General features: G+C 39.5%; 2 protein-coding genes across 6 annotated transcripts; one reads left to right on the top strand and one right to left on the bottom strand.

The window, feature by feature from the left end:
- Positions 1-20,105: 20,105 nt before the first annotated feature.
- slc7a14a (solute carrier family 7 member 14a) lies at positions 20,106-57,277 on the top strand. Of its 5 annotated transcripts, none has more exons than XM_055005911.1 (12): positions 20,106-20,276; positions 20,418-20,516; positions 21,230-21,348; positions 40,215-40,752; positions 41,656-41,892; positions 45,107-45,324; positions 46,885-47,031; positions 49,525-49,733; positions 49,827-49,974; positions 51,381-51,876; positions 51,957-52,193; positions 52,531-57,277. In XM_055005911.1, the coding sequence occupies exons 4-12, from the start codon at positions 40,446-40,448 to the stop codon at positions 52,821-52,823; spliced, it is 2,292 nt and encodes a 763-aa protein (XP_054861886.1). In that variant the 5' UTR covers positions 20,106-20,276; positions 20,418-20,516; positions 21,230-21,348; positions 40,215-40,445; the 3' UTR covers positions 52,824-57,277. The 5 variants fall into 5 exon arrangements, with proteins under 5 accessions (XP_054861886.1, XP_035804933.1, XP_035804928.1 ...); XM_035949040.2 differs by having other exon boundaries at positions 21,230-21,395; XM_035949035.2 differs by lacking the exon at positions 21,230-21,348.
- Positions 57,278-59,519: 2,242 nt separating this feature from the next.
- On the bottom strand, positions 59,520-63,614 carry cldn11a (claudin 11a). The gene is made up of 3 exons (XM_023272167.3): positions 63,146-63,614; positions 62,725-62,889; positions 59,520-60,916 (listed from the first exon to the last, which is right to left on the bottom strand). The coding sequence occupies exons 1-3, from the start codon at positions 63,369-63,371 to the stop codon at positions 60,654-60,656; spliced, it is 654 nt and encodes a 217-aa protein (XP_023127935.1). The 5' UTR covers positions 63,372-63,614; the 3' UTR covers positions 59,520-60,653.
- Positions 63,615-72,089: the final 8,475 nt, after the last annotated feature.

Genomic DNA, 72,089 nt, shown 5'->3' with positions numbered 1-72,089 from the left:
AAATTCCAATCATAAAACAAGCCTTCTTTTCTTTCTAGGTGGAGGAAAATCAACAGATACTGTACTTTTTTATCCAAAAACAGCAACATTTGTGTGCGGGAGACACACTTACATGGACACATGCACACACCACGCTGCAAATCATGTCTCATTCAAAGTAAGCTGATCCTTGTCATCTGGTTTTGCTTTAGATAGAGCCCTTTTTAAGACTGATTTGATCTAAGTTCACCCTGTGGTGTTTCTGTTCTTCTGACTCACTGCTTTTCTAGCTGTACGTTACACACACAGAGACACACACAGACACACAATGCTTGCACCGGTAGTGAGAGAAAAAGAGATATTTCCTGCACACTCTTCTCACTTGACCCTGTGTTCCAATATGTTAATCATTTCCTGCTGTATAATCCAATGAAACGGTTGAATTCATGGACTTATTAGATTAGGGAGACTTGTGTCCATGTTGGGGAAGCGGCTGGATCTGGACTCAGTTCGGTGGAGGAGTGATTCCATTACAGCACAATTTATGTAAATTTTTTCCTCAAACTTGCTAAGGTTCCATTTTTAAAATCTCATCATCCCAGCTGCAATGGGTGCTCACATTTTTTGCCTTTTTCATAACGAATTAAGACATCCAATGAGATGAGATGCTTCTATTACAACATGCTGCACAATATGATGAACAAAAAGGTGAAAAAAGATAATCCCAGCAGGGGGAAAATGGAGCTGATACACAAAACAGTGAGAAAAATTTAGCTCACTATATGTGAGGTCATGATGTAAAAATATATTTTCATTGAAATGTTGTGTAGTGACAGTTTTGTGCAGCAAAAGCACATGAATAAAGAAAAAAATATTGGATGTTTATGATAAAATAAGTGAAAACAAGACGACTTTGAAATACAATACTGAAAACACAATGTAGTGGGGGGAGTAGAGAGACTAGAGAGTCCAACATCAACACTGGTCTTCTTCAGGGGTGAGCAGAGGAATGGAAACCTTGACATCCATGTTCGGTTGTTTCGCATTTAACCTCTGACCCCACCCACTGTGGATTCCCTTCACCTCAGGAGCAGCCCTAAATGTCTTCCTCCTGTCCACTTATATGGGTCTGATCACCCCTAAGGCTAAACGAGCCTAAATGGACAGCTGTCTGGTAAAGAGACATCTGCTGACTTACCCTGCTCAGTATGAAAGCTCACATCTCCCATTTACCCTGCAGTATATTCTTCACTTTCACCTCTCATTTCTTTTATTTTTGAGTTATAGTGTTCCCTTTCAACTCCTCTCCAGCTCCAGTTAAACAACTCCACCGCATCATTTATTCATGACCCGCTTGCAGCTCTGAGATGTGATTGGCCCGTTGGGTTCGATGGTTAAAGCTGCATCACGTTTTGACTGCAAGTCTTGTGTATTTCTGTATTTCTCATAGCATGGAGATGCAATCATGGAGGGTGAAAAGATGGAACCAGAAGAGGAGCATAAAGAAAATGAAGCAAGAGAAAACAATGGATGTTCCTCTACTGACTCTGTTCTTTGTAAAGAGATCCTAACAGCTCTGTTTGCTCTGCTGCACCTGGCTGGGGGGGAGGTGGATGTAGACCTGAGAGGCAGATATTGACTGAGTCCCTCTCTGTATGCCACAGTGTGTCTGAGTATGAACATGTGTGATCGAGTATTTTAAAACTTATGTGATGATATTGTGATGCAGGAGTTGCAACAATGCATCCATGTGTCTGGCCATGCAGATGTTTGCTCAAGTCTTAGACCTCTCATTGGCTCCTTATTGTGTCTCTGAAAGAACAAATACAAGCAACTCAAACAGAAGAAAGGCACACAGGAAATACAGAGGGTCAACATGTTATACTATAGCCCCTTTCAGACATGGGACATGGAACGTTGGTCACTCTGTCAGTCTGTTAAAATGAAGGCATTGTAGTCATTAGACATAGGACAGACTTTATGAGTCTAAAGATCTTATGTTAGATGGTAGAGGAGTACACAGGATGCATGTTTTTGTTTTTAAAAAGCAGACTTTATTTTCTACGGTGATGCAAAACGACAAATTCAAGAGGAAGATCTAAAACATAGCATGCAGGCAAAGATTACCCAAAGTTCTAGGACTGCAAAAAAACTTTAAAAAGAAAAAAAAAGGTTGAAAGTATGATTTTAAAAAAAAGTAAGCAGTGGAAGATTTCAGCTAAGATTCAACTGGCAAATTGACGTTATACAGGCACGATGAATTAGAATAAGTTAAATTCACATATCGGGGTTTTCGTTGACTCATTGGTATATCGGACACATAGATGCAGCAGCTTGAGGTTAAGTTGCTGATCAAACTGGTCACAGAGGTGCACATGTTGCAAGCAAGATAGACTTTCCATCGGGTGATTGTATCTGAAGGTTAAATGATAGATGAATGAGTAAGTGAGCACAAAACAAATGTTGATTGATCCCTAAGGCAAGACAGCAAAGTAGGGAGAAATTCATCAACATCCTAATTTTGTATGTCTTCCATTCAAAGTGTGCTCTGATTGTTATTCTCACTCGATGGGAGAGTCATTATCTTTTTGAGTTGTCTTTAAATCTGTATGTATGTGTGTATATATAGGGACTCTAATATGTTCTGTAAACTTCTTCACTTTACCATGTGAAGTGCTATGAGATGGCATATGTTGTGAATTAGCGCTATATAAAGAAAATTGAATATGTCTGTTGCATTCTTGAGAATGAGGTATCTCGTCAGTCCTTGGAGAAAATTTCTTTAAATTTGGCAGAAAAATTTACTTGGACTGAAGGATGAACTGATTACATTTTGGGAGTCAAAGGTCAAATCTTTAGGTTATTATGACCTCAACTCTATTCCATTCTCATGACAAGATAGACTAAAAATGCTTGAAGTGTAAATGTCCTCTTGGAGTCAAAGACTTAGTGTTGGTCAAAGGCCATGGCAAACTCACAGAATATGTTTCTGACCACAACTGAAAAATTGTGTCTATTAGGATAAAATGATGACAGTTTATATCTACAAGGTCAAAGATTAAATCTGGACTGAAAAGGATGTAAACTGCAACTTGCCTGGCTGATGGAGACACACAACCATGAGGTGGTTATTCTGGTTTTTAGCCATTATTTAAAATTGTAGTGGCTTGATATTGTCCTCCAGAGTGCCTGCTAGCGCTCATCAGCGGGGTGTGGTGTTGTAGAATGGAGGCCGTAAGAGGATGACACACATGTTTTGAGTTTTAAGTCTGTGTTTGTATGTGAAGCAACTGAAAGTCTGCTCACTCAGATCTATTGATGCATCCTCCAAACAAATCATCCCTATTTGTCCTTGGTTGCTTTCAGATCTTGTCCTGTTAGGATGAAGTGCTTAAATTTGTTTTTTACTTGCTCAGTGGGTTTCCTTTTCATTAGCTTTTTATGTACTGGACTGTTAGACCAGCGAAAAGTGGAGTAAGTGCTTAGTTTATTCTTGGGTGTAGCTCAACCAGTGCTTAGTAATGTGGCTCCAAACGGATAGAACTGATGGGAGTATAACTGAACTTGATTAGGAAACATAAGATTTGATATCCCCGGGCTACTATTATTGTAACAAGTAAACAGCTCTACAGAGTGTATATACAGTATTGAGTATTTACGATTTTGGCACATACAACATATCCAAATGCAGTCAGGGAATAGATGGCAAACAGTAGTAAGAAACCATTCTTCAGCCTCTTGAACTCAAAACTGGACTAAAGCTAACATTAAAATGGGACATTCAAAACAAATAAAACAAAGCTGTTCATGGCATGCATTATAAAATGGGTCAGATGCTGTTAACTGTGCTCAAAGTAGCAGAAGGTGTGAAGCATAAAATAGTTTAGGAATTTATGAGGATCTGTATATTTTCTTCTTGCAGTCACTTGGGACTCTGTCGCAGGCACTTATTTATATTTTATTTTGTTGCATTGTGGAATGTGCATGTAATCGTGTCCTTCTGCAATGAATAGAAATATTTAATCTATGATGGCTTTCTCTTGAAAGGAACATCCACAGCAATGCAATGACCAAGAGCCTTTCCGTGCACAATGATAGACGATGAATGGAGCTGTAGAGACGGGAGACAAAGAAAGAAAAATCCAACTTAGATTGATTTTGCCATGTCAGCTAATCATTGAGCTGCTGATGTATCATCATTATGTTGAGCTGACTGAAGTGAAGGGTAAATAGACTGACAGAATAGTCTGCAATGACAATGGCAAGCAGAGAGGCATGGAAATGGAAACAAAGGAAGGAAAAGTTGGGAAGAGAAAGACTGACTTCTGTAACGGTAAGGCATCGAGGCAACAACAGTCTCAGAAGCATTTGTTATTACCTAATTGTAGTTCAGTGGAAACTGCCCATGATGGGCCACCAACTCCTAATATATTATAGGTCCAAAACAGTTCTAGCTCAAGAAGACATTTGAAGGTGTCCTGTGGTACCAAAACTGATCCTCCAGTCCAGTAAATCGTGAGGTGATGGGATTGGACTTCTTTTCCAACTCATGTCTTTCCCCAAGTGTTTGTCAAGTTCCTCACACAATTCTTGAATATTTTTTGTAATGAGGCAGGGAGCATTATTTTGCTAAAAGAGGTCATTGCCATCGGGAAAAGTTGTGTAGGGGGTCTCCAGCAGTGTTCAGGTGTCAAGGTAATATCCACATGAATGCAAGACCCAAGGTTTCCCTGCAGAACATTACACAGTGCATCACATTGCCTCCATCGACTTGCCTTGTTCCCATAATGCTTCCTGTCACCATCACTTCCCAAGATAAACAACAAATGTGTATCCACTGTTTATGTGATGTATAAGAAAATATTATTCTCCAGACCAGACCACCTTCTTCCACTGCTTCGGAGTCCATTCGTCTAGCCATCACATTTTTCCCCTTACACTTCTTGGTCCTTACCCTTGTCCATTTTTCCTGCTTCCAACATGACTGCTGCATGAAACTGACTTGTCCTCTTGCTGCCTAATGTGTCAAATACCTCGACAGATGCTACGTCAATGACATAATCAAAGTTATCCACCTCACCTGTCCGTGTATTTAACATTGTGGCTAATTGGTGTATGTTGCCCCATAAAACTCAGGTAAATAAAATTAAATATTACCTCCAAGGAAATAAAAAAATAAATAATTGCTCACAATCTAGTTAGCAGAACATTAAAATAAATAGATGTTTTCCTGATTAGTACTTGGGCTTTTAATTGATTGTTTGGTTGTTTACTGGTTTGGAAGAGCTGTTGACACATATGAACCAAAGAAATTCAGGGAAAGACGCTAAAAAAAGCACATGAAGACAATCACATATTGTGGCAAATATATTTATGCATTTATGTAAATTACAATGTTGAAATATTTTGAAAGGAGCTATACAGATGCATTTCTTGTATATTATTTATGATATTAGCAGCCTTTTGGGAAAAAAAAAACATTTTTCTTTAGGAAGTGGTGGATGAAACCATTAAAAAAAAAAGAAGCAGTCAACAGAATGTTTAACAGATGGCAAGATAAGGATTTTCCATTTTGCTGAGCATCTGCTGTATATGAAACAAAGTGGATTTTTGCTGACATGAAGTCATAACTTGTAGAAGTGTGTCTATCTCCAAAAAAATTATGCTAATGCTTATAAGGACATATCATTTTAACCCACACCATGACTTTTCTGTCCTTAATATAACCTTATGAAAATAAAATTACAGAGTGCACACACGGTAATTCTGCAGTTGTGTTCCCTACAGGATATGAGGCAAAGACACACAACCTGCATGCACAGAGGCACATTACAGTGCACACAAACTGCAGCACTATCCCCATACAGGATATGAAACCAACTGTTACAGAGTAAATTGCCTAAGCAGATAAGGAGGAACTGCCCTGCTGGCTGAGGATGAAAGCAGACTGTGGTGTCAGAGATAAATATAGCATCATAAATATAACATGGTCACTGTTTTCATACTACACGGTGAAAAGTTACCATGAATAATAAGGCAAGGAATACTCAGTTTACTTCTAAAAACTAAATGCTGAACTTTCCTCGCTAACGAGTTGCCTAGTTTTGGGATTTGATTCGGTGCAGTTAAAAAATTTAGAGCATTTTTTTCCCTCCTGAAAACATCTGTTTCCTGCTGCTGGAAATAGGGTTAATTAGATCCCAAATTCTACATGGTAAAACAATGAACTAAAAGAAGCCAAAAGCTCTGTAGTGCAGCAGCATTGAATGATAATTCTCTGTGCATGTGTCAGTTTGAACGGTATCTTTCCTGTGATTTATTTTCAAGATAAAATGTATTGATCAGCAGAGCTTTACATCAATTTTGATGGCAGCTGCATATGTAGTATGGTGTCTGTTGCATCTATAAATAACCCAGAATTTCCCAAAACACCTTCAATTTCTTACTGAGATCACTTCTTACACATAGAAAAGTATTTCTTGTATGGATCTCAGATTAACTTATTATAGCATTATTGTCTGTCCGAGGTATTTTATCGGAGCAACATGTAAAAATCTGATCTTTTTTTCAGATCTGAAAGGATGTTTTCAGAAGTGTAAAGACTGTCTACTGTGGTGAAAAAAAGAACAGAAGATGCAGCTGATGTTGGGGCAGGACTTCAACTAAATATAGACTTGTATTTAAAATGACCCCAACAAGCCTATTTCCACCCACATCTAATTACTATACAAAGAAGTAGATGTGTGTTGATGTGTGTGTGTGCAGACGATGGATGCAGAGGACATTGTGTCATCACACAGGGTAAACACCGAATGAGTCACGGCTTGCCTTGGGTGGATTTCATTAACAGGCAAACAGCATCTATCTTTATCCCAGCAATCTGAAAGCAGGATGAAGAGACAGACACCCCACAAGAGGGATGGAGACTCAATGATGATGTCAAATGTGGCAACGTGGCAGCTTAAAGTTGTCCAGAGTGTAAAAAAAAAAAGAGAATGGAATGATGAAGAGGGAGATCCAAGAGATAATGAAAACAAGAAGATAGGGAGGCATCACGTTTTCATAAAATAGACCACCCCTTGCCTCCATCTTCCATCCCCATGGTGACGTGTTTGTGGCAGACAGTGAGCATAGAGGGAGCAAACCTGAAGAAAGATATTAAGGGAATGAAATAAAGAGTGCATGAGAGCAGGCTGGTCAATTTCCCCAAGATAGAGGTGGTAAATTATGATTTCCCATCTGATAGAGCTGCAGCTTGTACGCACACAAGTAGATGCACTCCACACATATACTGTCTGCAGAATTATTTAATTACAGTGACTTCTCCAGAAATATTAAAACATTTCACGCCGATATTAAAAATTATGCTTCCCTCGTCTACCATTTATTTTCGCACTCTTTTTTTTTCCCCCAGCACAAAATCTCAGCCTCGTATTAGTTGTGAGCCGGTTGCAAAGTAATTACATCCTTAAGCCTGGCCTCAGTGAAATTAAACACAAGACATGGATGAAAAAATGCCCTGCACACATGCATATCCATATGCTTATATACAGACCGTCACACTCCCAGTCATGCTCCCATGGACACTCATAAGCTGGAATTTAATTGAGTCATTTATTGAAACTTGAAATCTTGTAATTCCTGCAACTGCATAGTGAGCTGCAGCCTGTATGTTGGCTAAGCAAGCCATGACTGAAAGAAACAGTGGGACCAGCCATATTTTGGCATATTTTGTGTGTATTTGAGCAACTTGAAAAGCAAAAAAAGTGAGAATCTTGTTAGTATTTGACAGTTGTTACTGATTGTACAGTTCTACAATTCCATTTAGAAGACACTTTTATCCAAAACGACATACATCTGAGAGTAGATACAACACAAGCAAGGATCTAGTCAGCAGAAAACAACCTGGACAAGTGCCATAAAACAAGTTCAACTGTAATAGTAGGACTGTGGGACCTACAGGTAGTGCTGACGTAATAAGATTTTTTAATTTTTATTTTTTGCAGTCTGTCAATTGCAAAGGTGTTCAGTGAAGAGCAAAGGTTTTAGTGAATTCTGCTGCTCCAGTGTGGAAATTTAGTTTATGCAAACAGTCAAGGTTATGCACTTAAGTGAAAATGAAGAAAACATTTTACCAGTTTGAATCGCTGGCTGTGAAGTTTGCTCACATCAAGTCAAATCAAATGTACTTCAGTAAGAGCAACGAAACCCGCTGTTGTGAGCTTATACAAGCACTAAACATAACCTTAATAGCTCAGGAGGCTGTTCTTTACAAACATGCTATCGGATTATCATTGTAATTATTATATGATGAATGAATATGCTTTTAACAATATAGTAAAGTACTGTGTGTAATGGTTGAGCCAGAGGTATTGAACGAGACCTGAATAGAAATCTGTGGGAGAATTCCATAACATGAAAGAAAACAGCTCATCTTCTTCTCTCTAACAGGGGAAAATATCTGACCAGCTGTGTGCTGCACTGATGCAAGTTTGGTGTTGTAAATCTGTCCGTGTACATAGCAGAGGTATAACCTGTGTGGGGAAAAAAGACAATTTTTAAACCTTATTTTTGGTGCAGTCACAGAATTTTTTAAGTATTTTTTTTTAAAATTAGATTTGATTGATGATTCTCCACATGTAGTTTTTTTTTTTTTTTTGTCCCAGAGACCATTAAAATTGCAGCTATGGCTCGTTTCCCATTTATTTAAATTGGGACCTGGTCTTGTTGGTGTCCAGATTTATCTAAAAAGAGTTTAGTTAAAATTACGGTTGTTTGATGGCACTCATTTATCTTGTGTCACTTGTACTATCCATTGCACATGATGAGAATTCAAGTTAAACACGTTAAGTTTTGTGCTTCATGATGAATTAATCTGTTGCCAATTTTTAATTTCCATCGTTGAAGCCTGTATATAGTAGGTGAAATATTAAATGCTAAAATACTTTCTCTTTAATCAGCTTAATAGTTTCTTTTACATATTTTTTTTTCATTCTGTATCACAGAATGACAGAGAATGAGTATGTGTACAATATTCATGTTCCATCAGAGAGTGGCTATCCAACAACATTACATCAAACGGTCACACTCAGTTACTAGCAATAATTTGAAATACACTGGTTTGAACAGTCTTTAGCTGAGATGTTGATATTTTTTGTATCTTTTTTTTTTGTTTGTTTGTTTTTGTAATTTGGACCAGCTGAGTGCTGAGGAGAACATAAGGTTAAGTATTTATTAGTAATGATTAATAAATGCTTAATTCTCCTCAACAATTCCACATCGAAATCCAATGCAGTCGATAATAAAAATGAATATTTTTGAGGTGTTAGCTGTCTCAACTTTCAAAATGTCATTTTTTTTTTAGAATTTTGTTTTGTTTTAGTAGAAATATCACTTTCTGTTCTCTGAAAATAAATCCACCTAATAACACCGTAAGTATATATACTTGTACCTAATTTGGTGTGCAATCATCTTCCCTGCAATCAAGGACAGTGATTGCAGTTTAAGAACAGCTTGCAGTATCATTTAATGAAAGCAAGTCCTACAGAAATACAAAAACGGTTTAAAACAATTTAATGATATTATGAATCAGCACTAGTTTAAATATTTTGTATAAACATGTTTTTAAGCTTGACTAGGCTAATAGGATGAGCAGTCATTGGACAGTCTGTATTTAAAGTATGTTAAATTGATAAAGAATACAAATGTGTATAATTATAGTATATGTATTTGATTAATATTTCATTTACAAGTGCTTCACCCAGTAGCAAACAGGTAGTTATCAGGCACACTTGAACACCTGTACATGTATTCAGGACTAACACACACACACACAGTTACCATGGCTACCCGCTCTGTGTGCTCCGTGGATGTCACCATATCACCAATCATCTGCATTTCCGAATGCTGAAGGCAATTAAAATGAACCTGACCTCGCACATACACCACACACAAAAGATAACGCACACCACACACATAAGTTGAATCACTTTAATGACTCTGCTGTCCTACAGAACTCAGTCCAAACTAAAACGTCAACAACTCATCAGCATCAGAAAATGAGGTCAGACTACACGGAGATATGAAGTTTTCATCCAACTGCTGTGAGCTCATTTTAGAAATTCGCATGCACAACCTTCCTCTGTGAGAATAGATCAGAGGTATATTCAACTGGGAAATGTACAAAGTACATCGATAGTGTGTGTGCAAGATGTAGAAAGATGAGGAGACAACAAAAGAGGAACTGAGAGGAATGTGAAATAAAGGAAGCTGCACTCGGATGGAATTATCACCCAGTGCAGATACTGCAGTAGTTTTTCTGCTGTCTGTGACTGCACATGTGCTTGCATGGAAACTAGCCATGATTCGTTTTCTGCCTGTCTATCTCTCCATCAGCACAAAACAAAGAGGAGGGTGCATTTCGAGATGCTTCCTTATACTACAGATTGCTTTTTTTCTGACATTTTTACCATTTTTAGGAGTGAACAGGCTGCAGCAGCAACTTGTCAAAGTTATGGCCAGATGGAGAGACATTTGTCTAAAATGCACCATTGAAGTCAGTTTCCGGTTTAAGCAAAGGGTGCTTTTAATCATTTCTGTAACAAACACTACTAACACACACATCCACATTCACACAGCCACCAATCAATACACGTTCATGGTTATAAATCTGAACTGTGCACACATACACTATTTGGCTGGGCTGGGTTCAGACATAAAGAGTTGTTAGTCTCTTCCTGCTGTGCTGCTGAAGCTGTTTATTGGATCGGTTTTGTGTGTCCGTGTGTGTGTGTGTGTGTGTGTTTGTGTGAACGCAGCTGAACTGAAGCACCGGTGGAGGCCATCACTAATGACCCCATGCGTGGCGTGAACACCTGTGGGAATGGCCAACCTCAAAAGCGCTGCAAAGGATCATGGGACAGGAGCTGCCATGCCTCAAACAGACTCCAGAAACCATGGCATTAACTCACAGCATTGCCAATTAGTGCTGTTGGCCTCTATGGGTTTTGCCTTTAGCAGACCAAGGCGGTGTAAAATTGTATTTGCACAGGCTTAACAAGGTTTCTTTTAGCTTGTTAAGGTTGTGAGTTGAGAGGAGGTGGTCATGCAGTACATCACAATGAGAAACACAATCTTTAAGAAAACCATGGAAAAGACATTTGTGACACTTGGTGTGGTCCTTTGTGGCTGAGTTATTGATATTTGAGCTAATCTAAAGCTTAACATCTATCCTTACGATTCCCATAAAAAGCTGACAGTTGCTTGTTAACGGGATAGTTGACATTTGGGGAAATACACTTATGAGTTTGTTATTGGATTTCTCATGTCCTTGTGCTTACTGACAGACACTTAGATGGCATTATCTAGTACAATTTATCGGCGATACCATTGAAAGATGTCTTCATGACATTAAAAAAAAAAAATCCATGTGTTTATTTGTTTTCTAGCAAAGGGTCATGTGGGAATATTGATACCATTCTCATGTATGTATATTAAGTACAGAGCTAGAGCCAAGAGACAACTAGCTTAGCTTCATGTAAAGACCAGAAGTGGAAGGACCCAGCAAGCACAGCTCTGTCCGAAGTCAAAAAAAATCTACTTATTAGCTAATATTGATGAACCCACTGTTAGTTTAATCTGTACACAAACACGTTTTGAAGGTGTTCTTTCATAATTGTTAAATATTGCACCAACCTGTCACAACATTATATATGAGGGTATTTCAAAAAGTTTTCAGCTTTACAAGTAACTCTCATTTTGGGGCATTACTGCATTCTATAAGGCCTTGTACTGCTGTCCACAAAAACTCAAATGTTTGAGGTAATCCAAGAAAAAAGGAGAAGAAAGCTTTAAGGTGGCATGCTGTTGCTCCAGGACAATATATCTGTCCACGTAGATCAGGTGACAGAAGCAGCCAAATGTGGCTTTGAACTGTTGCCGCATACACTGTACTTACCTGAGATGGCAGATTGTATGATGAAGTCATGCATGCTGTTGTGGAGTATGCAGAGGCTCAAGATGGGACCTCCTTCTGTAATGGGATAGTGAAGCTCGAACTTGCTGGACCAAGTACAATCTTTCTCCTGTGACCTATTCTAGTGAGGCCGAGGACTTTTTGACATACCCTCTTGGGTCCATTTCATGCCAGCTGTTCTGCTCCATTGAGGTCTGAACTGCAGAAGACCACTGACGGTGTCCTGTGGTGTTAGTCATCAAGATTTTAGCAGCAGATCCTTTAAATTCTGTAATTTGCAAGACTGGGCTCTGTGGATCGGACATGTTTTTCCAGCACATTCCACAAATGCTTGATCAGATTGCGTGTTAAGGAACTTGAAGACCAAAATCCATCGTCCTGCCGCTTCAGTGTTGGACTGAGGTCAGCATGGGCACTCTGACCAATGGGCATCTACACAACTTAATGCACTGTGTATTCTGACACTTTTCTATCATAGCCAGCATGAAGGTTTTCAAAACATTGGTTCTCCAGTGGCTCTTCTGTGTGATTGGACAACATGGGGTAGCTTTAGCTTCCCCTACACGTATGCATGAGACTTGGCCTCCCATGACCTTATCAGTGGTTCACTGATTATCCTTCCCAGGCCTGCTTTTGATAGGAACTAACCACTGCTTACTGGGAACAAGATGTGCTGTTTTGGACAAGCTGACCCCATCATCCACCAATCGCAGTTTGTCCCTTGTCAAAATTGCTCAGATCCTCAAACTGCCCATTTTTTCTGCCTCCAAGACATGAATTTCACGACCTGACTGTTCACATGCTTTGTAATATATCCCACCCCATGACAGATGCCATTGCAATGAGATAATCGGTGTTATTCACTTCACCTCTCAGTGGTTTTAATGTTGTTGGCTGTTCTGTGTATTTATGCCCAATGAGCTGTGTTGCTTCCTGGCTTTCAGTTTCAAACCTGACACACAGCTGTGAGTGTAGTCTCAACCTTCTTATCTATCTCCCAGCAAGGAATGCTAATGCAACTTTCAATTGCAGCTCAAAATGTGCTTAATTTTAGATTCTAACATGTAATAGTGATTGTCAATAAGCACACAGGCATCCATAAAGTTTACTTGGCATGTTTTACGGTTAATATCTTTAAATGGCTCATTGGTTTGACCTGTTCTTTGCTACAAATCTCAATGTACATTCAGCATCAGATCTTTATTATGTTTAGACTCCAGCCTTTTAAGATGTAGGAGGAAAGATACTTTGTGTCACTGTAGGATGAAAGATTAGATCTAACTTAAGGTAACCTGCTTGGTCCCGAAGACTGAAGAGGCACAGAAGGACTCAAAGAAAGATACGACTGCAGTGTCCTTGAAGCAACTTCACAACCAAGCTGTTCAAATATATATTAAACACTGCAGCTCAATCCATGCTCCTTTATACTCCTTGTTCAATCCTCTTTTATCTCTCTGTTGTTATAGCTGTCCTTCTGTCTTAACTTTTTCTTGGGTCAGCGTCTTGTTTTCTCTTCTCATTTGGCCTTTGCACCCTTTTTTCTCTTTTTATCCCTTCTTAGCTCTTCTTCATCTGAGGAGGAGGAAGACTACTTCAGGAGATTTTGTTGAATAATACATGACTGTTAGAGTAGAGCCGAGGAGGCTGACATGGATGGAGGAGAGACTATCGAGCTGGATGTGGAGTTTTGATAGCGTGTGAATATGGAGCATTTATTACGATGAGCTATAGGCAGGCACGTTGGTTACAGAGTGGAAATATGAGATTCGATAAATCTATTAGATTCACATTTAAAGAAGGGAAAAGTGTAACGGCGAGCATTTATCCTTGGATGTTTATGCAGTCCTAAATTCAGACACATCCATCAGCAGGCAGGGCTTTGTGTTTATGGTTGAACCTCCTTTTAGAATGCATGGGGGAGGTATTGACCCTGTTTTAATCTGACATATGAGGAAGAAAGCCTTGTGCATGTGTGCGTGTCTGTTCCTGCAGGCTCAGATCTGACAGACACGAGGGGTCACCACTGCCCCATAGCCTAGTGACCTCATCAGACAGTGCTGAATTATGGGTAGTGGCACTTGTGTGTCACAGCTGTCTCACCGCTCAGGGCGCAGCGATAGTGAGTCATCTCTAACGCACACATTCACAGAAACTCCCACACTCACACAGCAGCTGGACTGCAGGGTGGCTGACATTTAACAGTGGAGGCAAAAGCAGTGAGTGTGAGCTGAAGACAAAAACAGGAAAAAACAGAACTGCAGCCATGATGGTATCAGAACCTGGGGTGTTGGTTGTCAGCCTGGTCATATTCTCCTTACTGCAACAAACTGAGGTGTTTTTGTCAAATTATGTGATATCATTCACCCCTTCATTAAGCCCTAATGTGTACATGATTTTGAGGTAAAAGACTAAGAATAAGACTGTATTTTTCCAGAAAACTGCAGGAAATATGGAATGAAACAGCACTCATTAGTGCTATTTCAATATTAACATTCTGACTTATATATATTTGAATACCACTACGACACCTAGTCGACACCACAGAAAAAACCTAAAGCATCAGAAAAATAATGTAATAATATATGACAGAACATAGAACTCAAAATATGTCATTTGAATTAAAAATGAAAAATAAAAATATTTTCAGAATGTCGATGCAAGACAATGGAGGATATAAATAGAAACAATAAAATGATGTAAAATGAGGAAATTATTGTACCATAGAGCATTCCTGTGTTTTCATTTATACTCAGAAGTGGAGAAACTCTTTATTAAGATCAGCTCTTCACACGTTCATGTCTTCCACCACTGCTGCTTATTCACAGATAAGTAACTGTGGCCTGTGGACTTAAATCAATGGAAATGTTGGTCTTAACAAAGCTGACCAAAAAAAACATTGGTGCAAATAAAACAAGTAATACTTTTCTAACATCAGTATAGCATACAAAACGAAGTGATAATGGATTACCGTGCAGAGCTAGTATTATTAGTAGTAAGAATGAGCTCCTCAGTATGTGACAGATGCTATTGAATGCAGCTCAAGTTAAAGCTCTCTTAGGTTTTAGTTTTTAAAAGGCTAATAAAGAGGTGCCACCCTTCAAAATCTGTACAGGGTTCTATTTTTTTACAGCCCCATATGCACTTCTTTTGACATGTGGAAAAATCTTAAGCCTGACAGAGCAGTCGTGCTCAGTTAGATTGTCTGAGTAGGCAGACAGTCAGTTAATGCCTCAGTGCGTTTCTACTTCTGTGTTTTATTCATGTGTTGCAGGGGTTTTAGTTTATTCTGTACTGTGTAAGCCGCAACATTAAAACCACCTGCTTATGTAGGTCCCTTTGACACTGACAGCACAGCTCAGACATATCAAGACCTGAACTCTACAGACCCCTGAAGGTGCAGCAAATTCTTTAAACTCCTGTAAATCACAAAGTGGATCTGACGTGTTTCCCATAACATCCCACAGATGCTCAATCTGTCTGAGTTATGGTGAATTTGGAGGTGAAGTCAACACTTGGAACATTCCTCAAACTATTCCTAAGCAAATTTTACCATCACCATGATCTGTAACAGTGTTTAGGTAGACTGTATATAACATCCATATGAATTCCAGGATACAGTGTACTCCAGCAGAACACCACACAGAGCATCGCACCACCTCTGCAAGCTTGTTGTTTTCTCATAGTGCATCTTGCTGCCATCTCTTCACCAAGTAAACAAAGCTCACGCTCCATTGCTCAGTGATCCAATTCTGAACCTCACAAGCCCATTTCAGGCACTTTAAGTGTAGGACAGGGGTCACTACAGGCACTCTGACAAGAGATGCCTACCACTGGCTTTCTTCCAATGTTGCTTTTTTTTTCACATCAATTTGGATGACTTGGAGAATCCTCCCAACCCAAAGAGTTTTGTTTTTTTTTCCCTGCTGGGTTGGGCGTTGCTGTGAAAACTATGTTGATGCTGCTGTGCCTGACTCAGCAGCTCTCAACACTGGAGAGACTGTTTCTAGTTGGACTTCATCGAGTGATATTTGCCTTTTTTTTTGCTAACTATTTTCAATGGTTTTGACTGTTAACACCATTATCTCTGCATGTTATGTATGTTTGGTCTTAAGCTAATGTTATTGTACTCTGTGTCAGAGAAGCTCCTTTCACACTAGTTTGCCACTCGTAAAATAAACTTGACAGATCCCATTCACTTACCTGGGCATATGCCAAGAAAAGTTGGAAATTATTCAACTTTAGACTTACCCTAAATCAATTCTGGCAAGCCAGTATCCATGGATGAACCGTGTCGTTAACGAATATTCACAGTTATGAAAAAGTCTGCAATAGTCTGATGGCACAGTTGGCAAAACAATGTTTGTTAAACAAGTGTTGCACATTTTACAAGACAATTACTGGACATGTAGCGCAACAGCCAAATCGTATAACATGAAATAAGTTCACTTTATGTCATTTTGCTAAAAGCGATCAAATCTGCATTCTTTTTTATAATGAGAGAATTTGGTGACTGTTTGACAGCTGAATGAACATTTACTTTCACAAGATTTCAAAGAGCTTAATGACCTCCCAAATGAGAAAATACTCCCTGGAAAATGACCTACCGCTCATTATGTATCAGCATGCCACAACCTGAGTGACAGTGAATGACTTAAACACACACACAGCACACACATGCATCCACAGACATCTCGCTCTGTACTGCCCAAATATCTGCAGAAAATGTATTCAGACGGTTGGTAGAAACTTTCATTTGGATTGAATTTAAAAGCATTTTGAGAAAAAAATTATGCATTTAAATTGAATTGAGATTGGAGACAAAGTTGGAAGTGGTCATGGATAAAGATAAATACTGTAAATTGAAGTGATATTAGTCAAGCATGCATTCCAATTGTCTGACTTTTTCAAGAGTCAAAAAATAAAGGATGTGCTTGATGCATTTAGCACGCAAAAGAAATTAATTAGGATGGCAGGGGGTTGCATTCTAGTTGGCACACAAAAAGTGACCACAGCCATAGCAGCAGTCATAAAAAATAGGCTAAAATGTAGTCCTCATCATCTGTCTGTCTGTAATCTGAGCATATTGATTAGAGCTATACATCTATTTTGGCATATTGCACAAACCTTTATAACATGATTCTATGCTCAGTGCTGTCATAATGTTTTTCAACTTCAGTTAGCTCTTTTTTTAACCATATACTTGTTTGTGTTACATACACAGCAAACCGTGGAGCACTATGATATGGTCAGACACCTTTCAATCATAGTCAGCAAGGTCTTCTGCTGTTGCTGCCACTCTAGTTCTACCGTGGGCCTCGGATTCAGAGGTCTTGTAGAGTTCAGGCGCACTGATGTGGATCAATGAGAACTTGGTCTCTGTCAGTAGTTCACTGGTTGTCCTTCCTCGGAACCCTTTAGGCACTAACTACTGGATATCGGGCACCCCCTACAGAACCTGCCCTGACCCACTCATCTAACCATTGCTTACCCTCGTCAAAGTCACTCAGCTCCTTACGCTTGCCCGTTTTTCTGCTTCCAACAATCAGCTTCAAGGACTGCCAAATATATTCCGGCCCTTAATGGTTAATTGGCAGGTGCCACTGAGAGAAAATAATCTGTTATTCCCTTAACCTGTCGACTGATCAGTGTCGGCATCTCAGTTTTTGTTCTCTTCATGTCTCAGGAGTAACAGAGATGCCTGCAAGCAGCAAACCGAACAATGCAATCAATGTGTGAAAGCAAGAGGCTGGATTTTATGAAATGCTACCAAAGGATGTGTTTGCAGCTCCGACATGTCTGGCTATAACTCAGTTATGCTAATGCAAAGGCAAAGTCTGTTGAAATGATTGAGTAAGCAAATATTGTAGTGGTTTTCCACAAGTATTAGTTTTGATTTGATGAGAAAACCTCTGATCAAGCAGCGTTACAAGCTGTATGTTTCTCTTGATGTGTTGGATCACAATTTATTCTCTGGCAAGGTTGATGTGGCAAAACGCAATCACATCCACCACCTTTCTCTGTCTCTTCCTCATATCCACACATCGTAGCTGACATAAATAGGCTATCTATGGCAAATAACATGGCCATCTGCTGAATATTTGATCAGAGACCAGCGCAGGCTTAATAATTTAACATCAGGCCTTTGCATGACTTCCACTGCCACTGCTGTTGGAAATGAAAGATGCTTTCCCCTCTTGGCAAATTAAACCTCATGCCCTGCAGCCACTATGTCTGTGGAAAATGTCACATCACCAGACAACATCCAATAGCTGTCTAAATCTGACATCATTATATTGGACACACATGCACTGTGGCCTTTACCACCCACTTTGCATTGAGGAGGATGATTTGTTGCTGCCGACGTATGGGGCAAGTTCATGTTATATTGATTTCTTTCGTGACACAACATGCAAATTACTTGGTCAAGGGGAGAATAGCACTTAAAATCTAACAGTGAAAGCATAAACTGGCCTATTATTTACCTTAACCTCTGTGAGATGAAGTCTTCTTCAGAAATTGCGTTGTCACTTTTGTTAGGGAGCGAGGTAACAAGCTGAGTTGGAAATGATGGGATTAAATTTAGAATTTCGCTTTAGTTAAACATTTCCCAACATAAGTACAAGCTACAATTCTTCTAGTCATGCCATTGATAATGTAGCAGCTAACTGTTTTAATCACAGCCTGACTGAAATTGTAGTTTTTGGAGAGCAAAAAATGATCTTTCTGTACTGTACGTTAGAGTGATACTGAAAAGTAAAAAGATGGGGTGACTGTGAAATAACTTTCCAGCAACTTATTACACAAGTTATTTAGCAGCTTACTGTGAGGACACCGCCTTACTCTGCACCACTGTATCCTTAGCTGTGATGCATTCTCTACTACATGTGCTGCAGACAATACTGTGAATGTATGAGATGACACCATTTACAGCAACTATGTTTTTCGGCATTATGTTCTCTACAAACAGACTTGATATTGGAGTTTATTTTGACAATAGTAGCATACAGATGAGGGATTAACCAATATGAGTTTTTTTGTTTCTTTATTTTTAGGGCCGATACTGATGCCGATTATTGTGGATCAAGAAAGACCCAATGCCCGATATTTGGAACTGATATACATTAAATGCAATATTTTGACAGCATGTGATAGCAGAGAACCTGTCATACATAATGTTGCTACTTTATTATTAAGGGTGGTTATACCTGAATTTGTAAAACATAAGTATTAGTGATTAAATTAGGACATTTTCCTCTGTTTATGTGGGATCCGCTGAGGTTGATCAGTTTGTCCTGTAGCTACGTCTGCTGTTCTTATAGATTTTGTTGGTCCTTCTCTGTTCTGTCACTTTTATTGTCCACTAAAGCATTATTAGTTATTGCTTTCCAGACTCTGTTTCAGGGTAATCTCTGGCTGCCTTCTAATTTAGCCGCTAGCTGTTAGCTTAGCTTGAGAGCACAGAGTGACGACAGACAGGGAGAGGTGGCTGCATCAGACCTGAAGTAGCACATTTACTTTATCAGTAATTGGTCAATAAAAATAAAAATAATCGGAAAATTACCGAATATCGACCTCGGAAATTGGCTAGGCTGATAATCGGTCTATTCCTAATACAGACTTGTAGTTTTGAATTCACTTTTCAAGAAGAATAATACAAATTTTCTATTAGGCTGTTGTGTGTTTGCAGCAAACATTGAATTTAAAGGTGAGGATGTTTCCTTCTGCATTTTTGTTCAGCTTAGGTACATTTTTAATCAAAATAGTTGACATTTACTTGGCGCAACCACAACACTTGTATTCTTTGACTGCATTACAGGAATAAAAAGGCTATTTTTAATGTATGAACCTATGTAAATCAAGCATTGACTGTTTTGCTCAAAGTGGCACATTCATTTATGGCACAAAAATAACTTTTCCTATTTTTTTATGCAATAGCAAGTATATTAGTTGCGCCATAAGGATCATAATAATAAAATGAATGATTTGGCTATTGTGGCCATATTGTGGGTGCTAATCCTCGTGTCACCGTTGGATCAAGGTAAATCACGGGGGGGAGGTGTCTGTGGAACAGCGAGGTCCGGTCATCTCGGTGGCCGGTTCAGGAAACAAACCGGATGAATAATCCACCGTGTCGGCGGTCACATGTCGTGCAGCGGGCTCCTGAATGATTTAAAGCTTTTTACATCATCAGCCTCACCCTCCCTCCCTCCCTCCTGCTCCGTCTCCCCGCTGATGCACCGCGCAGCCCGGAGATGCTGCTGCTGATGCTGGCGACCGACTGCAGCATCCGACATGGGCATCCTTTAATCCGGCCGTGTGCACAGTGAGTCCTTCACCTCCACTTTTTCTCTCTCTCTCGCTTCCTCCTGTCGTTATCTTAAACTTCAACCACCCTTTCTCAATCATGTGCCACCTCCCTCCTCTCCCTACTCCTCCCCGTTTATTGTTGTCTTCCTTTGTGCAGCTCTTTTTTCCACATTAGCGATGGCGCATAACGCAGCGGATACCGTGCGTCCTCGTAAAGGTGATGCTTGGTGATGTCGGGGGAACGCTCTCTCTTTCTGTATGTATAGCCGCACCTCATTTGAACGTGCTTATTAATTGCGTGAGAAAGAGGAGAAAGGGGGAAGATTAGAGTTTTAGGGCGGCTTCTCCCACTGGACTAGAGCTGCAGCAGGCTTGGAGGGTCGAGAGGAAGCAGTAGACAACAGGAAAGAGAGAAGGGACCCAACTGAAAGAGGGTGGGACGTGTAATTAAGGTTTTTAAAAGCAGGTGAGAGCATGCAGTTATTGTTTATGTGGATGGTTAGTTGTGTCAGAGGAAGAAAGATGCCATGATGTAGGAGTCAGTGTCTTTGTGCATGGGACAGAAGAGGGAAAAGAAAGGTTTTATTTACCATGCTGTGACAGAATAGAGTTCATTTATTGTAGTAAGGCTTCATGATGCTTTCAAGGACTACATCATTTTTAAGATATTTTGTCAGGAGCCAAATTTATGTGGAAAAAGATGATTTATTACAGCCTGTCTACCTATTTGTTGTGGCAAAAATATCTATCTATCTATCTTTGAGGCAACATACTGTGCCATTGGATGCACGCATTTGTGTCTATGCGAGGACAAGAGCACTCAGACATTGAAAGCCTCAAGCTCTGGATCTGGGCTAATCCCTAATGACATGGCCAGATCTCACTTTCTCTCTCTCCCTCTGCCTCTCGCTCTCTCTTTTTTTTTTCATTTGCCATAAGGTCTTCTCTCTCTTCTCTTCCCCCCCACAGTCTTAATTCTTTCCCATACTCACTTGCGATGATGTGCTGTCCGTGGTGCTGAAAAACAGTCATTCAGCAGATGGCTTGCTAATACTCTGAGGCTTGATGGCCCTGTCAACGCTCAACAGGTGCTTGTTACTTACCACAAGAGACGGCTGCACGGGAAATAAAGGAGGTTTGATTTTAGTTGTAATTTGGCCCCTTTTTTTTGAATGGATGCTGTGTTTGCATGCTGGAGCTGTGGGGTTTTGTAGTTTGAAAATGGTGTGTTCAGGATACGAAAGCGATTCATTTATGGAGTGGAGTTGCAAAATTGAAAGGAGTGATAGTGTTTAAAGCACACAAGCAAGAAACTGATACCAAAATTACAAAATAAGAGCATGTTTGCATGTGGCATGTGTAGAATAACACTGAATATTCAGAAAAAACTTTGGGAAAGTCATTGCATGATCCAATGGGAAACTATATGAACATTAATGCTTTATTTAGATCCTACAACACACAAAAGAAGATCAAGTTTCATCCTAATATAGTTTCAGTAGTCAGAGATTCCTAGAATTTGATGTTACACCAAACGGGAAACGGAGAAATGCGACAATGTAGATGGTGACGGAGTTGGTAAAAACAACAACAATAAGAAGGAGAACCAGAAGATTATATAACTGACCAATTTAGCAACTGCAGTTTGTCTCCCTGCATATCCCTCATGCACTCTCACACAGCCCTCAAGACATGCAGGTCTCACATTAGAGGACAGAGTCACATGTAGGGCCACACTACTGGAGAAGCCTGAAGTTCAGTCGCTTCGTGCTCGAGGGCACTTCAGCAGCCACCAGTGGTCATGACTGGTGTGTCTGGTCACTATATCTGGAAGGTTTATTGGTTTCTTTCTTTTGCACTGGCTGAATATTGTCACGTTGAGGATATTTATTGCTGTTTTTGTGTGTAATTTCAGTATCTATTTGATTGCAATAGAAGAAGATGACGGTAAGTTAGAGATGGAGGTTCCTAAATGAGTTTGAAATGAAGGAAGGCTTAAATTAAAGGTGCATACCTGAAGAAAACAATATGTACCATTAAGTTTTACTTTAATATTACCCAACACACATACAAGCTAAAAGTTGCTGCTAGTTTCACTGTCATTCTGCTATAGGAGGAAAAAAGTGCTCTGGCTTGTTTGTATTTCTTTAAACCAATCACCGTCACCTTGGGCGGGGCTAAGTGAAGCATGCAGCTGTGGTGTTCCCTCAAAAAGTGACAGGTGGAGTTGTTGTGGTGGAACATTTGCATGTAGGGAGACAAACACTGTCAATTAAATGCATAACCCACCAAAATATCCTAGCAGAGTTGCTTTACTGAAAGATCCAAATTATCGCCACAACTTTCAGTTTCAGATTTACTGTCAGCGTGGAAGGTTGCTGCCTGGAGATTGGTGGTGTTGTTTCCCGAGGCGAACCCTTCAGTGAGTTAGACTAGCATCACCCCAGCTGATAATGCAGCAGCTAACTGTTTCAGTTAGATCCCCTACCAAACCTGGATTTTTGGGATCGGTAATAATTTCAGGGGAAAAAAGTCATGAAATCAGTTTATTGTATGTTTGGTTTTTTTAGAGAGAATATGTATGTGTGTTAGAGTTCAGTTGAAAATGGAAAAGGTTGTTGATAATTAACTTTCCCGCAGTGTATTTAGTTAACTTACAGTGAAGACACCTTTTTACTCTGCATTTTCTGCTAAGCTGTGATGCGTACTCTGCTACATGTGCTGCATGTAGCAGAGTATGGGGTCAGCGCTACTCTGCTGGACAAACTATGAACAACTGGAAGGCACAAGGTTGGAAAAGCTGGAAAACATTTCTATAGTATGCCAAACTATCTTCTTTTGCATTATCTTCTGTAATAGTTTTGACTTCGGTACTTACCGGACAACATATACACTGATGCAGATATATTTGACAGAATAGAATAGAATAGAATAGAATTTTATTGCCATTCACATGTGTACATTACAGTACAGATACGTTAGAATTCCTGTGCCTTTCTTAAAGTAAGCTTTGTAAAAAAAAATGTTTAAAAAAGGTAAAGAATATAGGTAGAAGCAGCAGAAAATCGAAGCTATGTACAAATATACAATATAGGAAGGAAATAAATACACACTCAATAAAAATATGGAAATAAAAAATACCCTGAGTAGGTATTGCACATATTATTCAGTGTACAGAAGTTATATTGCACATGTTGATTTGTAAACATAGGTGAAATGATCGAGTCATATTGCACATGGATTAATACACTGTTGTACAAAAAAAAGTGACTTAGCAAATCATCAGCCAGGCTTTAGTTTCAGTTTTAGCACAACTTTAATGATTTGATACGTACTATTCAAGTACTCGTATGTGCAGTTTAAATCTCTAAATATTACATACATTACTTTGCAATATAACATTTGCTGAAAAGTGGCCAATTTGGCAACAAGTAGGAATCATTTAATATTAATAAATACTGCCATGTAGGTGGTCCAAAAATATCCCAACTAACCTAGTAAAATCTGTTTTGCAGCAATATTTGTCTCAAGTTTTCTAACATGAGCTACAGTGAGCCACTATAAGCTGGCTGATTATATTAAATAAAGCTTCAGCAATTAAACCCCAGAGTTTAGGGGCATTTTAAATAATGTATGTGCTATTTTGAATTTCAGATATCAAATAGTCTCGCTTTTAGTCAAGAGAAAGCGAACTGCAGGGGGTTATGAAATACCACTGGCTTCTCATTCATTTTTATCAGGGATAACGAGCACCGACAGAATGGTTGTGTGTCGGTAATGGATACAAGACAGACACTGGAGAGAACTGATGTTCCTTTGAAAGATCTTTATGGAATACTTACGCACAGGAAGATGTCGAATTAGCGATGTCATTGCGGAAGTCTCAGTGAAATACAGGTGTGATTCATGCAGCAGAAACACAGAAACATAAGCTCCTGTATTTCTGAATGGCTGCTTGTCCCCCACCACCACCCTTCCTCCATCAGATGCAGCTCAGCACTGACGTCAGTGAACTTGCCTGCGCATAAAGGCTAATATAATCACAACCTCACAGACACACAAACACACACAAAGTCCTGTTCTTTTGTCTCCGTTAACAGCATGGACACACATACACACCTCAGCGTCAACAGGCGCGAAAGAGACAGGAAAAAAAGACGGAGAGACAAAAGAAATGAGACCAGAGGGCCTTTGTGTTGGAGGCCATGATCATTATCATCACAATGTAATCTGATCTCTGTTCAAAATGTGTGGCTGCTGTTGCTTTCCTACAGGTACATCTGCAGATTTGCATAAAATTCCCCTTTTCTGTCCTTTTTTTTCTTATTTCAACACTTGTGGTTTGGAGCATTTTCTAAAAAGTCACGCACCAATTTTCACTTTATTATACTGAGAGAGGAGCGAAAAGCTGTTATGTCTAAGTCACGAAAAATCTATTCCTGAAGAGCAGCTGATTATTAGAGATGGTAGGATAATGCCTGTAATTTGTTCATACTCTTGCCCTCTATACATGTAAAAGTCTACACACGTTGATTTATTTGCCACTTTGAATACCAACAATCAGCTGTTCCTTTTGTGGGTTTGCCTTAGTTTACAAAAATCACAGGCTCCGATCATTTTCGAAACCATCGAAAGAGCAAACCGAGGCGTTCTGGTGCATCGACAGTCTATCATTTTGCAGATGTACAAAAGTAGTTCCAATCTGTGCAATTGGTTGTGAGGAAATGATTGCACGTCTCTGAGACTCTGTCCCAGCTATCCCCTATAATAGCTCAATTTCCCCTTGTTTCAATGTTGCCCTCAGTTACAAGAGTAAACTAAACGGGTATTTGCCTCTTTGCATCCTGTAGAAAAATGTAGCAGCACACAGGAGTGAAAAAGAACTTTAATATAGTAATTAGGAAACAATATTAGCACAAAGGTACCAAATATGTGCTTTTCGGCATGAGGTATACATTTAGTGAAGACTGCAGTAAACAGTTTGTATGCAAGTTAAAGCAAGGCCAGTGTTATACTTTCTGTGTACCTGAGTACTCAGAGAATTTGGGAGGATCTGAGTGACATAAATTTCGTCCACAAGAGTCCAGATGCAGACATCCGTGCAGCCAAGTCTTTGTGTTTCTCCAGTGACTATGCTACAGGATGCTGCTTGGTAATGGTTTGCATGCGTGAGATTCGTAGATGCCACCCTACTGCACATGTATGGAATATTTCCTCCATGCATACTCCAAGCAGGCTAGAAAGTAGTCATAGTAGTAGTAGTAACACTAACTATGCATCCATGCTGCTCGTAAACGTCCTTCAACATGACAGAAAAGCCTAAAACCATACTGGTATTCTTTCTTTCTTTCTTTCTTTCTTTTGGTGATGTAGTGGCTTGTCATTATTTAAAATCTCATTTCTACCTGCTGCACTTTCACTGAGACAAAATGGATTTGTCTGGCTTACGTTCCACTTTCCTGCTTTTAAAATCAACAGATCCCTCTTCAAGTCTCGTATTACTTACTCTAAAACTGTCACCATGAGAAAGAAGACAGAGAACACAGTTATAAATATCAGATTGCTGGTATGATGTTCTCCGATTTCACAAAACAGGGCTGATACACTGTAAAATGTCAAAGGATATTAGTCAAACCAACTCATCTTTTTTTAGTTTATCTAATGCAAATACAAGTTTTGCTCATTTCTAATTACCTCAGGTTATAATGTAGAATTTCTCTTTTCAGACTACTTCAGAACTGCTCTTACAACTTGTGGCATTGTGACTTAAAATGATGAGTTGAATGAATGAACAGGTGAGAGTTTGTTCAACTCATCAAAGATAGTTAAAACTCCACAGAGACTGTTGGGTTTTTTGTAGTTTGACAAAAGAGACATGGTGGAAACTTTCTGACTGTCTTTTTTAAATAAAGTCATGCTTGTTTCTATTCATAATAATCAGAACAAATCTAACCATGACAAAGGTTAGTACTGAATACGTTCCCTAAATCTGCCATCTTAAAATTTATCTCGCTATAATTAGCAGTGGCCTGACAGACTGTCTTTTTGTGGACTCTCAAAAATGGCTTAAAAAACTGAGCTTGTACATTTTGAATGTTAAATAGAGGGGAGCCTTCATAAATTAATTATCTGTCTGTAACCATTTTGTTTGTGACTGGTCGATTCAACTTAATATCTTAAGTTTATTGAACTTGTTTTCTCAAGGTTCAGTTAATTTAACTCAGCTAATTGTGTACTTTTACAAGTCACACAATGACTTTGAAGTAATTAATAAAATAAAGTACAGTTAACTCACACGCTTAAGGGCGCAGTGGAACTTATGTTTCTAAGCTGAATAGACTTAAATTGTTTTACAGTGCAGAGACTGCTCATCATACGTTTATTACTGTAAAATGAAGGTATCTGATTAAAAAAAAGGGTGGGGGGGTGCCTCTCTATTTAGTGCCATAAAAACTGATTTTGATGAATAAAAGCGCCAACCATTATGGAGTAACAACCTGCAAAACATGTCTGCACAAAAACTCCATTTATAACACCAACTAGTGTATTGAGACAAGTGGAAATGATGAACCAGATGACCAGTGACTCCTCTACAGTATCTTTCACACCCTAGGAAAGAGAAAAAAACAAGCAAAAACTCTTGATCTGACAGTTTATGCCAACGTGGTTCACCTAATGATGACCTTAAAAGTCAAAGTTGTTTGGTCAACAGCAAGATTTTTGGTCAAACGCTGGAGTTCAGGGAGTTTATCCATTCAGTTGCCATGGTAAAACGGTCCGCAATCAGAGGAGAGGCAGAGAAAAAGAAAAACAGAAACAACAGCAGTCGGAGAGTGAAGAGGAGGGAATACACTTGAGAAAAGGGTGAAGGTGGAATCGATGAAATATAAAGCACCATAAACTAGCGGAGGGTTGTTTGAACACACCGAGCAGTGCACCCAACAGGGACACCACTTAGCTGCTCAAAAGTAGTATAAGATGACAATTCGTTGCAGCATTAGAGAAGGAGTGGAGTGGATGGATAATTTGAAACCGCAGAAATGGGGAGGTTAGAGAGTGTGATGGTAAAGAGCTGCATTGTCGGCGTATAAAAAGCTTTCTCAGATTCAACAGAAGGACAGTATTGCCTGCAGCAGTGATGGGGATTAGCAAATTGGATATATAGTGACAATACTGGTTGGGAAATGTATTCTGGCTGCCACTGGGAATATTTCCTCTTCCATTATCTCTGAGTGTTGCTAATATATCATGGTGTTGGAGTTCCTTGTCGAGGAATTAGTCAACCGGATCCGCCTGAAGTCTGCCACCTCGATTAATGAGCCGGTATAGGGCCAAGTTTCAAGTCTTGTCTCAGACCAAACGTCTCCAACTGAGGTTTGCAAGTCGCCATCGAGTTCAGCCCCGGAGTGTGTGAGAGGAGACCCTGCTGTTCCTTTAGAGCTTAAGGCCACATCGAGAAGGATGTCATAGATATGGCTGGTTAAGCACACAGCCAAAGGGAGTGACATTGTTGTTTTTATTTATCTTGCAGTCTGGAGCCAGATCCAGTTTTGCTTTAAGCTTCAGGCCTCCACTGTGCTGCATTAAAGGGAAGATAGATGAGGAGGCTGCAGCCCAAACTGTGAGTGCAGCAGGCTGGCTGACAGCTCAGTCATGCAGAGCAATTGGTCAGAACGCTGGGACTAGTTGGCAGCAGATTCAACGCTGCAAACTCCTGACAGATAGGCGTGATGCGCTTTAAATGGACTGACGACTGCAATATTTCTTCTTTCTGCTTGCTCAGTTCACACACAACAGTACAAATCAAGACTACACATCAGTATGTTTGAGGTTAATAGTCACAACCTGTAGGGAATATGATAAAATCGAAATATAGCCAATTAGTCAGTAAACTGTTCTGACAGCCAACTAACTGAAGCAAAGGGACTTCCCTGTTTGCATTTATTTTAGTCTATTGGCAGTTCCAGTACACCAAACGGATGAAAGTTGCAGTAAATTGGATAGTATGAAGTCAGTCATTTTTTTTATTCATCAAATTTGAAAGCTGCCCACTTTCAACTTGGACCCAATCCTCAAATGTTTTTCCTAATCCCAATAAACCAGTATCATACTGGCACGCTTGTTATTTACACTGTGTGGCGACTGCATCTCATGTTCCAAGGCCACTAGGGTTGTCGTAAATCAAACTTGTGCAATATTTAATAAAATCCAACGTTCTTGTGAATAAATCAGTGTATTTGCAAGAAAAAAAACAAGCAAGATGGCAAATGAGAATATATTTTTAGTTTATCTTATCTTATTTCAAGATGTACCATGCTAGGTGGTTCTTAGTGACTTAGTGTTATACTTTCATTTACACACAATACAATATGGTTTTAAACTAAATTATCCAAAATTCTACAGCACCTTACAGCACTATTTCCTGTCTTGAATTCAACATAAAGTTTGCCTATGTTTTACTGCTAAAATAAAATATAGCAACAAATATAACATATTCTGTACATTGTTAACTTATCATACACTTCAAAATATAGATGAGCTGTTGTAATAGCTTCTATGTCATAACATATATAGCTATAAAAGCACTCAGAGAGCGCAGTACTCAGCCAAGGCTGCTCAGTTGTATCATTTCTTCCAGCTGAAATCTTTAAAAAATTTGTGGATCCAGACTATAAGCCGCATCATTGCCAAAATCTAAACAATTGGTCCTTGTGTCATTTCTGACCTTCCCTGAAAATTTCATTCAAACCCGTTAATTCATTTTTGAGTAATGTTGCTAACAGACAAGAAGACAGACAAACCAACACCGATCGTCACATAACTTCGCCTCCTTGGTGGAGTAATAAGAGTATGATTCACAAGTTTGATCACAACACTATATTGATCCTATGAGCAATAATATGACATTTGCCACCAGTTTCACAGATAAATTTGTACAATTTACATTCAATTCAATTTAGGGCAATATACACTAAATTACTTTGAAATAAACTCACAAAAAGCAACAAAAACATTATCGGACCATTTTATTTTGGAACTCTTATTTACATGAATGAAAAACAACAATTTTTCATTAATAACAAGAAATAATAGACCTGTTGTTAACTATATATTGGCACATTTAATTGTAAATGTGTTAACACTTAAAAGTTAATGTAAGGATATTTAATATAGATTGAAGTTTTCACTTTATATAAACTATATTTGATTGTTGATCATTGGATCTATTTATCAATCCAAATAGATGCCTCATTACAAATCTAATAGATAAAAAAAATTAATAGCATAAACAATCCTTAAATACAGCCACTGAGGGCACTGAAGGAAAACTGATGAAAGTTATACAAACCATCATTTTCTCATTTATTCCTTTACAATACATTGGTTTACTTTTGGATGGATGGCTGCGTCGTTGTACCGAATAGTTGTTTCCTCTGCAAGGTGAAGTGAAATTTTTGTATGCCTTTATGTATGAAATTAAGAGTGGATGTGGAGTCACAGATTAGCAGAAAATTAAATTAGTGTGTTTCAGTCCAGCAAACATGACTGGATTAGGGCCTAAATTGGCCGGCAGGGATTAACTCTCTAAGGGCCCCAGCACATCTGAATCCTGGTGTGTTTAATTTACCACTTTGCATGATGACATTTACTGATTTTCACAGGTTTTTAAGCTATTTGCAATAGTACTTACAAAGAGAGAGTAAATATTGACCAGGATTCTCTGTAAAATACCCTATCTGTCTGCTTTTTATGGGGCGTCAATAATACTACATCATCCAGAGGAGCATAGAGTGGGTGTTACCGAATCACTGTAATCACTGTTTTCTTCTTTCCTTTTGCACATGAAGTAGGCACACAAAGTCCACGGTGCACAGACTGCTGGTCGATTAAGCCCTGCAGATAGATGGTTTTACATTAGTAAATAAAACAAAGAATCTGTCATATTCTTGAGCCAGTCGGGCAGTCTGCTCAGTGAAACTGATAGGACTATGAAAGTTCTTATGTTAAAAAAAAAAAAACAACAAAAAAAAAACAGTCTCTTGACAATTTTAGACAGACAGGGATAGCTGAAGTGTGACTGATGAATCAGACAATGAAATCAACCTGGCAGGCAGCGATCTCTCTTTTGTGTCAGATTCATTAGGCCTGTCAGATAGGGATGCTGCATCCAGTCAGCCAAAGCTTCGAATCAGCCAGACTGTCACCAAAGTCGGTCGAGCGGAGGAAAATGAATTCAGAACTGCACATTTCCACTTCATAACCAGCCTATTAGTGCTGATATTTGCTGGACCCAATGACTGGATCTTGTGTGATATTTGCCTCTGGAAGACATGTAGTGAAAAATAAAGCTGGTTTCATGCAGGACCAGACTACCTGTTGCAATAATGCCTACCTAAATAAAATTAGCTGTGATTAACTGAGCGTGGATATACTATTAGTCATAGTGATTGATAGTAATGCATTATTATGCTCTAGAGATTCGAGTGTAGACTGTGAGAGCTTCTTAGCTCTGCTGCATAACACTCCATTAATCTTAACACTGAGGCATACACACATGCATTATGCAAAATAATATTCTTTCTTTCACACAAGCTCTACATGTCCGTCATTTTTCCCTTAAAAACAGCAGTGACTGATAAGTAGTGGTGGGACTGAGTGGAAAAAGAGGAAGTCACAAAAATGAGACAAATTTCCCTGACTCAGGTATCCAAGCGACATCTACTTCCTGTTCTGTCTGCAGGCAGCGAAAAACGGGGCCAGGGCCGCCTGCCAGGTCTAGTATTTGCAGAGGCCAGGGCCATGCAGCGCAGGCCGGTTGCCAGGTTGGTTTCCGAGTGAATCAGAGGAGCTCTCAACTTTATTAAGTAAATGCAGCTCTTACTGTAAAGGCAATGAGAGCTCAATCAGGTTATTCATCCAGTAATTCAGACTGAGGCAGTGGCGGACGCAGAGACGCTTTAGTCACAGCTGATTAGACACAAGGATGGATGTTCTGACAGCTCTCTTATCCAGGCAGGGAACACTAAGATGCAAGAGGTGGTTATGATGACGGGGATTCAACTATTGATCTTTGAACGGCAGCACTCCGGCTGAGCAGATAATGGCTGTTTGTTTAGAGATTTAATATTAGAGAAAGGTCTTGTTCTAAATTCTATTACAGGGTTTCTTTGAAGTCGACAGCAGTGTATCGCTCACACAATGGGAGCTGACAGCAGTTTTTCAACTCTATCTGCTGTTTTGTTTGCATATGCATGTATATTTCCAGTGGATCCTTCTCTTACAATGCAATGGGAGAAGCAAGAGGAGCGACTGCATGGCGAGATGTTTAAATGAATATAAAATTTACTGCCAACACCCACGCTCTGTTAAATTATTTAGTAGCTAACGTCGCCACCGGCACTTTAATTTCTGCTCTGCATAAAGATTCAGAAGAACAGCGCTTATGTGTCTGTTTTCTGAGGGTCAGGAAATAATAATAACGCATTTTATTTGTTGTGGATATAAAATGAGTACATTGCAATTAAGCTTTAATAGGTATGCTAATGTAAACAAATGTGTTTTAAGCTGTTATTTGAACTGAGCCTAGAGATGTGTAGCTACTGAGTTCCAGAGTCTTGGTGCAGAGCAGATGAAGGCTCCTGGCAGTCGTGTTGCTGAGTCTAAAAGTTGGACCAGACAGCAGAGAACAATTTGGATGAGGTGTATATGGATGGAGAGAATCTGAAATGTTATGGAGGAGCCAGCTTATAAAGAGTGTTCTGGAAAAACTGCTGACTCTCCTGGCCTTATAAAACCAAACACTGACAGGTTGCTTCATAATTGTCTACTGCAATAAAGAGAAAGGAAGAATTTATCTCCAGCACCACTCCCAAAGGTTAAGAATACACTGAAAATAAAAGTATAAAAACTAATAATTTTATGCCACCTTTCTTCTTTTTTTTAATCTTACAGATTTTTCCAAATTTTTGAAATACACAAAAAAATCAATATAACTACAAAAACTGACTGAATTTGCGTTTCTAGTGCAAAATAACACTAAAAACATGCAGCTGTGAATAACCTTAAAATTTCCATTTTTTTAAAGACAGTGCATTATTTTCATATGAAAAAAAATTCACAAATTTATTGTAATATCACAAATATTAAAAATAGATGACTGTTAAATTCAGGGTTAATATTGTATATACATTTCTAAAGTTAGCAATTGGTGCAGTTAACAGAAAAGAAGTATTGGGCCTATAGATTTGTTTGTTAAATAATGACAGATATGTTGCATAATTATTTATTAGTGTCTTAAAAATATCTATTTTCAATTAATGCTAGAAATTAGTGTTATTGTTATGTTATTATTGACCATAGTAATAATAATAATAATAATAATGATAATAATAATAGATGTCCTACTGCAATAAGGAGAAAGGCTGGATTTATTTCCAGCAACACTCCTAATAATAATAAATAAATAAACAAAACTGTATTTTTGTGACATGATTATTTTCCATTATTTTACAACTTCAAAAAAAAAAAAAAAGGCTCCCCAGCTGCATTATTACCTTTTATTTTTCTGACAGTGAACAAAAATTCTTTTTCTCTTGGCAAGTTTGCCTGCTTTAAAAAATATTACCCATTGAAGTCTTCCTGAACATTGAAAATCTAAATTAGCATTTCGTTCACTGACAAAGGAGCTTCTTCAGACTGTATTGTACTGTGTTTGTACGTGGTGGAGCTGAATGAGGGGGAGTTAGGAGGAGTGTGATGTGGTCCATGGACTTAGTGATGAATCTAGCAGCAGAGTTTTGAATAATTTTGAGCCGATGGACAAGTTTATTGGAAATATCTGGCAGAATGGTAATGCGGTAATCAATCATCATCAGTCAGTTGGGACCAAAGCTTGAATAAGGAATTAATGCTGTGTTTAGAGAGAAACAGGCGAAGTCTGGAAATATTGCGTTGGTGAAAGTCGGTAGTAAGTGAGATATTATTAATGTGGGGGCTGAAGGGAAAGTAAACTATCCAGTATGAGTGTCAGACTTTTGTTTTGAAAATGTGGACCAGGCAGTCATTAGTGAGTATAGTTAAGAGGTGAGTGTGGTGCTGCTGGCAGATGTTTTCCACTGGAGATGAACCACTTGCCTCTACATAAGCTACATTGTGTGTAACACAGTGGATTACCAGTGCTAAGATGTTTTGCTTTTCTCTGGCAAGCATTTAGTTATACTGATCAATGTGCATCAATTTCAGGCCATGGAAGTCAGAGCTGCAACAGCTAGTAGACTGATCAATTAGCTGTCAACGGTTAAATCAATTCTCAACTGTTTTGACCATTGATTAAGCAATTTATGTAATTTTTCTAAGAAAAAAAAAGCCAAATTCTTCAATTCCCAGCTTCCAAAATATGAATATTTTTTGGTTTCTTTGTTCCTTTATGATAGTAAATTGAACATTTTTGATTAGACAAAACAATCCATTAAGCCCGTCATATTAAGCTTGGGGAGACGCCATTTTTTGACTGTTTGTAGGTCAAACAACTAATAGGTTAACTGAGAAAATGTTTGAGAGATTAATCAACAGTGAAAATAATGGTCACCACTAAAGTGAAAGTTTATTTTTTTCTTGTAAAAAAAAAGATAAAGTCAAGTTTAAAAGCATTATTTACAGGGTTTTTTTGTAACTTGTCTAGTTTTCCAACAGTGTTAATTAAAGAGCTATATATAAAGTTTTTATTATATTTGAATGTTATTATTATTTTGGTCATTGAGAAGATGATTGTCACTCTGTGAGCACATGACGTATGAAGATCAACGTTAGCTTTGCTTCACTTAGCTTTGCAATCAAGACTGGAAACAATCGGCTATTGAAAAATGCACTTTGAATCATGACTACAATGGAACAAAAAAAAAAATACATGCACTCTACCTTCTGCTTAGCAATCCCACAATGCAATGTGCCTCTTTTTACAGATGCAGTGATGACTCACAAATCACTAAGGAGGAAACTATTGGTTATCCATTATGCAGGGCGTAGTGACTAAGGGTTCAAGGGGTGACTTTGGACACGGCTTGGTCTCTTTGCTAAGCTATGCTAATTGCCTCTTGGTGTCACGCTGCTATTGATGCACTCATCTGTCAGCTAAAAAGCAAAGAAGCGTATTTCTTAAAATGTATAAGTATCAATAAAAATATGTCTGCATCAGGTTCTGCAATACGAAACTCGGGGAAAAAACATACCATCTAGCTGATACTTTGTCAACTTTTTGTCTGCATTTTACCCGTGCTGTCTGACTAACCTTTATCCCAGGGAGTAGTCGTAAGCTGCAGTGAGTTCTCCAGCTCAGAGCAGATGGAACACCTGCTGCCACGGTGCTTTGTGCATCTCTGTTTTGTTGATCTATGACTGTTCAAATAGCTCGCACTCAACACGGGGCAGGTGCTGGTCACTGTCAATGAAACTAGCCAGAGAATAATGTAACAGATGTTATGAAAAACAAGCTGCATGCATGATTTGATCGGAGATATGGAATGATGAACAGGTGTGTGTTTGTGTAGCACTTATCGTAATACAGATCCCAGAAACACAACGTCAAACGGAGCGTATTTCATTCCAAACTGTCATCTGCTTTTTAAAAGTTTTGATTAATGCGATTGGATTCGTGTATAGGTGTCAGTGTCTCGGATTAAAGCCTTTAAAGTCTGTCTGGCCATTTCACACACTCTCCGTCTTACACACACTTATCGACAAAGCGAACTTGATGATCAAAGACTGGTGCTCTAATGGAAAACAGATTTGCTGTTTTTCAGTCTGCTCATCCTCCTCGTCCTTTCTTCCTAATCTCTTTGTCTTTTTCTGTCTTCACACACACACTCATGCTCTAGTCATAGGTGAAAGTGTTAAACAGTCCTGCTTTGTGTGTGTGTGTGTGTGTGTGTGTGTGTGTGCTTGAGTTTTAAATTATACATCACGACATCTGCAATTGTTTCTTTTTCCATCTTGTTGGAGATCACTGCTGTGCAAAAAGTTAATCATAGACATTCAGTTTGTTGTTGATATCTAGTTCCATTTAGACTTCTGTTTTGCATCAAGTTAGCAGGTGAGACACTGCAGACGTTCTCTTTTTTTTGCCGCCGACAGTCAATTAACAGTCAGCAGCCGACTAACTAAAAAAACTGCTGCGTTGTTTAATTTTCATTTAGGCTAGTTGTCAAACATGAATGAACCAGGCGTCGTGATGGAGTTCTGCTGTTAAATTAAACACAAGCATGCTCTAGAGTAAACGTATGAATATTTTGCAATTATCACAGTAAAATGCCATTTGGATTCTCGAAATTGTTCCTCAACTCAATGACTAATATTCTCAGGTTGTTAATCTGGTGAATGTGCCAGATTGTTCACTTGTGTTTTCCGTTCGCTGAGTAGGAAACTTTCTAAAAAACGGTTTCTGCAGTAATTGGGAAACGTGATAGTCTCGTGCCAATAATGAAAGTGTAGTTTGGTGAATGTGGCTGCTCTTTTTTTGGTTTCTTGGTCTGCACGTTCAGGAGTGGCTGATCTTAATATGTAAAGTACCCTGACATGATGTGTGTCATAAAGTGGCACAGTACAGATATAACTGACTGGAACTGATGAAGAACTTTCTGCTAAGTTGATATTAACAAGCAGTTTTATATGTACTTGAGTGTATATGATTATGATTGGATTTTTAGGAGTGTCCTGCATGTGTGTTGATGTAGACAACATATCCTGATTTCTGATTATTCTGTTTTTTGCCGATCTTTGTTGGTGCCTTCGACCAAGATAAACTACAGACTAATCCAGAGCTCTTTTGAAGATGTGCTTTGTCTTCATGCTTTAGATTTCCTTCCCATTAACATTGCAGGAGATGTTCCGATTTAAATTGCTATTTTTTCCACAACAACTTACTTATTTTTAGGAACTTTTGCTGTTCCTTTTTGCACAAGTTACATCTAAGTTTATTTCAGTATTATTACCAGGTTTTTGTTTTTTAAAAGTTCGCTTTGCAAGATATTAAACATAAATACAGCAAACAAACTCCGCTATGTAAATATATGTTGAAGTAATGGTGTCCTTAGCAGAGAATGAAGTCACATTCCTTCTGTGTGTGTTTTGTAACGTCAGCTTCTCTACTTTTCGTTTTGGCACCCAGTCCAACCGTACATGCATGGCAGTGGACTATTGTGCATTGTGCATGTGTCCACATTTATGTACAGGTCAAGATCCCATACCACGGTGGAGAGGCAAAAGTGCAGTCAGGCATTCAGCTGTTGCCCCAAGAATCCTGGAATTTAAAAAAAATTCTATTTTATTTGTCTTATGTTATTCTGGTTTCTGAGGCTTCATGTCATTCTGTTTTGGTGCAGACCTTTGTTGGTGTCTTCAATCAAGATAAACTCCAAGCTAATCTAGTGTCCTTGTGAAGATATGCTTTGCCTTCATGGCACACTTTTACTTCTTAGTTTCCATCACATAGCAGGAGATGTTAATCTGTAAATTGATTTCCTTGCTCTCAAGCTCACTTTTCAGTTTGAATTTTCACATTTTGACTTTTTTTTTTACTATTTTACAAATTTTGTTGCAGCTTAAAGGAATAGTCCGACTTACAGGTATTCAAAAATCTATTTACTTAGTTTCCTTGTAGAGGAATAACAAAGAAATGTCATGCAATTGATCTGAACGGTGGCTCAGGTGCATCTGTCCTTTTCCTTCAGGGAATGAAAGCAACTATATTGTTCTCATCAGAGTTATCTGATTCTATGGATAAAAGTGATTTTACCTGTAAGAACAGAGGAGACGCTCGTCTATTAGGGCCAAAGTATGTTAAAAGACCACAAACAAACAAATCAATTAAAGCAGCGATAAACCAGCAACTTCCATTTTTCCTGAAAAGTAAAATTACTGCATTTGTAAAGCTGCTGTGGAAAGAGCAATATAAAAGCATCACTTCTCCATCAGAAAGGACTGTCAGGAAGCTGTGAAAGTATTCTAAATATAGCAAATACATGAACTGATACAGATTTATTAGCTGAGCATTTTTAGGTTAAAATATCATCATGTCCTGTAGGAGACTATGGATGGAAAGAAACCAAACTATCATTTTAATGACAACACATACGCTGCTATGTGCACCTGAGCTACTATATTATCATTTTTATGTCAAATATCATGCTTTTCTGTGTTATAATTCAGCGAGAAAACTAGATAATTTGCCTTCAGGATACCTGTAACACGGCCTTGTGCCAGTTTAAGAGCGCCCGGCCCCACCCATCATTCACCATCACACTCAAATTAAATCACCTTTTGAATTTTCCGTACTACCTCACAAACTCGTACTCCCGCTAAGTGCAGCGACAATAGCAGCCCCAGCCGGCTCTGGTTAAACAGCTGGGTAATTGCAGTCATCATATGAGTGGCTCATGTTATAGCTGAGAGGCAGCGTGGGTGTGCTGAATGTGAGTGTGTGTTTGTTCGGCAACTTGTGTTTGTTGTCGGGAGTAGATGAATGGTGAGTGTTAGTTCACTGCTGTTAAGAGAGAGAGACGGAGAGGCGGACCGCGCCGCAATTGATGCCGATAATAGCTCTCTATTCAACAGCATCCCTAATCACTGTGTTACTCATGTGACATCAGGGACACTGTTTCAACGGTGCAGACGAGTATCGCGAAGCCTCAACTGTTTTAATAACGTTTTATCATTAGTGCATAATTGGTATAATTATTCTGTGAAAGCTCCTGATTTTGTTTTTCCTGATGAGATATTCAGCTACATGTTTCAGTTAACTGATGTGCTTTACACTTATTTCTGTTGTTGAATTACATTTCAATGTTTTCTAAACGTGAAAAAAACTTTGCAGGGGCTTTTTTAGCACCAAAAGTATATATTCAGACACATAATTGGTTCGAAAAAGTAGCAGTAAGACTAAAAAATTACCAATTCAAAGTTTTATGTGAGAGTATGATAATGTAAGTAAACATTTTAGAAAAGTACATTTTAGAAAGCATAGTATTATGTCTAATTATTATATCATTAAACGTAAAATTATTAGAATTAAGCATAAATTTGTAAATACTTCTGAGATCATTTTAACTACTTCATATGCAGTGGTTTAATTCGTACTAAGACTATTTGTTTAGTTATTTGTTATTTTGTTTAAGTTACCCACAAAGTACTGAGTTATTGTATTGACTTTTTTCTCATGTTTACAAGGAACTTTTTGCTCCTTTCACAGTAATTACATCTATGTTCATTTTATTTTTAATACCAAATTTTGTTTTTAAAAGTGCAATATGCAAGATTTTGAACATAAATACAGCAAACAAACACCGATCTGCTAAAGAAAAGATATAGTTCAGTAATGGCATCCTTAGCAGTCACACTCCCTCTGTGTTTGTTTTGTAATCCAAGCTTCTCTGCTCTGTGTTGTGGCAGTTTGTCCAACTGTGAATGCATGTTGGTGCACCTTAGTGCATGTGAGTCCCTCCTATTGAAACTCTTGGCCCTCCCTGCACTTACAACCAGACAGAGAGAGACCTCTCACACCAAAATAGAGACACAAAAATGCAATCCAGTGTTCATTTGTTGCCCTAACTAATCCTGAGGGTTTAAATTAATCAGTTTTATTCATGTTATTTGCCTAGTTTATGTGCACCCATTTTTATTTCAGCTCAGTGTGAGAGTTTCTACTGCTGATCTGAGGTCTCTTCTTTACTGTTCGTTCTCTATGTTGCTCCAGACTTTGTATGTCTGTTTCCACATAAGAGCCCACTGCAGTCCACCCATCAATGATCCACTGTGCCAGATATAACAGATAAACCGTGAAAACAGACACACATGAAGCAGAACAGATTGGAACAGATAAAAGGTGAACCGGGTGAAGTGAAGATAACGTTACCTGAGTTGCCAGCATATCATTATTGCCTTCAGTATATTTTACAACGCTAGCATTAGTTATTGGATGTGGTTGTGGATTATCTTTTATTGACTGTCATGTACACAACCTTTTGGATTGTAAATGACAGTAAAGGCAGGAGGCAGGTGTGTCCGACAGTCATTGTTTTGGTTTGAGGCGATGGTAGTCTTGCGACATCCACTGGTTCTGAATATTGCACAGACAACCTTCAATTATAAGCTTTTTAAAGGTAATTTGTAAATTTGTTTTTGGTGTGGACAAATTATGGAATATAGTGTATTTATGGCCTTTAATTTACAGAGTTACGAAATATTCTTTGTAATCTTGAAACCAGAGTTGTCAATAAATACATTCAGGTAAAAAGCATAAAATTCCAATGTACTCTGAAAGCAATGGAGTAAAGTTAGTAGTAGATATGTAAATAAATACAGCCCCACAGATTCTACACTGCAGGATATGAATTGTGAAAACAAATTATAAAGCTAATAAGGTAGTACTGCTCTAGATTCATATCAGGCCTGATTTGAATCCACAAGTTTTTACAACTTGTGTCAGCATGTGGTGTTTAAAAGCCTCAACACAGCTGCTTGCAGGTAAATTAATCCTGATTTCAGGAAATGAACAATGCTAAACGATGAAGTGGCCGCATACAGTACGATGAAGTCATAGTGTGGCCTTTATTTGTTCAAAGAAATGTTATATAAGCAGTTGTGCTGATGTTTAAAGTTATATAAGCTTCCACATAATGCTCTCTCTGCCTCTTACAAACAAAAGAAAGCGATTTTGTATCTATGGCTCTCGCTAATGAGCTTGGCTACTATAGCAACATGTGTACAGAGAGGGGATTACTAATTAGCTGCTCTCTCATTCAGGGACGCTTCACTGGTGGACAAACTTGTAATACATCTGCACCTTAGGGCTCCTGTGTCTTGGCATGTGTGCTCAAAAAGTAACCACTATGTCAGACAAGTAATAGAAGGCAATGTGCTGTGAAATGCTGCAAAAATAAATCCTCCTACTTTTGTCTTTCAGATAACTTTCTCTCTCACCATGTGGGGAAACACTAGCATGGTTTTCCACTGAAGCAGAGAACAAGACAAAATCAGATCTTCTTCCATCATTTGTATAAGGAATAAGTCCTCTTCTGCACTGCTTTACAAAAAGAAACAAAACTGTCACAGAACTTAAGGAAAAACATCAGGGAGCGTGTATCTTCCACTCCTTCTTGTGAATTTTCCTCCTCTTTGACCTTCAGCCCTCAGTATGAGTGGCCTGGTAGGGAAGCTGGACCCTCGCAGGATACAGTGGGGCTCGACATGGAACACCTTTGCGTCCCGCGTCCTGCGGACCAAACCTGTGGAGTCCATGCTGGATTCGGCCATGTCGGGCACCAGCTCGCATGGGACCAGGCTGGCCCGGGTGTTGTCCACGGTGGACCTGGTGTCGCTGGGTGTCGGCAGCTGCGTCGGGACAGGGATGTACGTGGTCTCGGGGCTGGTTGCCAAGGAGATGGCCGGCCCCGGGGTCATCGTGTCCTTCATTATCGCCGCTGTGGCCTCCATACTGTCAGGTCAGACTGGCGCTTATGGCTCACATGTATGCAGTGACTCTTTTACTGCTTCACACACACGCTTCACACACACACTCGGGTGAATATAGCAGCAGTATAAAGGTTCCTGTCATTATTATCACTATTAAACCAATGTTATTTATGTGAAGAGCTTTTATAACAACTATTAAACAGATTCCCATGGCCAGTTTGACTCCCAAAAGTCACTACTGAATGAGGTAAAGTGAACAGAAGTGAACCCTAAGCAGTTTCTGCTCATTTTATGCAAATTTTTGCTCACTGTGGGCTAATTTTTTTACTGCAGTACAAAATCTGTCATGTCTATGGAAACAGCACAACCAAAGCTAGAAGTAGAGGGAACTCAAAAATGTCTTTTGTACAGTATAACCAGTGTTTACGATAAAATGATGGTTCCACATGCTATAGATATTTTACTGCTTACAGTTTCCATACTCCATACAGTTTACAGCCTGTAGTTCAGCCAAAAAATCTCTTCATTTTAACCACAAGACTGTTGGATGAGTCATTAATTCCATCCCAGTTGCACTAAGAAGTTCAGTATTTATGTTTTTACAGAATTTGGTCTGAGCAAATGGTTCATTTTTGGTGATTTGAAAAAAAAAGATACCACATGCACTGGGATGAATATAGCCACAGTATAAAGGTTCCTGTCATTCTTATCACCATTAAACCAGTGGGATTTATATGAAGGGTCCTTTTAATAACTGTGCAATTATAACAAGGGCAAAGACATTACACGGGCAAAGCTATAATGTGAGAGGCACTTAAGGGATATCTTAGTGCTACCTTAATTCTCCTATCAATACCTTTAGGTCAGCCTTTCACTTTAGCGATCATGCAGTCCAATTGCTGATGTGTGTGTGTATCTGTGTGTGTCTACAGGAGTGTGCTACGCAGAGTTTGGCGTGCGCGTGCCTAAGACCACAGGTTCGGCCTACACCTACAGCTACGTGACCGTGGGCGAGTGCGTGGCTTTTTTCATTGGCTGGAACTTGATCCTGGAGTATCTGATTGGCACGGCGGCGGGGGCGTCGGCTCTCAGCAGCATGGCGGACTCGCTGGCCAATCACAGCATCAGCAACTTCATGATTTCACACATTGGGACGCTCAATGGTTTGGGTAAGTGGGGCTAAGATGTGAGAGCTACAGAAGTTGTACTTAGACAACAATAAAGAGTTTTGATTGCCTCCAATTTTTCCAGGATTTGAGAATTTTGATGTTTTAGGTAAGAAAATAGAGCAGGCTTTTGGTGTGGCTTGACTGCTAATAAATACCAAACACCAAAACTCTTCTGCAAACTTGTAATACATTCTAGCGTCTTGTTCAATCCTACGCTCAGTACACCCTTTTGAGTATCGCTGGGATATCGATTCTGCCAAATGTTGCAAAAAACCTTGCAACGCATTATAGATACAGTGGTGCCAAATATATATTTTTATCAAAACATGCAGGCACTCTAAAATAATTTGAGGATTTAAGTAGCGTTTCAGATTTTGTCGCATAGTTGGATTTTACTGATACACTTGGAATGATTTGTTGAACTCAGGTTACATAATAGCAAGTCAGAAGTCAGAGCATTTACTGGAATTATCTGTAGCTAATTCAAAATGGTTATTTTTATTACATTTTTGATTTTGCTTACTTGGAAATATTCCACTTTCAGAATCACACAGCTCATCAGCTTTCAGCCACAGTCACCCGGTCAACTGTCAAGAATGCTTTGCTCTAAAGCCATAAACAGACATTCACCCAAGTGACCTTTGGGACAAATTATTCCTCATTCTGCTCACTCTTTTCAAGAAGGTCAGCTCTGCTCTTGTAGCTGTAGTTGTAGAGGGCAAATGCTTCCTGCTTTAGTGACTTGTAGCCACACTCTGCTGGGCTGACTGACAGTTGACCCACAGCACATTTAATAAACTTTATCTCTGCTGTTATTCAGTATTTATGTAGTAGTTAGATTGCTTGTACCTTAGAGTTATGAGTTAAGGAAGCCCAGTGCCATCCTTATCACCGAAAAGATTCTGTGCGGCCTCCTCTATTTGAATCATCGCACATCTTTCAAATCCGAATAAAAACACTGACATGAAATGCTAACGCCATCTGGGCATCCGTCCAAACCATACTAGATTTTTTTTTTTTATATCCAGGAAGCATCCAAGCAACATTTCACTGCTTATCTTGGACGTCATGTCACTATGGAAAGTAACATTGGCTGTAGCGTCTTGAATTTCTAAATGATTAATACAACACAGTTTTCCAGATTGTAATCTGCAACACGGCGAGGATTCCTGCTAATCTACTGTAATACTATATACTGAAGTGTGTGTGTGGCAGCTGTGTGTCTATCTAGGTGACATTGCCTTGTCATTCTCTTCCTGTTGGCCACTGACAAAGCGGTGGTAGTAGTCACATGATGTGCAGCACGGCCAGCTGTTCCACGTCCTAATGGAAAGTTAATGTTTCCTTTTCCTGCTGGAGAGAAATGATTGCATCTCCACACCCCAGGGAAAGAGTGGAATTCAGCTCAAAATATATCTCATTAGTTTCCGAACAGTCACAGGCTGGGTTCTGGTAAAACGAGTACAATCCTAAGTTGGGTTAAATGGTAATTATTCATTAACTGTTTTGTACTCAAGCAACTGCCTGCTGTGGAGTTAGGAATCCAACGTAATGCTACAGTAGGAATGATAGCCTTCCTGACAAAAACGGTTCACTTGATGTGCCAAATATAATACATGTTTCCTGTTCTGTTATTACCAAGACAATGAGAAAGTCCATTTTTTAAGTTTTGCATAAGAAAATAGACTTCGTTTCAGGGTGGCCTGACTGCTATTAAATACCTAACATTATTTCTGCATTCCTCATGTCTTGTTCACTCCTGTGTTCACTGCTAATTCTTTAGCATACACTCTGCTGAGTAGGGATGAGGCACAATATTGATTGTGCAAAATGTCATATCACTTTACCTTGTAATACACACTTTCCATACTTGTCTCTTCTCTGGTCTGTGTAAAAACTGCCTGCATTTCAGCTAAAAAGCCCCTGAATTTTTTGGCACATGACTATGGATTTACAGTTGCACTGATGAGTATAAATTTTTTATTTTTTTTTAAAAATAGAATTTGCTTCGAACAAACTGTTAATTTTATGTTTTTTTTTTTTTTTTAAAAGACAAGTAGAATAAAAGGACTCTGATGAGAAACAAGATGTTTTCCCAGTGAATGGCATGTCACAGATATCTATTTCAAGGAACTTGGGAAAATGGAAACAACTGACAATTTTCTCAGTTTTTACAGTTTCTTGCTCTGATATGTAGAATAATTTAGTTTTTTTATTGAATACAGTGTGGACAGTGGCAGAAAGAAAGTGAGAGAGCAAATGAATTAATGGACACAGTCTTAAAATGTAATAATAATTAAAACAATACACATACAGTGACACCACAATGCAGTGACTAATGCATGATTCATTATTTTCATTTTTCTCAACTATATATATATATATATATATATATATATATATATATATATATATATATATATATATATATATATGTTACACAGATATTGTGATTAATCATAGATAATTGTCTTGTCTTGTCATTACCAAATGTATTGTGATAATATTGTGTCATGAGTCACTCTGAGTCCCACACATATTTCCTGACTGTCTATGATACCACTTAAAGTAATTTCTTTATATATTCCACAGCTGTCTTGAAATGAATGTTGCATAATTGATAAATGATCCTTGTGAACTTGAATGTTCTCGGAAAAAAAGAAACATGAACACAAAGTCTAACTCAGTTGATGCTTTAATTTCATGACCTCATTACCCAGTTAAACCATTATAACTAGGGAGTATTTTACAAAGTATTGGAAACAACAAATGAGACTGTATCTAGATAATTTTGTCAGATGATCATTTAGCTGATAGACAGAAAACAGCTTTGACAGCGTTTTTAAGAATTCATTATTGTATAAAGCACTTATCTAGGGACAAAAAGACCAAATACTTGCTTGTTGCTATTTTTCAAATGTGAGGACTGCTGTTCTTTTCTTTGAATTCTCACATTTGGACAAAAAAGCAAAACAACCAATTTGAAAACATTACCTTGGGTAACCTGGGTAATCATGACTGGTCATTTTTGTCAATTTGTGACATTTTCCAGATCAATCAATAAATCATCTCAGTGGGATACTAAAAGCTCATTAAAGCTTAGCCTGATGTAATGAAGTTTGGTTTTTTTGCGAGCAGTTTCTTACCTTCTACCACCACAGTTACTGGATAATATCACATTATGCCTTTCTGTGTGTGAATGTTTTCCTTCTAGGCAAAGGAGAGCAATCGTACCCAGACCTGCTGGCGCTGCTGATAGCACTGCTGGTGACGGTGATTGTGGCTTTGGGAGTGAAGAACTCTGTGGGCTTCAACAACGTGCTAAACGTCATCAACCTCGTAGTGTGGGTGTTCATGATGATCGCCGGGCTGTTCTTTGTCAACGGAGAGAACTGGGACGAGGGGAGATTCCTGCCCTTTGGCTGGTCAGGGGTATGAATGCACATGCATGCACACTTACAAACACATATGCAGTACCAATAAAAAGTATTCATTTCAATTGCTCAGTCAGTTACTTAAAGATAAATAATGTAAAATAAGTAATTGCATAAATATTTACCCCTTTTAAGTGACTCACCTAATTCAACACAGGTGCAGCCATTTGGTGCTAGACATCACACAATTAGTTAAATGGAGATCATGAGTGCAGTGAATGTGTCTCAGATGACGCTAGTATACCTGCATCTGGAAGGTCCAGTCACTGGTGAATCAGTACTGCTGGTTATAACTACAACATAAAGGCAAAAGAACACTCCAAGCAACTCCATGAAAAGGTTATTGAAAAGCGTAACTCAGAGAAATAGACACAAAAAAATTCCCAAGCCACTGAATAGTCCTTGGATTACAGTTAAATCCATCATGCACATGCGTAAATCTGCCTAGAGCAGGCCATCCTCAAAAACTAAGTGAATGTGCAAGAAAGAGATTGAGGCCACCAAGACACCCATAACTCCTCTAAAACAGTTACAAGCTTCAACGGTTGAGATGGAGAGCATGCAGTAACTGTTGCCCAGGGGCATCAACAGTAAAAAATTTATGGCAGAGTCGCAAATATTAAATCATATTAAATCTTGGCTAGAGGTCACCAGAATACACGAATACAGAGACTGTGAAGTCAAATGGAAGAAGGTTCTTTGGTCTCATGGAGCCAAAATTAAGCTTTTTGACAATCAAACTAAACACAATGTTTGGCACAAACCAAACACCGCACATCATCACAAACACACCATCCCCACTGTGAAGCATGGAGGTGGCAGCATCATGATATGCGGATGCCTCTTTGCAGCAGGCCCTGTAGTGCTTGTAAAGGTAGAGTGTAGAATCAATGTAGCAAAGACGAGTGAAATCCTTGAGGACAAGCTGATGTAGTCTGCAAAAGAACTGCGACTTGGGAGAAGATTTGTTTTCCAGCAAGACATACAGCCAAAGCTACTCAGAAATGCTTTAGCAACAAAACAACAAGGTGAAAGCTGTGGAGTGGCTGAGTCAGAGCGCAGGCCTCAATACAGTTGAGAATGTGTGACCTGACTTGAAAACGACTGTTTACTCAGTCCCTGTGAACAGCTTGAGCAGTTACGCAAAGAAAAACGAGGTAAAACTGCAGTGTCCAGATGTGCAAGGCTGTTTGAAACTTATCTACACAGGCTCAGTCCTGTAATTACAGCTAAAGGTGCATCTGCAATATACTGACTCGAAAAGGTTAAATACTTAAGACAGTTGCTTATTTTGCTTTTTCTTTGTTTATTCTTTGACATAACTTTGTGGAAACCTGTTTCCATTTTCACATGAAATAATCTTTTTGGAAATTATTGTGAAAAATGTTAAAAAGCAATAAAACGACAAAACATCCAGTGAGGGTGAACACTTTATATAGACACAGTGTTAGATAACAAGTGTGCAAGCTAACAGAAGAGGAGGCTCGGTATTATATAACACGATCTGGTTGCATTCTTTATGTAAACTGTAAGTTCTCTCGCCTCTTCTCCATTGCAGGTGATGCAGGGTGCAGCCACATGCTTCTATGCCTTCATCGGATTTGACATCATTGCCACAACAGGAGAAGAGGCCAAGAGTCCCAACACCTCCATCCCGTATGCCATCACTGCCTCACTCATCACCTGCCTCACTGCCTACGTTTCTGTGAGTTACCTTAGAAACCATATCATAAACACAAACAAGCATTCCTCATTTATCTCGCTTTACTAGGATCCGAGCATTAAGGAGTCGTTTGGAGACATTTCAAGAATTAAAAAAATGCTCGTTCTTGTTACTCAAAGTATCACTGCAGCCGAGAAACACATTTCTTATAGTTGATTGGAATTTTTTGGCACACAACGTGTGGTAACGAGGCGAGATAATGGCTTGGCTCAGTCATTCCGTTAGAAGATTTCATTTCAGCTTCACAAATAAATATGAGTTCATTTGTGGGATGATATGTAGGTTCTGATCACAATACACTTTTTTTATTTTAAACACCTACATAGTTTTTGAACATTTTGAAACCCACATGACAAAAGTGGTGCTATTTCATCTCTGACTTGGAAACAACACTCTATTTTCTGTTTTTTTTTTTCTTGCTTGCTCTGTTCTGTGACATGATCTTTAATTTTAGTTTAAAATGAAAATCTAGGGGCTGCACAGTGGAGTAGTGGTTAGCACTTTCGCCTTGCAGCGAGAAGATCCCTGGTTCGTGTCCCGGCTTTCCTGGGATCTTTCTGCATGGAGTTTGCATGTTCTCCCTGTGCATGCGTGGGTTTTCTCCGGGTACTCCGGCTTCCTCCCACAGTCCAAAAATATGCTGAGGTTAATTGATTATTCTAAATTGCCCGTAGGTGTGAATGTGTGAGTGTTTGTTTGTCTTTGTATGTGGCCCTGTGACAGACTGGTGACCTGTCTAGGGTGTCCCCTGCCTTCGCCCGAGTCAGCTGGGATAGGCTCCAGCACCCCCATGACCCTAGTGAGGATTAAGCGGTGTATAGATAATGGATGGATGGATGAAAATCTATACATCCGCTTGATTAGTCACCATTGTCACACCCTCATCTTCAGTGGTTAGGTGTATCAATTTTCTTGTGAACACAGACTGTTACCCCAAATGTTGAGAAGTTTCCAACAAAAAGACGGAAAGATCAAATATGAAGATCTTTCTGCAGCGCTCCGACTGTGTAGGCGTCTATCATCTCTGATCTTCTTGCACGCAGCCTTCCAGATTGCCTAATGTGAGCTGGATGGTTGTTGCCATGGGTCCCATGGAACAGCAGCCTATCAGAAATAAAGAATTTTTCAGCATTGCCTGGGGCAAAGATTGCATCCACTTCAAAACTCAACTACTTTCCAAAATCCTCCTCTCCCTCTCTGTCTCCCAGTCACATCTATTCTACCTCTCTTGTGCACCAAAATCTGTTTTCTAAGCCTGCCTTAATCTCCACCTTCCTTTGATCTTCCTCACTCTGTAGGCATCTTGGAACACCTTTTTTCTGCTCCCGCAAGGGTCCTCTAGCTGCTGCAGTTCAATCTGTAGAACCACTTTAATCCATTAAACACATAAAATGTCACTTTTTTTTTCTGGCGACGTTGGTTTTACATTATGCAATGCACTTGATTTACTGAGACACACTTCTTCATCCCAGATTGTGAGAGTTCTTCCCTCGGTGTTCCCACTCACTCTGTTTCCATGTACAATTTTCCTTTCATCCTCTTAATTGGGTGTCAGTGCAAATTCATGTAAGAGGGCGGTAAAGGAAAGAGTTATGCTGAACGAAGTTTTTGGGAAAGCCTCAGTCGCAGCAGGGGGCCGCATAAATGTGCAATCTGCAAACTAGTTGACAGTGAGCTAAAGTGGAGTCTGTAGGATGTAGTTAGGGAACAGCTTTGCTTTCTCAAATGAATATGTTTAACAAGGATTTGCTGCAGGATTCCCATCTAGATTAGTATATTTGACTGGTTCACACTCGCTGTCTGTACTAGCCAGTGCCTGGATTGGACGAAAGGTGAAAGGGCATCAGGTTACTAGCATGAAAACTGACCTCTCTATCTTCCTGTCTGTGTGGGGTTAGTCTTTTTTCTTTTTAATGATCCCTCCCTCTCTGTAATCTGTTCATGCAGATTCACCTCTTTTGCAGCACAGCATTTGAGACAGATGGCCCTGGTTGATTTCACACGCCAGACGCACACACATACACACAATGATAAAGGAGCATGACTAATGAACATTTTGCATGTGATGTGATGTGCAGTATGCTAAACATGCTAGCTGTGAGAAGCTAAGCTGTTAGAATGTATCTCAACACTTATCCGTATTAAAGGCCTAAATATTGATGTGATTCTATCGTTTAGTAGCTGTTGTGATGCGTTCAGTTACATGATGTGATTTTTAGCAGCTTTTTTTAAATTAGGTTTTTTTGTTGTCACTGTTTTCCCACCAAAGCAGGTGCCACATATTTGTGTCTGATATTTCTTCTCATAATGACTTTAAATAAAGCAACAAAAATGTACTTTTTCTTAGCATATAGTCACACTGGTTGTATCATTCCTTTCTATTTTTGCAAATTTTATGGTTTTTCTTTTCAAATGATCAAATTTCTAGTGAAATTCTTAATAATAACCAAAACTATGACTGTGTTTTCCATCCAGGTTTCTGTGATACTGACACTGATGGTGCCGTATAATGAGATCGATGCAGACGCTCCACTGATGGAGATGTTCGCCATGCATGGCTGTATGTTTGCAAAGTATATTGTGGCAGTAGGATCTATAGCTGGACTGACTGTATCTCTCCTGGGGTCCCTGTTCCCGATGCCCAGGGTCATCTACGCCATGGCTGGGGACGGCCTGTTGTTTAAGTGAGTCCACACAGTTATTTACTGTTGTTTATTTTGTAATCTAAATTATGTATGCACCTGAAACTCAGTCTACTCATCGTTGTGTGTGTTTAGGTTCCTGGCCAATGTGTCTTCCTACACAGAGACCCCAGTTGTAGCCTGTGTGGTGTCAGGATTCCTAGCTGCTCTGTTGTCCCTCCTGGTCAGCCTTAGAGACCTCATAGAGATGATGTCTATAGGAACCCTGCTGGCCTATACCCTGGTGAGTGCTGGATAATAATAGCGCAAACAAACATATACATAAACCATAGACCTGACTGCTTATGGAAGCTGGATTATGTCTGTGTATTACAGAGATTTATTCCCAATAGTTTATAACCTCGGGGCAATCTATAGCTGAGCTGCAGTTTTTCTTGATATGAACCAAGTGTGTTTTCCTGCTTTTCTTCTCTCATAATGCTACAACACTTACAGTGCATAAAGGAGTGGAGTGTTTTTTATACAGTTTTAGTGAAAAGAGCTTTACTCTTTGAAGGACCTCTTAAAGATTGCTCACAGCAGCAGGGATTTTGCTGGGAAAACTAATCCCTCCATAAATGATTTATATAGAATTATGAGATATCAGTAAATGCATGTAAACAGCAAGACCTAGCAGAGTCAGTAATACCAGGAAGCCTTAGCAGTTGTCGTTGGCATGTATAAAGGTTGGCTTAATACTTGTATATCTATGATGCATGGTAGGAGTGAAATTAGTGAACCGTTGGTCGTTGGTAGTGCATGAGACAATCAGAACTAGCAGAATGGTCCATTTGCTCAGTTGTCACATTAGACTGAAGTGAAATCATAAAAAATGTAAAACTGTAAATGTTGTCTACATCAAAAATCTGTATTTTTACTAATATTTTGCTCTTTTACAATGTTTGACCATAAAATCATATTACTTTTACTGTATTAAGTGACCACAAAGACACACAAAATGACAAAAAAGAGACATACAATAAAGAGACACAAAATGACTACAAAGAGTAATGAAATGACGAAAAAAGACACAAAATGACCACAGTTAGACAAAATGACGGTAAATATACACAAAATGACGGCACAGAAAACACAGTATGACTGTATAAAGACACAAAACAACTGCAAATAGACACATTATTGTAAAAACGCACAAAATGATGACAATAGACACAGAATGTTGACAAAGAGAAATAAATGACGGCAAAACATACGAAATGATTAAGAAGAGACACACAATGACAATAAAGAGACACAAAATTAATGTGAGTGGACACAGCCTGAATGTGGGTGGACACAAAATAACCACAAAGAGACACAAAATAACCACAAAGAGAAATGAAGTGATGGCAAAAGACCCAAAATAACCACAAATAGTCAAAAGTGACAGCAAAGACACACAAAATGACTGCAGAGAGACAAAAATTTCCCTAAAGAAACAAAAATGACTATAGAGAAACACACAAACAAAGAGACAAAAAAGAGAAACCAAATTGAGTGAAGCCTAACTTGCATAGAATGGCTACTCCAGAACAAAAATTTAGAAATAATTCTTGTTATGACACAGGCGAGTGAAAGAAAAAAAAAATTTGGTAATAGAGGGCCAGTCTTTTAATTTCTGAATAATGTCCTTCCTGTCCCGCTCGGCAGGTGAGCCTCTGTGTCCTTCTGTTACGTTACCAACCTGAAGGCGACATCCACGGCTTCGTCAACTTCCTGTCTGAGGAGCAGAATAACAAGAGGAAGGAAGGCGTCCTGGCCGAGTGCGAGAAAGACGCCTGCTCTCCAACCAGTGAAGCTGATGAATATGGAGGTCCGCCCACTAACACCTGCGGAGCCAAAAACCTGCCGTCGCTGGGTGACAACGAGATGCTGATCGGCAAACCAGATAAGAACGCGTACGCTGCCAGCCACCCCAACTACGGCACGGTGGATATGACCACTGGCATCGAAGCAGAGGAGTCAGAAGGCGGGATGTCCCGGCGGTTGAAAAAGCTGATCGGACCACGTTATTATACTCTGAGGATCCGACTCGGCCTACCTGGAAAAATGGACCGACCGACTGTAGCCACCGGCAAAACGGTCACCGTGTGTGTGCTGCTGCTCTTCATCTTCATCTTCGCTTTCTGCTCCTTTATCATTTTCGGTGAGAAGCAGTTAAAAAACAACTCTCACTCAAATACAACAACAGGATGTATGAATTCTCTTTTTTTTCTTTTCCTTCAGGCGCGAGTAGTATCGGGGAGGGTCGCTGGTGGGCATTGCTGCTGTTAGTCTTCTTCATTCTCTTCATCGCCCTGCTGATCATCATCATCCTCCAGCAGCCAGAGAACCCTAAGCGGCTGCCCTACATGGCTCCCTGTGTGCCCTTCGTACCTGCTTCAGCCATGCTGGTCAATATCTACCTCATGCTTAAACTGTCTGCCATCACCTGGATTCGATTTTCAATCTGGTGTCTTGTAGGTAAGCGATCGAATTCTTCAATGACAGTATATATTTAATCTGTATTTGTCTTGACATGAAAGTCCTGCTACATCTTTGTAGTTAGTTTTTTTTTAAATGTAAAAGCAGAATTGATGCTGACTGGTATCCTGCAGAGCTGCTTTTGTTTGTACACAACACTATTGGACATTTGTGCATTTTTTTTTAACTTTGTGAACTGTGCTCTTCTGACTCACTCATAGTAGGGGGGATTGTTTATAGGTTCATCAAGGGTTTACTCGTTTTCTGTTCTTTAGATTTTTATATTTGCTCATAAAATCGTGCCAGAAAACCTGCATCTGTTTGTGTGTTTCCTCAGGTGTGCTCATCTACTTCGGCTACGGCATGTGGAACAGCACGCTGGAGATCACGGCCAGAGAGAACGAGGTTCACGCCTCCACCTACCAGCGCTATGGCCAAGGCGTGGACGAGGGCTTCTGTGGCTTCGATGACGACTTCTACCCGCCTACCACTGAACCCTGGGGCGCTCCGGAGGGCGGATCGGGGCTTACCCCTCCTCCCGAGGTGAAACCAGAAAGTGACGGGATGCCGTCGAAAGGCCGAACCGTTGCCAATCGTGCCCTCGCCGAGGAGGATCCAATGGATTTCTGAAGGGACTGACTCTGTGTTACCCTGAATGTACTGCCTTTGTCTGCTGCCTGTGGGAAGGGAAGGGGAAAACAGTATGTGAGCGCATGAATGAGTGTGTGCGTGTGTGCATGCCTGCATGTGAGTGTGTATTTATTTGTGTGTCTAACCCTTGGCCTAGATAGTTTATTGGCAGTGGAAAAAGCATTTCTTTTCACCATACTCTACCGCCACGCTCGGCTCCCACACAAATGTGGACGTCAAGGTCATGAGCTTCTTACCACATTCGCTTGTTATTCACTTACCGGAGTCAACATCCCACACACAGAAAGAAAAGCGCGGACGTAGCAAGAGATAAAATATAATTTGGATCACGGCACTGTGAGCCGCAGTGTGTTAAGCAACTGTTTATGTTTAAGAACTATGGGATATAGGAGGGGAGAAGGTGATGAGATGCGACAGATGAATCAGCACCTCGCTTCCTGACGGGAAAGTGAGATGACAGCGAATGTCTCCCTCTGGCCTGATTTATCTGCTCAAACATGCTCTATGATAAAAACACCTAAATAACGCTGCTTTCTGTCCATCTTTTAAATGTTTCCACTGACCTCGAACTTCTAGCCCAAGGGACCAAGAAGTGGATTTGGAAAAAGGGGTGTTGATGTTTTCTGTCACAAATAGTACTTGGACTTTGCTTGCAATAGTGCCTTCATCTACTGTATGTGAGTTTCAGATTCTGTCTGTTTTCTACTTTAATTTTGCCTGTGTATGTGTGAGGGTACACTGAAACTCCACCTTTACATTGATTCTGTGCGTGTATAAAGTGTGTTTTACTTAGTATGTGTAGGTTTTTTGATTTATTTTTTTTTTTTGCTCTTCCGACATTGCCCCCGCATGAAGCTCAAAATCAATCCACCTGCATCAGCTCATGGTGCAGTGTAACCCATGCACATCAAAAAAGAGGAGAGAGTAGACTGTCAAAGTAGAAGGAGGTTGAATCCTGACTGACAATCTGAAGGGTTTATTGTGATGAATGTTATATTTTCCTCTTCAGTTTTTTCCGTGATGAGGTTCTTGCTGTTTACCGGGGCTGGAATGGAATTAATTTTTAGTTCATTCAGTTTGGAAAATGGATTTTCGTCATTGTTTGTATCTTCTCTCCTCAAGGAGAAAACAAAATTAGGGAAAAAATAACATATGGGTGAGTTGGTTCAGAATAGAGGGGAGGATTGATTTGTTCCTCTTTATGTTGAAACATATTTTCCAGACATCTTTCACGCAGAGAAGAGATGAGTCCCGGTGAGTTTCACTTTCCCTCTGAATGAACTGAAATCTAATCTCTCCTCTTCGATCTCTTTTTTCACCTCTCCTCTACATTTCATATCTACTTCCACTGCTCCTTTCGCTCTTCCAACTCAACTATTCCCTCATGCACTTGCCACTTCACCCTCCTCTTGATATCCATCAGGCCGTGTCATCGGGGGAGTTACCACTCTAAGTCACAAGTGATGGAGTGGGGATTGGTTTTCAGTCGGGATTTGTAACAGCAATCTGTTCGCGACCTGTCGATCCATTAGCTACTGTTTCACCAAAAGGGGTGTCTGCTATCGCTCTTCTGATTTGTCACCAGAGCATTTACTCCTCACCCTGTGGTTCTGTTCTGACCCAGTGAATCTCCCATTTTCCCCTTAGCTCTTCAGTTGTAGCTAGTGCTGAAGTCCCCCTCTTTACATGGTACCTACATTGATGCTACACCCTTGAAGATGTTGCATTCAGATCTAATCATGAGCCCGTTTGGCTCGATGCGTAGGGCGAGTAAGCTAAAGCTGCCATGGTGAGGGGTTTGATTCCATACGAAGAATGTAAGAAAGTTTATTCGTACAGCACTTTTCTACAACAATAAGGCATAAAAGCGATCGTGCAATGCATCCACTGGATTTTGGCACACTGTTACGTTATTATGTTGAGGGTAGGGGTGCTTCTACAGTAGCTGCTGCCATCTGCCCTGATCGTCCTCCTTGTACCCTTTTCCTTGTGCCCCCTGTTGCTGCATCTGTCCCTTCCGGGGAAGCCTTATTTGTCTAATGCACTAAATCTAAGGATGCCACGCTAAATCCCCACCCTACCTCTACTCCTACTCACAATCCACGATCTACACTCAAATAGGAATAGGCCCTTCGGTGTCGTCAAAGTGAAATCCTAAAAACAGCTCAGTATCACAAGCATTTATGCTCATATTGGATAATTCTGCAGCTTGCAAATGCAGGGTGGAGCATGCATATATTTGCAATGTAGTGACTCGTAGGGGTGTTGGGATTTGGGTGGTGGTTGGGTTTGAAAAGCACTTATCAAAGGACAGCAAGGGCCAAAGTGAGACTAAAGGCACCAAGGTCACATCCTTTGTGTGTTATAGTGACATGGAGGAAGTTTACTTTTTGCCACAGGATACATATTTTACATGCCAGGTAGACTTTACCCACAGTGCAACCAGCCACATCACATGTGGGATGTCAAACGCTAATATCAGCACAGCCTGGAGTGCTTCGAATAGACATGACAAAAACATGATATGAATTACATTGTTGATACTGAACGTAATCTGAGGTTTTTGCAGAATTCTCCAATATCAACATTTTGTCAAGCTGGGAAAAAACACAGAGCACATCGTAAAAAAAAAGATTTGCACATTATTTCACACACGTCCAAACACAAGCTCCATTTTGTACTAGTCAGCCAAAATACCACCTGGATCACCTCGTAACTCAGCCAAAAAGAATCCGACCGCTTTTATTTATTTATTTTTTTGCATTCATAGCTCAGCCAAAACAAAAAAGGTGAATTCAGGCGGTGCCATGCCTCTGACACTGGACTGTGCAGTCAACTTATTATATTATCTGCTCTGTGTGTGTGCATTAAGACTGTGTGAATGCATGTACAGTATGTTTGTGTGTGAGTGTGTGGTGTGTGTTTCCACGCCTGCACCTCAATGTGACCGTCCGGTGAATGTGTAGCATGCTTTCATGCACGAGGCCCAGACTTTAAGTGTCGTACTTGCATGTGGCGACTGATCGCAACGAGACATAATACAACACTAAACCCAACCAAATGCAGGCTCCGTTCTTATACCTGGGAACCTTTGTGCTCTGAGAGGATTTCACAGATGTTGTACAACCGAATAAGCTTCAAAAACACCTTTCTTCCTTGTAGTCATCACTGCAGGTTGGGTTTACAAACCCAAATCTTTTTCACGCTTCACAGCTCCATATTATGTTGATTAGGAGGAATTCTATACACTGAAAGAACATTTTTCATTTGCCAGGTTCAACTTAAATCACATACCTCCTTACCCAGGTATAAGAGCTATGGCTCCATTTGTAAAGGAACTAAAACATGTAGCAAAACTCACTGATCTGTGGGATGACTCCTCTCACATCCTCCCTCAACAATATGCCTACTTCTTGTATGTCCATCTTCTCGACCACAACCTCTGCAAGCCAAAGTCCACAACGTTTGTTTACTTTTCACGTACAGAAGACTGTAGTTTCTTCAAAGTGAACACCTAAGATACAACAGAGCTAACGACGTTTCTTGGGGAGGGTCTGCTAATAAGCTACTTTATCACAGGAGGACTGATTTTCTTTTTTTCCTCACGGTCAACAGTGCAATGATCATTTTTTAAAAAATCCTAGTTGCTAGTATTTCATGAAAAATTAAAAAGTATTAGTCTAGACTCCAATGGCTATATTTGTCCGGTGAAAAGTACAACCCTGACGGAGGAGTGAACTTAAAGAAAAAAGAAAAAAAAAGTATTTTTCTACAGCTGTTTCCCATCCACAGGCCCTCCTCGGGTAGGTGTGCACAGCAGAGCAGGGTGGAGTTATCGGCCTTCACTTTCTGTGTTTTTGTTTAATCACAAGGGGGCCTGGGAGAAACTGCTAAAAATATATTTTTACCAACCGTAGTCTCTCTAGAATGATAAAGCTCATTTATAAACCATAATCCTTTCCTTTGAAGGATTCTGAAATGGTTGCTCTCGACATCAATAGGACTGTAGAAGGTTTAGGAGTTCAGAGTACTACAGAAAAACATGCAGAAACTATTTTAATACAATTCTATGAAAAATGGCGTAGTCAAATCTTGCCACTATTGCTTTTAAAGTCAGCTACTATTCGTTTATTTTGTCTCGGAGAGGGCGTGCCATGTTCTTCCTGTGCTCTGTGTTCGCTGTGGCCAAGTGTCCAGTCAGTGTGTGTCGACTTGTTGAAATTGGCTTCTCTCGCAACAACTAGATATTGTTTTTTCTCTTCTGTATATTTTGGCACAAAAGCTGTATAACGTAGTTGTTTTTTATGTTGATTTTTTTAAAAAGGTTTTCTTCCATATGTGTGGTTCTTTTTGCTCCTGGGTGCACTGTTTTTTGCTGAGTTGTTGATATTGCTTCCATGCAACAATGAAAGTTATTTATTGCAAATACCAAACAGAGGCTCGCTCATTTATTCACCCATGAGATGCACATACATACACATCAGTTATATAACGGCTTGATGCATGTTTGTAATGGAGATGAAACATGACTCAGATGTTTTTCCATATTTTGCCAGATATGGTGAACATGGCAACCTGCTTTTAGGTCAGGTTTGGCCTGATGACCTAAAATGCTATCCAAAAATTCCTCATTAGAGTCCTACGCAACCAAACTGCTGGAACAGTTGAACATTTTGAGAAATATGCAAGTTTGCAGAGAGTGAGATTTGAGGATAAACCACTAATAGAAATTTTGTCATTGTTTGGGTTTTATATTTTACTGTATTAAAGCCAATCTGGGGATTTATGTTGTGGTGGTATGTAGCACCGTCCCTTTGAAAACAAACAACAAAATACATTAAGTAGTGCTATTGTCATGTCTGTGCAATAATTACGTGGCTTAAAATGTATTATTTTACATGACAATGAGCCAGGTGAGCTGTGTGAGCTTGATGCTAAGCTAAGCTAACCTTTTCTGGGCTCTTGCTACATTTCACAGACATGGAAGTGGTATTGATCCTCTCACCTCTCACTTGCCAAGAAAGTAAATAAATGTGCTTCTCAAAGTGTCAAACTGCCGTTTTATCAGGTGGAAATACTGTCATCTCACTGAGGTGTCACAGAGTTGCACAACTACAAGGGCAGAAGTCCTAAATAACAAACATATCAATTATAAAATAGCATTAGAATATGAATTTCAAACCTGTAAATTGTTATTTGCTAAAGTTAGCATCTTTAGAATCAAAGAACAGGGACATGTTTATTTGCAAAGAAGCTTGGCCCTGATGGGAAACCAGACAGTAGACATCATACCACACGATGCTGATGAGAAAGTGACAGAAAATATGTTAAGTTGGGAATAAAACACAGAGCCGTTGATTATAATAAACACATATGAATTGTACTGAATTAACAGCGCTGAATAGCAAATTACATTATAAAATCAGGAATGCAAAATGGTGCAAGTACAAGCAAACTCTAGACATTTGCAACTTATATTGACACATGCATACTCTAATTCACCATGTCTCCCAGATTCATGTAAAATGTTAAAGTATTCGTTGTTATTTGCAATATTTAGTGCCTCTTGCATTCACCACCGGTGTAGCTTCAATACAGCGGAACACAACTGTGCTTTGACTGGAGCATTTCATCTTCACTCCCTTTTTCACAGGAAAAATCTATGTAACGCTAGAACATTGTTACTATTTTTGTTTAATTTTTTCCACCGCAGACAGGAAAAAGTTTGTGGCTGTTCATGGGAAAAAGTGATTGGTATTCTGGGTAGAAAATATAAATAGACAAACCAGGTTGATAGCAGTGGATACATGAGAGTAGAAAATTAAATACATAATCAGAAAATAATTGCAGGAGAAGATTGAGTATCACAGAGTAATGAAGCCGGTGAATGAGAATATCCAAGAGGAGATGTTCAAGCCTCCTTAGTTAGCTTTGTTGTTGATAGACAGCAACTTTAGATGTTAAAGTGTAGCATATCATAACACTACAAGCCTCTTTCAGCAATACAGGACAGCTTGTTTGCCCACTAGACTCCCACTGGCCTCCTGTGGCCTCGATGGCTCTACGCCTGGAACAGCATCACATTTCAGGGAATAGACACACACACTGACATGATCACACACCTGCAAACACAAGCATGCCAGAAAATTCACATGCAAATGGCATGCAGAAATACAGCAGCTGGGTGGAGAAGAGAGTGCAGTCTATCAGAGAAATGACTGTGTGTTCGAAGACAAACCGAGGACACTGAGATAGCACATATTGTTTCCAAAGAGTCATGTAATATCTGAGTCAGTGACCTTGCTATGGACACACACCGGACGCAATTATCTTTCTCAGTTGCATGCTATGTGTGTGGTTGACAGGGAAGGCTGTGTGGCTTTAAGACTCCTCTGTGCTGATCTAACTCAAGGTCACTGAGTCAAAATACTTCATGTTTTCTCATTTTCTTCAGCTCAGCGCCACACAAACATCCCTCTATGTCCTGAAACTGCAACAAAAATCATAACATACAGTTTGTTCCAGCACAGTGATTACCAGATATCTCACATATACGTCACTTACAACATCTACTCGCTATCTGCACTGTGTTTCTACCATAAATCATCAAAATGACGCATGAGATGAGCATAACTTGGTGCAATAGTGACAAGCTGCACTTAAGACAAAGGCAGATTTGATTGTTTTTGTGTTTATTGTTGAAATTTACACAAACAACAAATCAGTGAAACAATAAATAGCCATAGCTAACACTGCTTCTGTACAGAAATATCAGGTTCCTTCAGCTTGGGAATATCACGTTCCACATATTCCTTCAACAGAAGCAGGTTCCTCCGTTGCACACTAATGAAATATATTTGAAGCCAGACATTTTTAAGATGTTTAATGAAAATGTACAAGGCCACATGCTGCTTTTTTTGTCACATAGTTATTGTTTAAACCGGATATAAGAGCAAGTTAGTCAAATGAAAACGTGTAACAGAACTTTAGTCTATGAAACTGAATGACAAGAGTTGAATGTTGAACTCTCCAGGAAATTATTTCAGTGCAAATACTGAGACTCTAATACAGACTGTAATACTGCTGGCTAAAGCGCTCCAGTGAAATTTATGTTCCCATCATGCCACCATCATTCTGTGGGGCTCGGAAAAAGCACAGTACTATGTTATTTTAATTAAGTCTATCACTCAGAAAGCAAATGTGCGAAAGAGTTGTACAATACTGTCAAAGAAAGATGAATGACCGCAAACAATGTTAATGAAGACATTTTCAATTCCAAGCATAATACTGCCTTACCCTGCTTTAATAAAAACAATAGATCATCGATCATGATATTATTTGGCTTTAAAAAAAAACATATTTACCAACAAAGGCAGTTGTAAGATTTCATTTTGTGGTACGTAATATAAAAATAGAAGTAATATAGAATATAATATCTCAGTACACAAGGCTGCTGAGCAGGCAGTTACTCAGGAGGTTGTACAGTTATGTAAGAGTGAGGAGAGTCCACACCACACCCAACATGAGGAGGCTGGAAGACACAAAAACAATACACTGGTGGAAAAAAAAAGCAAACAGTCTTTTATATGTGGAGTTGGATGAATGTTTGTGTGCTCATTCAAGGATTATTTTCCTTCACATAAAACAACATGAATGAGTGTGTGAATGTGTCTCTTCCTCTGCCAGTATAGGTTTGAATGTAAATGTTATTGTACTGATTGGGAATACATGTGTTTGTTTGCTCTTGTGCACGTCTCTATATACACACCGCAGTCCCCTACGCATCCACGTGGGATTTATCTAAAAATCTCACACGTGGGCGCTTTTGGCATGATTGGTGGAAGAAGCGGCTGGCAGATTGCCGCCTCCCTGTTTGGAGTAGTAAAAGTGATTGTTTTCCTGGTAGGAGTGGGAGGAGGAGGAATCTGACGAGCAGGTGGCAATGGACCCACCCAGCACGGAAAAAATAGTGCCCACCCATCCAGCGTAGAGGGAGAAGCCGAACGACATGAGGCCACCCTCTTGATGGGCCCCGATGGGAAACCAGACGGTGGACACCATCCCACAGATTGCTGAGGAGAAAGAGGAAGTATTTAATTATGAATAAAAATGGTCCTGCTGATTAGAGCAAATACACATGGACATCTTGTACTGGCCACATGTTACTGAATGTAGAATCGCATAATGAAACTGGGCATGCAAAATGGTGCAAGTTAAAGCGAATTCTGCAGCAGCTTATATTAAAACAGGCAAACTAAAGTAAACTGGGATTGCTAAAAGATGCTGCAAAATTTAGCAAAATACATACAAACATCATGTGTGATTACAAATTGCTATCTCTGAATGCAAATAATGAAACTGGGACTATAAAATGTAGAAACATGAGCAATCTGTGCACATATTCAAGCTATATTAAAGACTTCTAGGTTGAAACTTGAAGTACCCATGATAGATTTGGGGGTGCAAAATGGCACTACTGAATATTAAACACACATTTTAAAACCCTACACAGTGCTGTCTTATAATATTTTTTAAGGGGTGCAAAATGGTACACATGAATTCTGTCTATACACATATATTAATATATTGATAAATCTATGTCAAAATTATCCTCAAAGAATATAGAAAAAAGACAATAAAATGTAACTAAACTAGGGATGCAAAATGGTCCAGCATGCAAGAAGAAATTATGCACAACCAAGGCTACATGCTGGAGTAAGTACAGCTGTAAACACATAAAATCTGAATTATGGATCTACATTCCAACTAAACTTGCAACAGACACTATGGAAACCACCACACATTCTCATGCACTGAGTATGCCTATTAGATTTTTTACTGTAAGTCTGACAATAACAGATTAGGAAAAATATGATAATTAGAATAATATTGGCTTTATATAAGCTTTGGCTTGAACTACAGAAGAAGGGTTTATTGTTGCTATTGTTAAATCTGTATAAATATTGAACTCCCTTTATGGCTGACAGGGACATATTTAGTATAAGGTGGGCTCCTGCCAGTAAATGCACAGAAAAGAAATAGTGATACCATGACTAAATTGTGAATAAGCTGTACTGCAACAGGCAAAAACAAAATCCCAAATAATGAGTGGACTTAACTGATACTTCAAGGAAACAGTAAACAAATATAATTAAATTTGGGCTTAAACTAATTATTGCTGGGAGCTTTTTTGGTGCTGTATAGTGGAAGCGATAGGCAACACAACAACTAAATTTTTAATCTGCCATGAAACTCAGCTCAAACAAAATCCGCCTTGATGTAAAAATATTCTACTTTAACCAAATCCTTTCAGGTTTATCTTTTAAGCTTTGAAGTAAAAGCATCAACTATTGTGTCATGACTATGTTTGTAATGTGGGGATCTGTTTTGTTCTGGGGAGGAAAAAAGAGCACTGAAAAAGTCAAATAATATGGACACAGGTGTCGAAATGTCATTTTAGGGACACAGGCGGTGGGAAACGCTACAGCATCAGTGAAATATTTATAAGCACAGTAAACTGGGCAATTGTGGGAGGGAGTTCCCATGTGGTTTAAGACAAAAGCAGGGTGTGGATGAGAGTAGGTGGAGGAGAGGAATGTGATGAGGTCCGGGGGGAAGGGTTCAATGGAACAGGAACATATAGTGCGTCTGTATGAATGCCTGCATATGTGTCCACCCATGGGAGGAAAACAATCATATTCAACATCCTCTGCTCTCAGCAGCTTGTAAGCATTCGAGGGGAGGTTAAAAGAGGTCACAATCAGGAAGGCTAGAAGAAATATGTGGATGTGAGTGTCACACAATGTGTCCAGCTCTGTTTAATGATTTACTGGTTTAGTTGGTATCCACTAAAATGCAGAAATAAAGTTGCGTCCCTTACCAACTATGAGTATCAGCACTCCTCCCAGGACGGTGCGTTTGTTCTTGGAGCTCTGAGGTTCATTGCCAAGACTGATGCAGGGCATGGACATAAGGAGTATTCCCACCGCTGGGAGACCTAGGATTGAACCTGTGATCATCAGGGCACGAGTCGTCTGGATGTAAGCTGTAGAAATAACACAGGAAAAGTAAAACTTCCATCAGAAACTCAAAGACAAAGAGAATTAATATTGATAAATCTTTGGATGGATCAGGAATGGAAATTTAGGACCTAATGTTTAATCCTGAACATAACAGATCATTTGATCAGAACAAAGAAGAAGGGTTGGTTACATGACGTGTTAAACGAAAGAAAAAACTTTATAAAGTATGTATCTACATTTGTAAAAACACTAAACATATGTGCACAGAACAGTGTCTACCTGGCAGGTCAAGGATCTGCGTAAGGGAGACGCAGTGGTAGAGTCCTGTGGAGATGACACATTCCGCCCAGGGTCCCTTCTCCCCCAGCTCATCCATCTTCTTGCAGGTGTTAAAACCGTATTTACACATAGTCACCCAGTCATTGGTGGCCGTTGCGATCACGATGCCCAGCCATCCGAGGCAGCTGAGGAGAAAGCCGCTCAGTTGGAGACAGGAGTTCGCCATGGTGCGCGCTGTGCGTAAAGACCACTTGTCCCGAGTTCGAAACCGTTAAAAAGCCTAAAATTAGCAAAGTTGAGTTGATGTTTTTTCTTAAAAATGACAAAGTGTGTATTGATACAGCGTTATTTATATTCTTAAAGTTGATATTCCACCATACAAGTGAGTCCAGTGTTACTTTTCTCCTTCCAATTTAGTAATTCCATCAATTGAGGTCTGTTGCGCACTCCAAAAGAATGAAGCTTTCACACCATCATACAGTGTGTTTTATAGGGGGAAGTTCAGTAAAAGGGGGGGAAAAGCTATCTTAAAACTTTCAGCCAATCAGGTACTTAGCTTACTCAGAGGAAAATAAAAAAGAGCACTTTTATTGTCTCCAAAAAACTAGAAGCGCACTGCCCCTTTCTTGCATCCAGTGATTCAGCCTGTTGACTGGACAGAAGTGGCTGAATTGGGAGCAGAGGCGAGTTAACAAGAAAACTGCTGCCATCTACTGGTCGCTTTGCATTTCTTTGGGTCTAGTGTCATAAATGCGTGATCTCCCACAAAGTAACCTTATTGTGCCTGAACGGGATTTGCAAACCCTTCTGGATGCGTAAGTCAAACTTTAAGTTGATTAAATAACAAAAGTAAATGCAGTTTTTGTACAGAATGCCCCATTCCAGGCAGTCTGAATATTATTTAGACATTATGCTATTTAATTAGTATTATTTATGTAATGATGTAAACATTTATTTTCTATTTATATAGACTAAATACTCTTCTGGTGAAGTATAAAGTGCATTATTTTGCACTGAAATGTAGTGGAATAAGAAGCAATACAAACTGGGAAATGAGAAGCTGCATTTACTGACTCTTCGCCATTATATATAATCATCTTAGAAAATTAAAACAAACGTTTGTAAGCCAGTGGAGGAAAAATGCAATGCAAGTAAGAATAAACATCCCTCACATGGGAAGTACATGCACCAGCATCCAACCCAGCCAGCCTCCATCCATTATTCTGTCTCTTTATTGTCCTCATGCTCTTTTATGATTGCTCATATATGCCCACACACACATATGTAGTTGCCCACATTTTGCACATGCGTACTGTCCAATCAATCATCGAACCACGGTGCACTTTACATGGCAACCATAAATCTCTGTATATATAAAGGTACGTATACCATTACCCTGGATTCTGTGTTTATAGCACTAATTAAATGGTTCAATCCATCTATGTTGGAACCAGTGGTGGACCTGGATGAAGGCCACCCACTTAGAGCTGAGGATCAACCAATCACAAAGCTTCAAAGACACAGCTTCAAATCTAAATGAAAGAAAATTCAATCAATAACAATTTTAACATGCTCTGTAAAGTATGGGACAACTAAAAATAAAGTTTTAATGTACCACTTTATAATAATTCTGTTTTCCAGTGTCAGCAGCATTTTGTAACTCTGCCCACCTCTGTGCCTTTTCTTGAATTTGATGCTTGCAGTTTATATTTTAAATATACAAAATAAATGGATTTGTCACGTGACAGTGCCACCAGGAAGTTCATTGTCACCTGATGGATGGTCAAAGCTGGGCCCTGGGGGATTTGTCGCCATATCAGGTCAGCTATTGACGCAAATTCACTACAGATCATGTTACCAGCAGTTGCTTTTCTACTTGATGCAGCCTGTGAACATTATGAGAAGTAGCAGAGACACATCTTGGGGGATAAATGATATAATTCAGTCTCTGAACGCCCCACATGAGAGAGAACACAGTGATCCCACTCTTCTCAGCGGTGGAACACACTGTCCACGGTGGTCTAAAGTGAAATAACACCAGTGGAGTCATCTCAGGTAAGACATTTACAGTCCTTTCTTATCTGCGGTGTTTTGGTTTGCTGTGCACATTTTACTCAGCTGTTTCTACGAGCCAGCAGGAGTGGATGAGTTTCTGCAGATATGTGCACCAGGCTTAGACTGCTGTGTTCTGATGGCTCATTGGTTTGTGTGTGTGTGTGTGTGCTTTTTATCCGTGCGTATGGTTTAACTTTGCCCCACCTGCGTGCGGTGGCGCACCTGTGCGTTATCTCCGCTGATAAGAGCGCACAGGTGCCAGGCTGGTTGTTCATCACGGCTTAGTTGTTGAAGCAATCTAATCGAATGTTGGCAATCGGATTGAATTGACTATTGAAAATGGGTCGTTCAAAGGGGGAAAAAAAAGTTTCTGAAATTCTTATTTATGGTCTGGATCAAACCTTTGCATATTGTTTTCCAAAACTTTTAGTAGGATTTCTGTGATCCAGAAAATCAGGATTATCCAGCAGAAAGGTACAAGGCAGGAATAAAATGTACTTTACAACTGGTCAAATACTACAATAGATGCAGTATTTATGTATTTATTTATATTTTGCACTTGATATGTTTAACCATTACAGTGATAAAGTAGATGGAAGATCTTTGCCCCCATAAAATAATCCTCCAAACAGCTGTCAGTATTGAACATTTACCATCATTCATCACCATATATTAATTTAAAAGGCATAATCTACTGATTTATTGTGCCTCTTAAAATAAGAGTTCCAGTAAATTGGTGTCTTCACAATTACAGAAGAACTTTCTTTTCTTAGCTAATAGGCAGTTTGCCGTTTTTATGACTTAAAGCACATAATGTATTTGTGAGTAATGTATATTTATTTGTTTCTTTTTGCTTGCCATGATTCAAATGAGAGGCCATACTGTGTAAAATGAACTGAAAATGGAAGGGGATGTTTCTTGGTGTTTTTTGTGCTGACTTCTCTTTCAACAAAAACACTTAAAGTGAACCCATGCTGCCTATGATAGTTCTTCACATAGCTTGTAACCTAAATTGTGATCTTTATTCCCGTTTTGAGTTTCAGTAATACAGATTTGGTGATCTTGGAAAGTTTGTGTCTGGATCAGGCTGATCTAATCCATTACTGCTTTGAAAAACTAGCTCAAAAGTAAACTGGATTAAACCTGGATAGCAAAACATTGGATATCTAGATCTGGATAATTTTGATCCAGATTAATCTTTTTGAACAATTTGGTCAAGTTGTTTTGTTTTCAGTTTGTTTGCAAGTTACTTCATGAACATTGTTTTATTTCACCTCTTGATCTTAGAGGTATACCCATCTTTTTCATTGCTAATCCCACCCACAATATGATTTCTGGTTACGCTTTAGCTTCAAGTATGCAATTCTTAGACGTTCTGCATCCTGTTGGTCGTCGCAGATTCTCAGAAACCACTGATTAATAGTCCACATCATCAACAGGGGGCGATATAGCACAGCAGTGGTCCTCGGTTGACATTCAGGTGTTGTAGGGCATAGTGTTTCCTTCCTCCCGTCCTTGCTGGATGGAGTTAAGTAAGTCCTCCATCACTCACATCAGTCCAGTGACGTGGCAGCAGCATAGCAATCAGTCTGAGAGGATGACAGTAGACCTACTGAGACGCTTCAGATACTTGCACAAGGTCACTGACTGTCATGGCATGTTTGGCCCACTTATTTCTTGTATGTTTTGCCCATTGTTTGTCTGGTCATGTTATAAGACTTGTGATTACTCTGGCTGGTAGAAGGGACACGAATCTCGATTCTCTTTTCTTTTTTTTTTGATCTCATGTGATTCAGATACGGTGTATGTCATGAATATCTAAACAGCTATTTTCAGGTCTGTTTCTTTTGTGGGCAACAACAATCGTAGGTGAGAATCCCTGAGCTTTAGAGAAGCACTCTTCCTCTGAACGTATCCATCATAACTCTCAAGTTGGCGCGGAGAGTGTGCAATTTTTCACTTCAGTGATGTATCTCAGCAGCATTACCTTATCTTACCTATCAAAATCTAACACGCGCTGCATATTTTTTTAATTCAACCAGGTGCGGTGAGTAGAAAAAAAAGAAAAGAATAAGACTACAATGTATCAGCAGGATGACAAAAGCTGCAGAAAAACTAAAGTTGTAATGACGGTGCTGTATCTTGTTAAAACATGGCCAATATTTCTGTACCTGCATCAAAGCGGAAACTTTCCTGTGATGATAATCAATTGTGGCTTTCTCTGGGGTCCACTGCAGGAGGTATTGAGTTACAGTCCCAGTGTAGCGTTGTTATATTTAAAAGAGACTACCAGGTGCTCTAAGGCTGTGTTTTTACTTTTTCCAGTGCTTTTAAGAAGGCAAATGAGTTTTACTTAGGTTAGTTAATGCTCTTAATGAAATTTAAGCCTTCTGCTAAACAATCTACAAGCCCCCTGACACTGCTCTTGTCTGCCCAGCAGCCTTCATACTAGCTGATGTGTGAACATAACGTGGTTATGATCTGGCTTTTCATGGTCAGTGGAGATGTTTGGGCTTTTGTGGGGTTACGTTTTAGTCTGACACTTGTTAAATTCCCTCTCTGCTCCTCGATTCAACCCCTCAAAAGTCACCTCTCTGTATTAAGATCACATATTTAGATTTTTTTTTCCATGAAAAGAACCCATTCCTGCCTTAAAATGACTTGTCCTCTGTCAATAAATGAAATCTGCACTTCTGTCTCAGTGCAGCTCAAGCACATCAGCTCACACAGAACCTCTTTATGCTACACAATGCAAAGTGGTAATATTGGAGTTTTTTAGCCATACTGTCCCATAAACCGATTCTGTAGAAGAATAATGGTACAAAAAGCCCAACCTTGCAGCAGAGTGTGTTGTATGTCAACAAAATGAAAAAAATATTTATGAAATATGTATTTGTACCACCACAGGTTAATTAAATGCTGTCTGTATGCATGTCATACTAGTGTAGTTCATTGGGGTAAGTAGTCTGAGCCAGTCAGCCATGCACAGTCCTGCACTTCATCTCTCTATTGCTCACCATCATTCTGTATCTATCTATCTTCTCTCTCATCCCTCTAATAAAGATGGACGTGGATGGGCGGATAGATGGATAACTTTGATGAACTGAATCAAAGACAGAAAAAGAGAGCGAGTGCATAAGGTTGAGAGAGCATAACAAATAGAGAGTCAAAAAAAAAGAGGAAGTAATGTGAGCATGAGCAGAGAATATCCCACTATGATTCCCAGAGCAGTTTGTCTGATACTGGACGAGTGAGGCGGCAAGGGAATGGGAATATTATGCTAATGGACTGAGAACTGCAACAGCGACACTGACATAGAGAGATGATGGGATTCTGTCCCTCCTGGGGAGGGGGAAAAAAGGGGTGGTGTGCGTGTAGACTGTGTATAAGTGTGTGTGTGGACAGGGCACCTGAACAAGGAAGAAGAAAGAGTGCGACAGAGTAACTTCTCTCTTACCCTTCATGCTGTCAGAGGTGTCAGTCAGCCAGCTGGAAGAGATGAAGAGCAATGACACGCTCTTTGTCTCGGCAAACCAAGACTACTGGTCCAGTTCAAGAGGTGGTGTTGCACTCGAAGGGAATGAGTTATGAGTGGGGAGGTGAAGAGGAGCAATGATCGAGCGATTGGAGGAAGAAGGGAACCTTTTTAGGCCGGCCCACTGTGATGGAGTGGCAGCCATACTGGATGAGTCATCCTGGCCTAGGGGAATGATAGGTACTTTTTCAAATAGTTGTCAAGTCACATTCCGTGATTAACAGGAGGCAGAAGCCGAGGAGAGGACGATCAGTTTTATTCCAGAGCGGAACGGTGACGTGATTCAAACTGATGAGGATTCAATCAAAGCGCTACACAGTTGATCTGATGAGAAAAAACAATATGCGTCATTTAATTGTGAGACACACAAAGCATCTGGTGGGGGAAGTGTCATCAAGCAGTTAGAGTATCAGGTTTCATAAAGCTTGTCTCGTTTTTTGGAACGAAATGTTTTAGTGTACCCACAAATTCTATTTCCTGACATTCTCCCTGGATTAGTGTTTCTCAAAATTTAAAATGGGGAAAATCAATTCAGCTCGCAGGTTCAGATTTATTCTTTCTGCCGAGGACTTATGTCTCTGTTGGACTTATGTGCGTCTGCTGGTCATGTAGTTCTCAAAGAACTCGTTTCTCCAGGAATGATGTTGAAGTTTTGTCACGCAACTTGCACATTAGGTGAATTTTGGCATAGTTTTTCGTTGACATTCCTGTATTTAAATGTAAGATATTGTGACATGTTCAAGTAAAATTAGCCCAGATCCTCTCACTTTTAAGTTCTTAGTTGCGCTGGTGAAAATTATTTTATATCCCTGGCTCTGTTCTTGGTGTTAATAGGCATCTCCTGTCAGGATTTTGCAAAGACACGATTAAGATGGATTACACTTACTGTACATCTTCTTCTCCCTTGCTGATCCATCCCTCACATCATTTCTTGTCATAATGTTATCTGAGCATTCCATCACCTGTTTGGCATACATAATGCACTTTATATGTTGTTCTAAATTTTGCACAAAAGCTTTGACATTTTTGGGCATTTGCTCATAAATAATCACTTTAAAACAGATAGACAGAGCCAATGTGCAAGAATGACATCAGTGGTCATGTTTGGCATTGGATCCAACAGTGCCTCAATGCTGCTTTATGACTCCACACACACTTATATGTTTGGTTTGAGACTGCGCTGTAGATGACAGAACAGACGGAGTGCGTTGCTGCAGTGGGAGCAGAGTCACAACTTGATTTGTGTCTAATCCTCCAGTGTGTCTGCGGCGTAGCAGCCATCACTCACCGCTAACTGTGTTAGCCATTAGTATCAATTAATCTCAACAAACGCTGTTGGCCATTACACTCAATACATCACCACAGGCTCTGCTAACTATATACCACACTGCACATAACAAAGCGGCGCAGCCCCGTCGCTCTGTGGGAGAAGATGAGAGATACATGTGTCATCACCCATATGGGATGAAGATGTGAGAGGGAGGAAAAGTTTCAAATAGAAAGAGTTAAGGAGGAGAGGAGCAGGGGAAAAAGAAGGTGGAGTATAACTCATTCTGGCACACCTCTGGGACTGGGTTGCGCAGACTCTGTCAACACAGTAAATATATTTTAGGTGTTTGTCATAATAGTTCATTAGTGCTGGGACGAGATTTACATAGGTAGCAGGGGTGAGGAGACTGGATTAAGAATGGGGCATTTCATCTTGCAAAATACATGTCGGAAACTCTCATATATAAACATATTTAGAAACTCCCTGGCACCTCACCTCATAAACTTATTTCCATTAAGCCTGAACTCCCCCCTTTTCCTCCTTCTCTATCCCTCCATCACTATTTTGCTCCCTCTCTCTTTCCAAACTGCTTAAATTAGCCTCCTCATCATTCTGCTCTTTATAATCCTCATCTCCTCCTTTTCCTCCCTCTCCTCTGTTGTCACCAGGAATAGAATAATCTATTGCTCTTTACATGGTGGGCTGTGCATTATCTAATATAGGAGATGGGAATGTGTTGGGCAGTGAGACAGAGAGGGAGAGATGGAGAGATATAGAGAGAGGGAGCCATGTCACCACTCGTATATCATTTTGATGAGAGACTCTGCAGTGCTGGACAAGAGTTGAAGTTGGGCCATATGTAAACCATACAGGATTCCATTACATCACTTAAAGGGACAGTTCGACATTTTGGGAGATGTTTTTCGGGGAGTTTTCTCAGAAGATTGCCATAAAAGTCAAGTGTGTTTAAGTGCAGAGTGGATGTGTTTAGCATAGCTTAGTGTCAGTGTTGGCAGCAGGGAACACTTGGCATCAAAAACAAATGTCTATACCCACAGTCCTAAAGCTGACTTATTGCCATACATAGACAGAAATGTGATGCAACAATTTGTGATTGTAGGTAGAGTTTGGGTAGGATAGCATCGCTGCCTGTAAAGTGTGTAGACAGATGTACAAGCATGGCACTTGGCAGCAAATAGTGCAGTCACAGCCCAGAATGTAAGATAAATTAACTAAAACATTTGAATTAGTGTGTTTTAAAGGAAACTTTGGGCAGAACTATGCTTACTGCTCAACCTATGTGTATTCTTTATGCTAAGCTAGGCTAAACATGAAGCCAACTTATTTCAGAAAATGACCAAGCATATTCTCCTCAGCCTGAAATTTTGAGGTATTTGAAGTTGCATTTTAAAAAAAAAAGTCATAAACCTTGGGTGAATTCTGACATTTGTCTGTCATATAGCATTTTATTTTGTAGCAACACAGCTTTACTTTTCGCACTGCCTTGTTTTCAGGCAGCAGTCGACTGTTTTTAGCAAACAAAGCTGGGATGAAAATGTGATTAAAAAATTCCAGCACATAATCTCCCTTAGAATGTTAAAAAAATAAAAATAAAAATAGTTAAAACACTAGAATTTGTGTGTTTTGAAAGGAAACTTTGGGCAGAGCCATGCTAACTGCTCCCCCTGTGTGCATTTTGTATGCTATACTAGGCTAAACATAAAGACCAGCCAGCTTGTTTTAGAAAATGTCAAAGCATGCATCCTAAAATAAATTTTTTTTTTTGTCTTTAAAGCGGCATTAATCAAAAGTGATAAACCTAGGGTAAATTGTGACATTTTTGTGTCTTTTAGCTCATTGTTTTGTAGTAGCACAGCTTTAGTTTTTGCACTGCCTTCTTTCCAGGCACAGCAGGTGACTATTTTAAGCAACGGGGCTGTGGTAAAAATGCAAGTAATGCTCCCAACTATTGCTGATCAAGATATAATTTTAGCACATAACTTCACTTAGAGTGTCAAATAAATTAGTTAAAACACGTTAATCAGTGTGTTTTTTAAGGAAACTTTGGGCAGGTCCGTGCTGAC

Source organism: Amphiprion ocellaris, chromosome 20 (genome assembly GCF_022539595.1).
Source record: "Amphiprion ocellaris isolate individual 3 ecotype Okinawa chromosome 20, ASM2253959v1, whole genome shotgun sequence".
In the NCBI taxonomy this organism is placed as follows: domain Eukaryota; kingdom Metazoa; phylum Chordata; class Actinopteri; family Pomacentridae; genus Amphiprion; species Amphiprion ocellaris.
Note: the sequence above shows the minus strand (reverse complement) of the source record. Positions and strands in the feature narration are given on the sequence as shown.

Coding starts and splice junctions, on each gene's coding strand:
- slc7a14a (XM_023271845.3), top strand. CDS start 40,446: ATGAGTGGCCTGGTAGGGAAGCTGGACCCTCGCAGGATACAGTGGGGC. Junction 40,753..41,655: donor TGTGGCCTCCATACTGTCAG/GTCAGACTGGCG, acceptor GTGTGTCTACAG/GAGTGTGCTACGCAGAGTTT. Junction 49,975..51,380: donor CCCTGCTGGCCTATACCCTG/GTGAGTGCTGGA, acceptor CCCGCTCGGCAG/GTGAGCCTCTGTGTCCTTCT.
- cldn11a (XM_023272167.3), bottom strand. CDS start 63,371: ATGGCGAACTCCTGTCTCCAACTGAGCGGCTTTCTCCTCAGCTGCCTC. Junction 62,890..63,145: donor GCAGATCCTTGACCTGCCAG/GTAGACACTGTT, acceptor TTATTTCTACAG/CTTACATCCAGACGACTCGT. Junction 60,917..62,724: donor AGTGCTGATACTCATAGTTG/GTAAGGGACGCA, acceptor CTTTCTCCTCAG/CAATCTGTGGGATGGTGTCC.